Below are 72089 nucleotides of genomic sequence, written 5' to 3' on the forward strand. Positions count from 1 at the left end.
TCTTGGAACAAAAATAGACACTGAGCTGTCATTACAGGGGTTTTTTTTCTGTCCACTGATGTGGTATACAACGTCAAGTCATCTGTAAAGCGATTAAAAGCTTTTTGTTCTAGCTTAGAGTAAGAGAAGTTTCTCCATGTATTTTTAATGCTGAAATAGATCCATTAGATCCCTGATGTGAACAGACACTAACTTCCAGCAGCATCTTGACATTGATTAATTATCAAACCAGTTATTGTTTGTGACTGATCCTCACCTGAGGAGCACAAACCATTTTGGTGAGACAGCTCTCATGAGTGATGTTTTTATGGATAAAAATGCTTCCCCACTCTTCTTAGACAGTACAGTACAACATGTCTGCAATGAGATGTTGTAATATACACATCTCCCAAGTATTTGAATTAAAATCGTAAGGATAACCGTGTTAAAGCTACACTGTTCCTTCTCAGCTATACGAATACAGAAGTAAAATATACAGCTTGGTAAATATATGCATGCAGTGCTGCAAACGTATTTCATTTTGTGTGTAAGTATGTGCATACGTATATTTACATGCACTTTCATTTACAAATAAAGTGTTGATTTCATGTAGCAATGTAAATGATGTGGTACAGCTGGAGGATCTGTGACTTTAAATGTGCTTAATTGGGGAAAAAGTGTGGAAATCTTCAAAGGTGTATGTGGGTGGTGTCTGAAAGAAGAGCAAATGTCTTGCAAGGTTTCATTGTGCAAACAGTGATCTCCCTCACTAGATGTTTTGGATTATTTTGACCAGATTAGCTACCACAACGTAATGAAAAGCACCTAGCAAAGTGTGCAGATAAGCAATGTACTTCTGATCTTTTTGTCTTCCTCCTTTTTCCCTTCCTCTCGTCCCCTCCCCCAGCCCCATGTGTCCCGACCCTAGGAAGAAGCAAGGGGGCATGGCAGAGTTTCATTAGACTGCTGCAATTAAATCCTTCAGTGGCTGTGAGGAACCTCTGAGATGTTAATAATGGCTTGAGCTGTCCGTGTAACACAGAATTCAAACGGTGGCTTTGCTCCTGCTCTAAACTCAGTTCCAGCAAAGGAAGAAACCTTTTCTTCTTAGTCTGACAGACTCTGCCTGTTTCTGGGATGGTGTTGGTGTATAGCCAGTTCATGTGTCCTAGGAATCAGGGCACTGCTAAGTTTACAGCCACTTTTAAAGCAAAAAAAAAAAAAAAAAAAATTAAGCTAGCATCCTTACTACTGGGACCTATTCAGCACAGAAATTTTCACCATATTCTTCTAGGAGATGCTCAGTATCCCTTCCTTGTTATACTTAAGCATTTCAAGGATAAGGAAAAGTAGGAATTTTCTAAATTTCCCACTAGGTGCCTGTCTGCATCTTGCTACTACAGGTTGTAAAGATTCGGTTCAGCTTTCTACAGGGAGCTACGCTGTGTTGAACATGCTTTAATCTAGAAGTCAGAGCATTCAGCACCTGATGGAAGAGCCATATATCTCTCTTGCAGGCAGTGACAGTCCAGATGTATTTTTTTTTTATTGCACTATGCCAATAATAAACTATCTTTGCTAATAACAAGAGGATTTTATGAACAGTTTTCCCTAATGCCATTCAGAACAGAGTTCTTAATTTGAGTCATTTCAAATAAAATAATTGTCTTTCTCATGAAACAATGCTTTCACTCGAGTCGTACCAGAACTCGGGGGGAGGAGGGGCAAAAATTTCTCATTCTTGCTAATACCAGCACAGTTTCAATTTTTTAGGAAGGGTGAGAGAGAGCATAAAGCACTTAGAAGAACTGAGATGTACGATGAAGGAGGAATTGCCTCTAGGCTACTTAAGTGATGGCACTTCCTTGTCACTTAAACTTGTTTAAAAACAAAAATTAAAAACAAAGCTCGAGTTGTTAACAGTCTTGCATATATAGAAACTGATATTGACAAAACTTGAGTGTTGCATAGATATATATGTATATATGTGTACCTGCATGCATAAAATCCACATATGACTATCCTTAAGTAAATGTGCACAGGCAGTTACCTGCAAAGAATCTGACCGTTCTTGACCAGTGTGGTCCAGTGCTTCAACGGGAAGATGGTATTTGCTGCTGGTTTTGTGCAGGGTTAGATGCCTTTCTGTGCCTCAGGTTTTAATCTGTAAAATGGATCTGGTAATTCTGCACACAGGGAAAAAAAATCTGTCTAGTTATTAACCACTAATTGCAAATAGTACTTACTGACTAATTTTGAATAATGAATATATTTTGAGTAAGTCAGATTTTTTTGATGAACTAGAGGAGATAGGAAAATAGATCACTTGCCTGGAATTGTTCAGCTCTGATAACTGCCATTGTATAATATAAAATATAAATGTTATCCTGTGTAATTAAGACACAGAAGAATTTTTTTAAAATCAATCAATCAATCAATTATTCACATTTTAACTAAAAAAGAACCCCACACAAAATACCAAACAACTGTTGGGAGGGTTTTATTGAAGCTCTAGTTGATTTCTGTTGATGATGGAATATAATCCATTTTATTGAATAAAATGAAATTCTTTTTAATAGAGCACAGAGAACCCAAAAAGAAACATCTTTAGCTCTGATCTATAATCATGTTTTTTACTGCTTTGTCTATTTCTAAAATTAGTAGTAAAAAAATTAAAATCCAGATTAAATATGTTTTGTAGTTTATCTGAGTGTTTAATTTGTTACAAGTTGTGCAATCTTTTTATAGTTCCATGCAGCAAACCTCTGTTTAAGGTCACTGAAGTCAGCTGGGCTCAGTGTGAGACCTGCCCATCTGATTCTCTTTGCAGGATCAGAGACAGTTTTTATCTGCGATGGTGTCTCTGAGTTTCAAAGCGCGAGCTACAACGATAATTTTACGACTCTGGCACTTTCAGACTTGCTCAAGCAAAGAACACAATCTTTAAATCCAGTTGAATTCAACACTTGTATTTATTAACAAAGTGGCAGCCAGCCAGAATTCTGAACACGTAACCTGTTCGGTCATAATGCTGCCTTTGTGAAGATATCTGAATTTCTGGAATTCAGACCCACCAATTTGCTCAATGAACCAGAAAGCATTTCTATTTCGTGGCAGAAGGAATTAGGAAAAATTACCAGGCTTGCATTTTTCTGGGGTCTGTGATAAAATTATTTCTGAACTTTATTCTTCTGAGTATTGGGTTGCTCCTGTACATTCCACTCATCTCTGGATGACCACATTAGAAGAAGGAAAAAAAAAAAATCCACGGTACTGAAACAACAGCAAATATTGTAATTTCCTAGTTTCTTTTTCCTAGAAATAACCTCAGAAAAGCTTCCTAAATAAAGATGGTGGGTAATGTAGGAGATTTGTTCAGGCGATTTATACAGTATAACTGAAAAGACACTGAAAATATCAGCAAAGGATTTTTAATGGCTTTTAAAATTATTCTTTCTAATTATAAAGGCCTACAAAGTGGCAGTTGGCAAAAGGGGCTTGTTGAGCTTTTGTTTGTGTTTATTTTGAGAAGAACTAGGCACTTCTAAAAAATATTTTGTCTTTAATTTCTTCTCTTTTGTGGGTTTTTTGGTTTTGTGTTTGCTTTTATTTTAACAGCAACAAAGCTTTTGTCCTGTCTGAAGAAGTGTGAAAATGTTTGTTGTAATTTCTTGCATTACTTGAAGTGGCAGGGCAGTTTGGACATAGCCAGGATGTCCCTTCATTAACATGTAAGTCAGTAACTTTTTTTAAAGTGTTTAACAAAATTAACACCATTTGTTGTATGTTATTTAGATGTAGAAATCCCTTCTCTTCTTGACTGTTACACTTTGGTCTTCTTGGCTATTTTGATAGTTACTTCATTAAGTCTGTATCTATCAGAAAGTGCTGAGGTTTAGGAGATGTATTTCTAAATAGCATTAGTGATCAGGAGAAGCCCACTTTCAGGTCTCTTCTTAAAATATTTTTTTTTAATAAAAAGGCCATATCTTGCATGTATCCATGGAAGTTAAAGACAACTTCTGTATTACAGCTGTCATAATCATTGTTCTGTTCTTGAGTTTTGCTGATAGATTTAGAGGTGCTTAGAAAAGGTCAACAGACTTCTGATAACCCAGATAACAGGCTGAGGCTTCAAATACACAATATGAATTGAAGTGATGTTTGGATGATGAATTGAGAAGAATTCCCCAGACTTTGAAGAGTTCAACTCCTGAATAAATTAACTCACTCTAATACCTGACAATCTGCTTGCACTGCACTAAAGTCTGGCCGAAGCTATAAATACTTGATGACAGCTTGTAGATGCTCCAACATGAAGTAAAAGGCCTGTAGTGATTGGTCCGTGCAAGCTGTATGCACAGGTGATATGATCTAGGCAACATGCGATGTCCGGGATTTGGGGAAGACTGGTTCCTTTTCCTGGTTGTTATCTGACTTTCACCTTCTGTTTGGTATCTGCATTTGGATCGTGAAAGACTTGGGATATCTTAGGACTCTGATCAATCAAGTTCAGGGCTTCTAGGGGCTATTTTGTAGTGGTTTATTTATAGTATTATTTGTAGTATTTTAGTAGTTGTAAACTAAACTGTGAATGTCTAAACACAAGCCCAGATCTGCTAGTGATACACAAGCCATTTCGAAGTGGTACACCAAGGACATAAAGTATCCGGCTATCTTCTCCCCACTGGAGATGGGAGTTGGCCACATAGTACCCTTGGCTCAGTAGCTGCCACTGTTTTCTCTGCCATGTGAGAGCGGAAGGTTGCGAAGAAGGCGTGTTTCAGTTACGCAAACCAGCATAGCACCATGTGCTTCTGCTCGTGTGGTCCAACACGGTTATGGTCTTCGGAAAAATAACTAAGTGAGCTACACATGGGAGCTTCTTGGTTGGATGGTTGGGAAAAGCATTTCTAGCACAGCTGGCTGATAGAGAGTTTATTGGGTTTCATGGCAAACTTCTGATGTTTTCAAATTTCCTTTACTTCTAATTTGGAATGGAAATAAAAACTACTCCAAGATTTCCCATAGCATAGAAGAGCTTTGGTTTTGTGGCATTATGCCTGGAAGGCTGATAACAGGTTACCCACCTTCGAAGTCCTCAGTTTCATTCACGTGTGGACTACTGAGGATAAGCGGAAAGCACTGACAGACAAGTTCACTCATATCTAAGGCAAAAATCGCACCATTTCCATATGACATTTCAATTTGAATGTATCAGCAAATACTGTCAGAGACGAATGCTGTGTCTCATTTTTATTTTTCAAGACTTTCACTTCCTCTTTCAGTTGTCTCCTTGGGCTTATTTGTTCTAATACTGTTTTGTTACTGTATATTTCACATCCTTTTAAATGTAAATGGAAAGCTAAACGCTACAGGTGGATGAATTGATTCTGAAGCAGTGACAAAGATGCTGTAGTATCAGCTCTTTCAATAGATGTGTCTTTTTTTTTTTTTTTTTAATTGTTGGACACACTGTTGCAGGTGCTGCATCAAAATCAACAGTCCCTGTTCTGCTGTCCTTTGCATCCTCTTGGCTTCTGACCATAAATTTGAACTCTCTGGACAGCATATATGCTGGCAGGAGTGTAAAGGAAGGCAAAGACCACATAGAACAAGAACAAACTTCACTTCAGATTTGAGTAACAGAAAAACAACCTTTGGGTTTGGGTTTTTTGTTTTCCTCTATTTCCTTCTCTCTGTTTCTGTATCACTTCACTTCTCCATGTCTTGTTTCTGCCCTCTTTGGGTATCACTTTTCAGTGCTAATCAATCTCTCACGTTGCTTTCTCACCCTGCCATCCCTCCCGCAGAGGGTGTGTACAGCTTGCCTTTGTCGCCCAGGTTTGACAAGTCTGGTGGTGTTGCTTCTCTGAGTAACCAAGGCTCGTAATGTCGGTAATGTACACTTTCTGTAGATACCACGTGAGCTGAAGTACGGACTTTTGCACAAGGGATGGCTGTCCCACTCCATGTCATTGTGTCACCTGTATTTACATTTCTGGTATAATGTGCCCAGGTGACTATTCCATTTTAGAGTGACAGACAGTGGCTTTTGTCCTGGGTGTTTTGAACTGTTACTTTCTAATTCTTCAGTATAGGTGATGTAATACTGGCTTAACACTGGTATCCCTGTTTACCCTTGTTATTTCCATTTTAATAAAAAAATAAGGAAGGGACTGCCCTAAAGATCTGGTACATGAATATGGAGCAGATCTCTGAGCAGAAATTTGATATGAAAGGCAGAATGAGCAATGCCCTATGAAGAGTGAGGAGCCAGAGCAAGGTGTCCCATTTAGCTAGCCATGCCTGGTAAAAGGTATCTGAAGAAAATCTTCGCTTTTTTTTTCCCTCAGGCTCACCACTGTATGCCTCATTGACTTGCATGAGGAGGGTGGAAGAGTTGTTTTCTCTAGGATGGCAGGTGAATAGTTTCTATCCAAAGTAGCTGTTGTGATCAAAGGGAGGAAAAAAAATCACTCTCATGGGATCATAGGGCTGTAGGATAATTCAGATGGGAAGGGACCTGAGGAAGCCATCTAGCCTAACCTCCTGCCATCACATGAGTTCCCCTGTGTTTCCATTACGGTCTTAATTAATGAATAAATGGGACCCAGTTTACAGACGTACACCTGATTTATTTGCCAGAGAACTCTTAGAGTGGCTTGTTCAGACTTCCAAAGACCGAGAGAAACACTGTGCTTGGCTGCTGGAAACAGATCACTATTTCAATGTTAGTGTGACTCCAAACACTCCCTTGGAGGTCAGGCAGCCCAGGGAGCCAGAAGTAAATGACCCACTGGAGAACTGTTCTGGAAGTCTCCGCCCCCCCCCCCTTTTTTTTTTTTTTTTTGCTTCTACCATTAGTTATTCAGATTTAAAACTGCAATTCGATCATAAATTCAAAGCAGTTAGTGTAAATTTGTTGTGCCGTTGCACACATGCTGTGGCCTGTTCTGTTGCAAATTCTAGTTCAGTTTCCCAAACGATGTACAAGCAGGATGCTTCTGTTCTCCTCTTTGCCCTGCCAGTAACATCAGAGTGTACCCAATCTAATGATAAGGTTTTCCTCATCTGTGCCCAGATATATATTCTTGCCACTTCCCTGTGTTGGCACTGACAATTTGTCATTTCACGGAGCCTGAGTGTCAGGAAAAAATTGTTAGTATTTGGCTAGTTTAGCTCCCTGAACCAGATCAGTGTGGTCAGAGAAGCTGGCACAGGGAAGGGGAAGGGAGCTTGCAGTGGGGTGAGCCATTGGACTGGTTTAGCTTTAACGTCAGACTGCAGTCTTTGTTAATTTTTTAGTTTAATGTGAGAGGCCCTCCCTGGAAAACTAAGTTTGTATTGTTCAGTTGTTTGGCACTCTTCCAATTATGCTGATTGTCTTTTATTGGACATTACAGATTTTAGCTGTACTTGATTAGAGCATTAGCTTGATTTCTCTGACTAATGCTTACAGTTCTCACATGTTTTTCTCTCCCAGCTCAGCTAGCAGCAGCATGACACTGAGTGTCTGCATTTGTTCTTCCCAAGTAGTGATATTCAAAGCAAAAAAAAAATCTTTGAAGCAACCTTCTCTTGCCTAATCTCATTTCTTGACTTTATCCTTCTGTAGAATAGACCAAAATCCGTATCTCAGACCTTCTCCCTGTCTCATCTTACTGTGGTAGGAGGAGGCAAACTAAATGGACTGGGACTCACAGGCTTGAGTTTCAAAACCAGTCAGGCATCTGAGTGCACGTGCTGTATGTGCTAATGGAGAACCACACTAGTATCCTACCTTGTCACGGGCATACACTGGCCAGGCATCCCTGGGCTGCCTTCTGTTATGCAGCACAAATCTGCTCTTAGAAACCTCATGGCCAGTATTATAATTTAAAGCAGCACATAACCTGTCTAAAGACTTACTGGGGAAATACAGCGAAGGAGCCATTGTTGGCTCCCACTATGTACTTGCCCCTGCCTAGAGCAGAGGTCAGAAGTAGGAGAGAGTCAAGCTTATGGTTTTGATTTTATATTAAAATGTTTTATTATGGCTTCATTTCATGTCCAGGGATCCACAGTTGAATCACACATCATTCAGCCTCTTAATTTCCTGTAATAAAAATATAAGTGTTCAGATAAAGAAGTTCAAAGACCTTTTCCTGAAAACCAGGGGGGTGAGGGAGAGAAAATCTTCTCTACACTTCTTCCAGCTCTTAAACAGGTCTACAGTGTTAGATTATTTGTTTGCATGGTGTCCTTCATTGTCGCCATCTTCTGATCAGGGGCTTTTGAAGTCAATACTTTAATATGTTTAGTAACTTGACAAACCCCATTTGCTGAGCTGGCTGGAAGAGGCACATACCCCTGTGTTATCCAGGCTCGGTCTGAGTGGAGCTGCCTGACTTCAGCAAGTCTTTAGTCCCACGGCGGGAGTCAGCATAGGAATGCTGGGAACTGCCTGATCTGCTCATGCTGCGTGTCTGCAACCTGCCAGGAAAGCATTTGGTCACCGCCTCAGTCAGACACGTGAACACTAGGCATTGCCCACTGAGAAAATGGGAGCTTTACCCTAAACTTGAATGGCTGCAGAACTGAAGCAATGAGGAGTGCTCTGGGCAGCCCCATGCTATACATATGTCTGCTTACCTTAAATTCCTTTTTGCACAACTGTCTGATTCTTCCAAAGGAGCAAGCCATTACTGACTTCTGTTGAAATCATAGATGTATGTGATTTTAGAAAGGACAGGCAGTGCTTTGAGGAACTTGCTTTCTCCTGCACAGCGATGCATTTGCCATGCCACCATTCTGATTACTGAAAGCATCAAGAAGCCATTGGAGCCTTTCACTGGATTAGTTTTATTGAGGACAGTCATAGGGTTAGTTTAACAGGAATGATAAACAAATTACTAGAAGTCTTTATTTCTGCAGCGTTTTCTGCCTGTGCTCTCTATATCCCGCAGAGGCCCCCATGAACACCAACGCAGTGACAAGGGAGCGGCAGCAAGCACAAAGCACGAATAAAGAGAATGCTAAAGCTGGGCTGCATAACCCTGCTTGATGTGCGGTCTCCTCTGATATCACAAACTTTTTCTATTAGGAAAAAGAAGCCAGAAGCCTTTGCCTACCAAAAAAGAATCTTTGATCTAAGTCTTTTATGTTTCTCTCTCCCCCCTCCACTAACCCCCCTTGCTAAAAGGAGCCATGCCAGCATTATAGAAATAGCATCTGCAAAACAATTTGCAAGCTGGCGTTGAATACATCTTGCTTTTCAAAAAGCAAATCTTTCACATAATGTCATGTGGTGATTTTTGTGATGTTGCATTTTTTAATGGCCTATGTGTAGAAGATAGATGTCAAAGACATAAACTCAACAAACAACTGTAAATATTTGCCTTGAGAAAGCATGTGGTATATCCTGTAATTCTTGGCTCAGCCTCTTAATCTGGAGGCAGCTTAATTAGTTGTTAGTGGACTAAAGCAAAGAAAATCTTTTAAAAATAAATTAAATAAACAACATGGGGACTGATTTTTATGAAGTGCTATAGCCCACAGTGGCTTTTGTAGAATCTAAGGGTGCTCATCACTGAAAATTGGGCCCCGAACTCAGAGTTTGAAAGTTAAAATTTTAGTTAAGTTCTTGGCGTTACGTACAGAGTTTCAGAAATGATTGGCAATGCATAGTCCCTAATTCCATATGTATTTTCCTAAATATGTGGCTGTAACTTCAGAAATACTGAATTCCCTTCAGCTTTTGCTCCTTTTTGGTCCTAAGGAAAGGATAATGTTTGGGAAGCTGGAAGCAAGCTGATGGGGTGCTCCAGAAAACAGTTCCCTTTTGTGAAAAATTCTGATGTCTTCATATTTGTTTTCATTTTAACAACATCCTTAAATATAATTACAGTTGGTGAATACACTAACAATTCCATTGACATATGGTTCCACAGAAAAGGTCCATTTTTTCCAGTGAGCTCTACCAGTGTGAAAAAAGACCTAAGCGTTATTGAGGGCAGTTTAATGGGATCTCTATTCAGTGTTCAGTCAGGATTTCAATTTCTTTTTTGAAATATTAGACCATATAAGGAGTGTGATAGAAAATAAAATATAAAATGTTAATGGTATGATGTCATCTGGAATACTGTGTTCAATCTTATTTTGAAGAAGTACTTCATAAATAAAGGTGGCTAAGAGATGAGTGACATGTTTAAAATGGCTGAAGGAAATACTTTTTTGCAGTGCATCACAAATATTCCATGGAACTCATTATCACAAGATGTTCTTGAAGCCAAAAAAAGTTAGATGTGTATCAGAAATAGCCACAGGTATGTTAGACAGGGCAAGAAAACAAATGATAGCTTCTCAAGCTCCAAGGTATAAGACACTATTAACAGATGTGGGTTAGAAAACAAATCTGCTATTGATGGGATCTTCTGCAAGATCCTTGAATATCCCAAACATTAGATTGGCCAACATTAGGGATAAGTTGCTTACCTAGTGAGGTCTCATTTTATATGGTGATTTGTGTACCTATATGAGGCAGTAATTTATTCAGATAAATAATATAATGAATTTACTGCATCTTGAGCAATTCTACTTTTGATTAGCTGCATAATTTGCCTAGTTGGGAGCCCAAGACTGCAGCAAGGCAGTTCTGGATTCATTTGTTGTTATAGGAGTTCATTGTCTACCTAACCAAAAGGGGTTCAGGTCTTCACTGGTGATTTATGGTGATATTTACACAGAACAAGCCACTTCTGAGCACATAGGTTTTGTGGTGGCTTTTTGTTTCTCTTTTGAAAACAGAGACCATCACATTAAACCCTAATTTAAGAATTTTCACTAGCAGTTTTGCCTGTGCTGTTAACAAACTGTAGATGCAAATATTGTTCCCACTCCATGGCTCCTGAAGAGAGTGTTTCATTCATATGTTAATATCTTCTTTTCTCTTCTTTCCATGACCTAAGACCTAAACAGCAACAGTATTAGATACAGTACTTGCATGAAACAAAAGTAACATATCATTCTTAGAAATTAAGCTTTTTCTATAAATGTTTTCTGTAAGACAGTAGGGTTAAGAAATATTTTAATGAGTGGGAGTTTTTGGACAACAATAAATAACACATTTTTATGCAAAGTAATATACTATTTACAGCTGTGATGCTCTTGTTGCTATTTGTCTATTGCCATTCTTACATTACAATTAAAATAGATGTAATATAAATCAGGGCATAAATGTTAATTTTTACTATAAGTTTCATAAGTTTGAAGTGTTAATATGTGGAAAAAAATCAACAATCAGAAATAGGATGCTTACAACTGAAGATAATTTGGCTGTTATATTACACCAAGAAATGGGGTGGATAATTAGAAAGCAGTTATGTGCCTGAGTGGGACAAAATATTTAGCTGGAATTTGGGAGACCCTCCATTGTTCAGAATACAGAAACTGCACCAACTAAAAATTAATTCGAAATAGGCTACTACATAGGGTTTGTAATTGGAGTTAGGAAGTCTCTGTTCTGTGATACTGAATTAACTTGTGATCTCGAGAAAATCATGTAATCTGTGCCTCAGTGTTTCTACCTCAGCCATGGGGACACTGGTAACTTCCTTGATAAAACTGCTTTAATAACAAATTCTGCATAGCACCTTTTGAGGAACTGGGCTCTGCTGCCTATGGTCAGAGCAGCTGATGTAGAATAAAAATGCTGAAATCAGTAGAGCTTTGGCTAAAGAAGGACTCCCACCTTTCATGCATGCAGATGAACAAATTTAACGTCAGTGGGAATGATGAAATTTCCCTTCTGTACGCCGATGCAGTAGATGACAATATGTTTCAAATTTTCCCAATGAAAATACCCCAAAATATTTCAGTTAATAGGAAGTATTTCTTAGTCAGAAATCTTGCCCAGACACCAAATAGCTTTTAACAAATTATAATGCTACCCATTCTGCAGTCATTGACACATACCCTAAACATTTTTACTGTAAGTCATTGCTTGAGGGGTTTTTGTGTGAGTTTGTGTGCAAGCACTCCAGATGAGTCATTAAGATGCCGATTAAAAAAAAAAGTGTTGAATCTCTCTAAATGGTTTCACACAATGTGTGTCTGAAATCTTTATGAATCAAATCCATGCGTGTGGCACCTATTTCAAACCTCCATGAGAGCCGAACAAGTAGAGCAATTGGTATGAAAGAATTTTAAACTATGTAGAGCGAGTGATTCTCTCATCACATGCTCCTTCTTGAAATCAGAATAAGAAATTTCTGTCTTAGATGTGGTTCTGCTTGGTCAACAGATATAATAATTAAATTCAATTTATCAATTGAGATAGAATTTTCACTGTAGGAGCCTCACGTGGAGACTGCATGAACACTTCTATACCTACATAAGCATATAAATGCAGTTATATATTACTGTCAATTTGGAGAATCAATAAAAAGCGTATTTTAACTGAGGTATAGCTGGTGGTTGGGATAGCACTGCAGAAGCAAGAGTATTCAGGGACCTCATCCCTGGATGACGGCAGGTTTACTTTTATGTGCTTTCTGAGCTGCCGGTCTGGGATAGCAGCAAGCACTACCTGTTCAAAGCACAGGCTGCCTTACAGCTTCATACACCTACACGTCCTTTCCCAGCAGGCTCAGATAGACAGATGTAGCTCCATTTATTTTTAGTAGGTAAAAAAATATAGCGCAGGATGAATTTGAGAAAGTTTCGTGCAATTATGTGATGGTGTATTGCATATACAAGTGGAACATCCCAGTGTTTCAGTACCAGTTGAAGGGTTTCCAAAGCCGGTTGAGTATGTGTCCTTCCAGTGTGCCAGATTTATCCGTGGTGCAATTTTCATCAAAGCTATAACAGAATATGTCATGACTTGAGGCACACTTATATGTATCTTGGGTCTCTATTTATTCATGGTTTCAGTTCCTGATATCCCAGCACAGAAGTGTTTCCTTGCTTATCCCAAAACACAATTATCCTTCTTATAATTGAGAGCAGTATTCTCAAGAAGCAGCCCATTTTGTTTTTGGAGCGGGCTTTTTTTGCTAGGGGATATATTCCTGAAAATATACAATCCAAAGGATTATTCTTTTAGAACTAGTGCCAAAAAATATCACTTAACTGAACTTCAGGATTCACAAAGGAAAGCTCTGAATTGAGGCCCTTAACTTTTTGATCCTGCATTGACCCACATTGTATGTGCACAGCAAATATTTAGTTTATGAGATTCAGGTATGCAAAAAACTATGAGCACTTTAGTGCATGAACACTGGAGAAGAAAGAAAAGAAGAAAAAAAAGAGCAGATCTGTATGTGCCAACAGTATTACACAGCACAACTGACCAAACATCTTCCAGTGCCTGTGCTGGGCTTTTGTCTCGCTGTGTTTACATGCAGTTATGTTCAAAAAGAAAACAGCAGGGGTTATGGTCGGGTTTTTTTTTTTTTTTTTTTGTGGTGTGCATGTCAGCAATTTCCATTTCATGGCTCCCACAAATGTCATTTTCTAAAGTTAACAGAGAATTGCACCTAGCGTTCTCATGACCAAAGCCTGAGGTTTCCACAGAAAGTTAAAACCACTAAAGCATATTTTAGTCTGCTAGTAAAATATGAATCGTCTCATTTTTAAAAATAACCATAATATTATATGAGAATCTATCTGTAAAAAGGGCATAATGGCCCTGAAACATCTTTAAGCAGAATTATGGTCCTGTACCAAGCTGCCAAAATGGTTTATAGAATTAAATTTTCCAGGTATTGCCCCAACTCCACCGAATGTTCTTGAGGACCAGAGATTTGGGTGGGGATGCTGTGATGTGCAAATCCATGCAAGAAAGATCTGATCTGTAATGTCACCAGCTCCCTGGAAAGTGAGAGGATATTCACACCCTTGGGCAACTGCTGCTTCTGCAGTAGCATGGGACGTTAATTGAAGTTTTGTACTTTAAAAAATGCTCAGTTGCTCCTCTCGTGGTTCCTGTGTTTGTCAGGGTCTGATGAACATGGTCTGACACCTGTAAGCTATGTGGCTGACCAAATCCTACAGTCGGCTGTGGGGCATCTGGGTTGGGGGATCCCAGCGAAGCTAAGAGTCCACCTTCGTGTGAGTGTGCTCATGGTAGTTATGCGGTAGCCCTCTCGCTAGATAAGCTCTGAAATCCATCTGCTCCTTCAAGTGTTTTAAAGATATTATTACTTTGAAAAAGATAGGGACTTGCTCTGCAGTTCTGGACTTGCTTGGAGTCAGTTATTACAACGAGCATGTGAAGTCATCGCAGCAGGGAGCCGGGACCCATACAAGTAGAGAATATTAATGTCTTCCTCCTAACCTTCTTTTGTTTTGACTTTTGCATTTTATATCACGTTTTTCTCAATGGTTACAAATAAAAGCCAAGCCCAAGTTCTATTGTTACTTTTTAAAATTCACAATCCCTTAAATGTAAAACGTTACTGTAAAATAATTGGATTTGTGAATAAATTGCCAGAGGTTTGAGGTTTGGTTTACATTTATCTTCCTAAGGAATGGCGTTTATCAACTCCTAGTGAGCTGTCATCACCTTATAGGATCTGCTAAATAGACAATGTTCAGGCTGCTGTTTCAGCAGAGTGCTAAAGGCTTGTCCATTGTAATTAACATATTCGTTGAAAACATTTAAACATCAGCATCTGAAACCTTTAATACACTAAACTGCCCCGCTGCCCAGGAGGGGCTGTCTGGGGGAAGAGACCCATAGGAAAAGCAGGAAAATAAAAATAATATAGAAAAAAAAAAACAAAAACAAAAACAAAAACTTTGCTTTCTTCAAGGAAATAGGACAGAGGCAGTTTCTTAATTGTTTGCTTGTTTATTTATTTACTTCATACCATTATTTCCTTGAGGGGAAAAAGCTGTGAGGAATGAATTCTTATTCAAACCTCCCAATCAAACATGTGCCCTTTATCATCCGCCCTCGGCTGGGTCCGATGTGATAGGCAGAACCCTCAGGACAAAGGAACAGAACAAAAAAGGCATTTGGAGAATCATTAAACCACAATCGAGCCTAATTGCTTCGTATTGGTTCAGAAAACATCCAACATATTTAACTGTACCAGACAGCTGGTATGTGGAACCGGTAACTGTTCTTCAAGTTTGTTTATTTGTTTTTTTATTACACCTGAGAATTAATATTTTAAAGCCTCTGGAGTAAATTTCTCTCTCAGAAACGGCAGAATAAATCTGTAGTGAGTGCATTGCAAACTCCTCTAGTTTGGGATTGTGGCTTTCCAATTCTGTTTGGGGACTTTGTGTTCAGCTAATAAATAATAGTGGAATGACATTTGGCCTTAAATATGTATTTAAATGAGTCACCTTGAATGAACCAGACTGCTCTTGCTTAGAAGGAAGAAACGTTTAAGGATATGTTTTTCACCGTGGCTTGGGCAAGGCTTTCTTGTCTGAACTGTAATTTATGGGTGCAAATTTCAGGAGTCCGAACCTTATTTTATTTGATCTGTATGCACATTTGGGGGGGGGGGGGGGGGGGAGTCACTATTCAGATTTTTGCTTGTACAGGAAAGTGGTCTAAAAGAAAGCAGTATGAAAACAGATGCTGGGCGGGGAAATGCCTTTATTTTATGTTTAAAATCTTTCTACTTTTCTGGCAAAAGACACTTATGAAATAGGAGATTTTCCTAAAAGGGAGACTTCCTCATGCATACCCATAGACAAATCATCACTGCCCAGATGCAGCTTTCTCCATTACAATGGATAAGGCTACCAGGGCTTTCCATTTGCTTTCAGGCCAGTAAAACTAAACTTGTTTCCATGAGTCTGGCTGTCTGGGTCCAAGGTACCTCTCCAGAATCTCTTAGATGTTATTATTTAATAATACAAAGTTGTTAGATGGAATCCAGGTTTGGGTGTTGCAACAGAGCACTTTTTAATAGTTCAACCTTAGTCTTTTTGGTAATGTTGACATAGTACAGGTGGACTGACCCATGTATGCATAAGAAACAGAAGTTTATTTTTCATTCTGTATTCATAATTGTCAAAAGCAAGAATTGTCAGAAAGATGTTTTAGAGATTCTTTTTCTCTCGTCACCTTGCTTAACCAGAAGGGATCACAGCTGGGATATTTTTGTGCTGCCACTGCATTAGCAAGAGCCACCATTTCACAGCAGTCCTAGTGTTAAAACCAAATGGTGGCACAAAGGGCTCTGCTCATCATTCATTCCCCAGCTGTCTTTTTGCCTTTGCCACCCTCCTCGTTCTCCTCCAGTAAAACCTTTCACTTACAGAAATTCAAAAAAAGGGCTTAATCCCCCTGTCCCTGCAACATCAGCCCCACAGGTTAATGCACACTTCAATAGTTAAAATCAAAGAAATGGGCCTTCTTACAATGGGGCCTTTTAAAAAAAAAAAATCCTATACATCTATTTATAAGCCATCTAATCTCAAAAATCCTTATTACCTATCGTGTTACTTTAAATCATGGACATGAAGGAAAGGGAGTCTTGGCATTCAATTATCCTTCTTGCTTTAACAAGGTGTGTATAATAAATGAGCAGTTCTTAATTGACTTCAATGCAATTTGACACTACTGGAGTAGGAGGAAGAGGGAGCCAGAAAGAAAGAAGACATGCAGCTTAGACAAAGCAGTTATTTATAACGTAGCACATTACTTTATGACATTAAATTAATTATTCGGTATTTAAATAAGCAATATTTAGTGTAAAAATATTTACAAGTCATGTTTTGCAAGTAATTATGTTTTACAGGTTTTTGTGTTGTCACAGATAACATTGTATCATTGGTTAAAAGGTAAAATTCACAAGATTCTAAGTCATTGATAAAGAAGTGTGCTTAAAAATGTAATTTCCTATTTTATAGGTTTCTTTCTTTAAAATAGACTTTATAAAAACATGTAATGCAATAATAAAATCCCTACTCATAAATATTTTATCTGGGCAATGAATGATGCAGAAACATATTGAACCTGGATCTCTGAATTTAGATTAATTTAGTTAATTTCTATAAGGTGTTTACAAGATACTGGGCAGGTCTTCAGAAGAAACACTTCTCAGTGTAGTCGTGCTGAATCGGGTTATGACATTTTTGGGTGGCTTTTTTAATGTAAACATAAGCCTTCAGGCTGTGGTTTTACAGTAGCTTTAATCTGGCATAAATCCTCCCTGTGTCTGTGTTCATCCTCTGCCAGATCAGTTCCCTGGTCTGGCATCCCCGCAAGCATAAGAAAGAGGGGACAGGGAGAGGTGGTGCCACCGCTCCCAGTGGCAGCACAGACCCTGGATGGCTTCCCTGGGAGCAGCTGCTGCAGCAGAATGCCACACACCTCCACTGTCCCCTCTGTGTGAACTCCCCAGTGTGTTTTGGCGATGCCGCATCAGCTTTTCCCCTCATTGCAGAGGAGTTTGGCAGAGGTGAGCTCCAGTGGCTCTGGCGTGGAAAGACAAACGCCATGGCCACAGCTGAGGAACTGCTTGAAAAACATGTTTGACCCTCAGCAGCAAAACATTGCTGTGTACAAAAAACCTGCCAGTACTGCCTTCAGGAGACAAGGCAGACGGGTAGGATAAGTGTCAGGCAGCCAGGATAGCAGAGCGTGCCGAGCGAGTGCTGCCCCGTCCCCCACATCACAAGCACCCCAAGGGCTCTTTCCTGAGGAGCGGGACACAACTCGAGTTAATAGCACTGATACAGCTAAAACTTCCTGAACTCCGCTCTAGTGATTTATCTGTTAAACCATACTACTTCCTACTAGCTGTGAAAAGCAGTATGCCAGGAGGGGATGTGTGTGCATGTGTGTGTTTCAGTTAAAGCTGTTCCCTGTTTTGGCATAGTAAGCATTGAGCCAAAAAACTCCTGAGAGAGGTAGTTTGCCTGCATTGATCTGTTTTTAAAAATGATTTTGCTGAATGGTGTTACCATAGATATTTTTGAAACTAGTGTCATTTTCAGTTAGAACAGGCGGTTTCGCCATTCTCCTCCACCCGCAACTAATTTTCTAGCATTGGAACTTCAAATATATCTTTCAGCCTCTGCCCTCAGCAGAGCTGGGACAGGAGCCAGAGCACAGTAATTCTTATCAAAAGATCACTTTAAAACTTTAACCACAGGAGTAAGGTGTTACAGATTCTTAGATCTAATGAAGAATGTACTTCCATCCCCTAACTTGAGCAAAACCAGGCTTGTCACTGCTCAGGAAAAATGAAATGCCACAAGAGCGGAGCGGCGTTGCTCGCAGGATGCATAATAGGCTCTGTCAGCTCTTTCAATCATTTAGGTATGATTTGCATCAACGTTTACAGCTGCTGACTATTTACAGTTACACAGCTATTATGTCTTCCATCAGCTGCTAAATGAACAGGTGTTTACCATTGTGCAGGCTGGAAAAGAGAATGATAGATATAAACCAACAGCCCTCCGATAGGAAAGCTGTTCCCTTAAGGAAGAAGTAGAGTGCTGAGTATGGATATAAATTTAGCTAAGTTGCCTAACAACCTCTAATTTTAATACTGACATTTTTTTGGTGTTGGTAGGGGAGAGAGAGGGCTGGCAGAAAAGGAAAGAAACTCAAGTTGTGGACAAATGTGCTGCTCTGGCTGTGGCTGAACTGGTGGGCAAGGCTCCTTACCTCTTACCTGAGGCTGTTACTAGCTCTCTCCTGGCCAGATAATGGCACGTGTGGTCACTCTCAAACTGCCTTAATCTTGCTCCTTACTTACGTGGGGTCAGTTTGGTGTATTGGGGCTGGGCTGGGCATATTGTGCCTGCTGTCTTTTGATGCCCTGCTGAGCTTGGACATCACACCAGGCAACCCCACCACATGCTTTAAATTCTCATTCCACTATTGCTTTGGCAGCACAAGTAGGGGAGACAGGCAGGTTTGGCCTGAATAGGTGGGTCCTCCTTATATTGCTCCTTTAGGGTACCCTGCTGTCCCCTCATTTTGTGTGTGGTTTTCTATTCACACATACTGTGCTGTCCCTCTGGAACACGCCAGCGTGAAGCTCCGCAGGGCTTCTGGTAGGTTGCAGTGGAGAGAATGTGCTGGGACTAGCTGTAGCTTCCCAATTAATAATGTTATTAATAATGAAATTATTAATATTAATTAATCCATGCGGTCGTGGATCAGGAGCTTTTGAGCTAGACACTGTAAAATGCTAAAAGAGAAAGACAAGTCCTTTTCCCCAGAAACCCTGTTTGCCAACACTACGGGATTATATGCCAAGACTAAGTCATGTGGGCTTGCCTACATGGGCAATTTTTCTAGCTTACTGAATTAGTATTACACAACTGTACTTAGCTGACTGCCTGTTTTCCAAAATGAAGAGTCATCAATGAAGTTATATTAATATAACTGGAGTAGTTTAAAGTCACCACTTGGTCCGTACCAAGGATGTCAGAACCATATAAAACAGACTTTATGATTTGTTTTCAGAAGAGCTAACAAAAATGGTATGAGGGCACAGTTAACATTTTTGGGGGAAATTTATGTAATAAAAATCCAGTTTGCTGGTTACAAAGCCAGAAGTCTTTGGTGTAGACAAAGGTTGTATTATAGCTGGTTTTAGTTCAAAAGGGGTTTTGAATCCATTTTTGTGTCAGTTCTGTGGTAAAACTGTAATCTGTCTTATCAACTCTGTCCCTCCAAAGACATACGTTAAGCCATTCCTATTTCCTTAAGCACTTTAAACATGTGCTTAACTTTAAGCACATGGTTCACTGGGTTTTATTAAATAAAACAGTAAAAAAAAAAATAGTTGGCATACTCCTCCCATTTCGGTTCCCAGTGCAACCACTGATGACAATCTAATGACAATATAGAGCATGCTCTCAGCTTTAGGTTCGGCTCTCTGTGGGGAACATATATAGCCTTTCTATAAGTGGAAAGCTATATTCTTGAGAGTTCTTTCTGGTGCCAAATTTTCAGGGGCCTGAGCAACTGCAGACCAGAAAACAGGAACAATTTAAGCAACAATTTAATGAAAAGTTGTGATCCTATTTAGTTTTTATGCCTTTCAAAGCAGGTCTAAGTTAAAATGCTTACAGTTTTACACTGGCAGGCCTGAACTAAAATAATCTTCACTTTCTTGTGCTGTTAAATGAACTTATTTTTTCTTTTCTGATAACCAGGAGTAGCCTCTCATATGAAAAAGTTTCCTTAATGATTTTGCAAGAGCTCAATAGTGTCACTGCCTCTCCCATGAATCCCATGTTCTGGGTAAGGCTGGGCCCCACCTTAATTGGATCCCGCTTCTCCCGGCGTCCCGCTGCGGCGCACTGAATGAGGAAGACTCTTCATGTCCCAGCAGAAGGCCCAGCAAACGCCTGCATCGCCAGGAAGGGGGAGGGAGGGAGGGCGCTTGTTTTTTACAGCTGCCTGAAGATGAAACCAAAAAAAGAGGGTGTCTGCCACCAAGCAGGCCAGACTTGGCAGATTCCCGTTTCCTCTGTCCCTGACCTTTCGCAGAATTTTTTTTTTTTTTAAAAACTCAGCAGGCTTTGTTGCTATCGGCTAGTTTCTCTTAGGTGCTTGTCTTACCAGTGACATCCTCTGGGTTTGAGAGCTTGCCACTACACCCGTGCTCTGTTTCTTGGGGAGGTGGGAAACCCTTCTGCCAGGCTGAGGGGCACTGCACCCCTCAGGAAAACCAGGGAGGGGACCCTCCAGGATGGGCTTGATCACTGCTACCTTGCCCTGGCTGTTATGCACTGAGCACTCAGAGTACCCTCCACACTCACTTTTGCTTTAATTTTATACTGGGTTGACTTCAGTGGAGTCACACCCAAGATACACTGACGTACTTGAGAGCTGAGTCAGGGCTGGTGTACCAGCTTATCGACTGACTGAGTTTCAGTTGTACAAATTAGAAAACAAAAAACCAAACCAGCTGAATAGAAGTTAACCTTCCAAATTATCACTCATGGGGTGAAGAGTCCGCTTGAGAAAATTCAGAAGAAGACTAATCTTTTTTATTTTGCTTTTAATACAAAAACAGTGACTATGAGGCAACAAAAGAATTAGAATAAAAAGTCCCTCAGTGTAACAATTGGGCTTCAGATACAATATTCCAATCAATGACCTGTCTGAAGTATCTTAATTTCTTCACACAAATGTGTATTACAAAAATTACTTTCATGCAAGTGATGAAAGCCACCACATGTTAGTACTGCTTCTTTCTCCTCTTGTTCTCACAGTACCACCAGAATCATGTAATCATGTTGCAGTAACAAAAGACATTCATCTTAGAAATGTTTTTCCACATTTCCAAAGAGAGGGTCAAGGTCTGAGAGGAAATGAGGAGCTTTTTCAGTGTTGGGTTTTTGTTACTGTGTAATATCCTCAGTTTCTTTAGGCTATTATCTGAGTTTAAAGAATTAGTGAATATAATTTATTATTATTCATTATATTTTGGATGAACATGCTCTTACTGTAAACAGCTTGCTTTACAATTAAACTTACTAATTAGCCATCTAATTGACTTACTACCTTTTTCCCTGAAAGTAAATCAATGCATGTGTTAGAGCACTCTGTTCAGGTCTGATGTTGAAGGCCTCAGTTGTGTGTATTCAGGAAAATTAATAGCAGCTAGCAGTAAGTATAGCTAAGGAACTGAGTTATTTTATTTCCCTCTGATAATATCCTGTTAGACAACTTTATTTCCTGCATACACTGGGATTTGGTTGTTCCATAGAGCAGTTATGCTTAGGTAAATATGTAGCACACATAAACTCAGGTCTTTATGGCCATTTTGTTTACATGTTCTTCTAAACCACGAACAGTCATCAGGTCTGTTGTTTGCCCTTGGTCTGCAGTCCATGGCATACTTCTTCCCTATGCTACTACACTTAGTATTATTGTTCAAACTGTTTCTAAAGTTAAAGATTGCACAAACAATGCATCAGGGTGTGAATAAGGTATGTGTCAGCCCCGTTTATTCATCTCAGGGTATAGTTATGTTACTCAGTTTAAGACTCCTCAGCATCGCAGTTTGGTCAATGAAAAGCCCATGCTGCAGAAGCTGTGCTCTGTAGGGTACTGTGTCACTGGAAAGAACACATACCGTGTGATTTGTCTTGTAGTATTATTTTCTTATCTGCCTCCTAAAGAAAACACACCCCAGTAAGTAGTTTAATATTTAGAGCCCTGTAATCTCTAAACTGTGGTGCCTCTGGGACAGGACCTTTTCAGTCTGCATTAGGATTCTCATGAGATCCTGATTCATCACTGGGATTCCTGAGTACTACCCAGCACAAGTCATATACAATATTACTACTAATATTTTCTCTTCTGTAGGAATTTTCCAGGCTGATTCTGTGTGATAGCTCATGGGAGCTACGTGTTGTTTACCGTATTTTTCTTTGATCCCTTTTTGGCAAAGGAAGTTTCAAAAAATCACTGTTTCTTAATATCTGAAGCAGACTGCAGATCTGAACACTCGATTACAAACTGTACAATATGAATACTTGATTAATAGTTATTGTAAGCATTCATAAGGAATTTGAGGCATCTGGTTTGAATGAATATCACACAGGGATAAAGATACCTAAATTCAGCCTAATTTTCATCATCCTGGAAATACAATCTTGAATATGGAACATGGTAACTGTGGGGATCTGGCTTTAGTATAAATACTCACTCTGTCCTCTTGAAATTAATGAGTTTTGCTACTGATGCTAAAGGACTCAGGATTTCCCCAGAATTTCCCAGATAATGGAATAGTAAAAATCAGAAACTTTGCATACAAGAATTAATTCATACGAATCACTGGTGGTGTGTGGTTTTGGGCCCCTGCAGTTTAGCCCCCCATTTCACCAGACTAAACATGTATGGCTCACACTCCTGCTGCTATTCTGCTGCACAGGGGCAAAATAAAACTGCAAATATTATTTTAAAATGATAGATGTGTTCTGCTGGCTGCTTACTTCATTGTTGCTCATTTCTCCTGGGATCTGCAGTTGTAATTTTAGATCGGGACATCGTCGATAGTTTAAGACACTGCACCTGGCAAAACCCCAACTTGGTCCCTCTGATGGCAGTGCCTGTTTCCTTCCATCAAATAGATGTTTTGCTGTTGAATGTTAAGAATTCCACCAGTTCCACTTGGAGCACACTAGTAATTTTAGGATTTTTTCCTATGTTAAGGGCAGTACGTACAGAAATGAGCCCACCACCTAGGCTGAGATCTTAATCTTAGTGAAAGAAATAGGCATGTTCTTATTTACTTAAGTGGAAGCAGGGTTTCTCTTATGATTTCCATTTCAGAGCTGATACAGGTTTTTCTGGGAGGGGAAGGGTTTCTTGCTACTGATTATTTTTGCCTGATTTCCCTCCACTCTCTTTTGCAAGCATAAAATCCCTAACGAGGATTCAGTTTGCTTCTAGAATCAATTAATTAGTCCACTGATTTTCTTTGTCTTTTCTTCGGTATGGCCACAAATTGAAGATCTAGCTCTTCAAAAGTTCTGCTTTTGGTTTGAGAACATTTATTTTTTTTCCAGGTAATGTTTTGTTTGCTACTTTCCCTTTTTCTGTTTGTCTATTAATACTACAGACAGTTCTAGCTCATTTTTAATATGACATGCAACTTCCTTTTTATGGTTGTCAGCTCCTCCTGCTTTGCCATGGCAAGATAAACAGTTTCTGCTGTCTGTAAAACCATACTGTATTTGAAATACTCTACGGAAGAAGTGAAAGGAAATAAAATCCACAACTGTATTTTCCATCTTAATAATGTTATTTAACCATTGGCCTTATCATAAAATATCATTTAATAACATATCATTGAATATATTTACACACACATATTTATCTGAGTTTTCATTTACATCCCTCGAGTTGCAGACAGTGAGCCCAGACAGAGTATCTGTTTACCACACTGCTGATATGAAAGGTCATGATCTAATTTCTTAGCTTTGCATCAAGGCACGAGAGGAATATGTGACCAAGAATTACTCGGTAGGAAGTATTCGGTTTGAGTAAGGTGATGTAGGATGTTACACAGAGCCCTCAGCATTTATGGGAAGTAGTTCCGTTTTGTACAGGACCCTTTCTTCCAAACAGGGAGGAAAGAGAAAAAAACCCGTAGGGAGAGTCATGAGTGATAATATTGTTCCTTTAATGGGTTAACTACAGTACGCGAAAACAGAGCTCTTCTTTAAAACGGTTAATTCAGTCAAGCCTTATTCAATAGATAAAAGCGTTTTTAACGACAGGTGCCAGCCCATCAGCCCCCTTTCAGCAGTGCTGAGTGTTTCAAAGGGTAAGTCACTTGCAAATGTGTTCTTTCAATAGGTGAGAAATCACTGGCAAGAATAGGTAGTCACTGGGCTCTTGCTAAATGGCACAAAGGCTAGTTAATACCAAGTTACATTTGCAGTGTGAAATTTAATTTTGTTTGTTTATTAACTATCTCTGACTTTATAATTTATTCCTCCTTCCCACCCCCCCCCCCCCCCCCCTCCGGTTATTTCCAGAGTCGGTTCAGGACCAGTTCCGAGCTCACATTTCTTTGTTCTAGCCCAGTCGTTCAAGAGAAACGAAATCTCCCCGTGTGGGGATGGAAATGCAATTTTCTGAGAAGCTGTATAACTGGCCAGGCTTGTTTAAAGCTAAGAGAGTTTAACTCTATTGACTTTACTGCTTTGCTTTGCTGTTTAGTTGTACTTGAGTGACTTCATTAAAAAGGAGGGCAGTTACTTAATCGTACAATCCAAACCACTGGTGTCATTTGCAGTTTCCTGTTCTATTCTTACTCAGTGAGCTGAAGGCGAATTCTTTAAACTACTTCTTGAGATTTCATCTGAACAAAAATCTTCTCCTTATGCTGTGAGATTTCCTTCCTATCATTTTCTTAAGAGACCGTGTTGGAAAATCATACTTCATGGTTTGCTGTGAATGCATTTCTAGTTCGGTTAATGCCACTTTGAAATTCTACCCGCTTGCATCGGCGAACGCTGCCATACTTTATAAGGGCTAGATTGTGTCTCAGCATACCCTTGGCAGGAGCCGATTACCTTTGTTTAGTATTTGTAATACAGTATCACCAAGAGGCCCACTATGAATCCCTCATAAAAGCAGGCATTGTGTACTCAGCCTTCCTAAGGAGTTTAGCCTCGAAGTGTGGGAGACAATTAGTGAATAAAACAAGGGGAAGCACATCGTGACAGCGAGAGTATTAGGATGCCTGTTTCTGCAGTCCAGTTGAACAGATGCTGGTGCCTCCCAGTAGAGATGGTATTTAAGGAGGAACTTGGGGGAGAGTAGGGTAGCATCTTTGCTGATTCCTTTCTTCTTTTTAATCTGGGAAGTTCCCTTCACACATTAATATTTATTAAGTGATTAAGTACTAGTACTGCCATTACACAGGCACGGCCACTGAGCCAGATATCAGGGTGTCGGTATCTGACACTTAACTTTTACACATGTATATGCAAAGCCGTGACACTGCTTTTCAGGCACAAGCTTCAGTGCAAACCCTCTTTTAAGGAATTTCTTTTCTGAGGAGAATTAACGAACTTCAGTTTCCTATGTATTTGTGTTACATACTCTTATATCCCCCTATCCTGCCAACATAACACCAGACACAACTCTGATTCCCTCTCTGTGCAATAAACCCTAGTCTTCTCCCCATCCAACTCCAGCACATCTCTTTTTATATCTGTCTTTTTGCCTGCTGGCTGGGCAGGGGCACCAGGGTTAGGCTGTTGGCAGGTATGTGCTGATTAGTTACCTGATGGTTAAATAACTATATAATTTCACTTGCCTTTCCCTTGGTCTGGGTGCTCTCTCCCCTCTGCCAAGTCATACATTTGCATAAAAAACAAGGGATTAATCATCACTGTGATGAATTAATCAAGAAATTAATTAAGAAACTTCAGCAGCTCTGCCAAAAATGGTCTGCAGGTTCTGAAATTGTCAATAAAGGGAAGGAGGGTGCTAAACAGCTTAGTTTTATGAGCAACCCTCCTCAGGTGGAGTGACTGTACATGCTCAAGTGTTAGGGTATTTGCAAAGCTTAGTAACACAGAGGCATTTTGAGAGAGGAAAATTTAATATCTGATCATGTGTAAGGTAAGAATGTTTTGAGTAGAAAAAGTGCACCTGTAGTTTCCTAAGTAATAACATATCAAAGTATATAATTTTACCAATACACATAGAATTAAATAATAATATGTTTAAATGTACAAATTCGTGGAAATGAATGGGCAACAGTGGTGAAAAAACATAATTCTAAATTGACTGAGTTCGTAACGAAGCATCCCACTCACAGGCTCTGATGTGGTGTCCCTTAGCCTGCCCTAAATACATGAGTAGGAGCAGCATTGTTAAAAACATAATTTCCACCTTCTGTTCTGTTTTGTAGAACTGCTTTCTATGTGCTGCCTTTTTTTTTAAGGAAATAGCTAATAGCTCTGTAAGTAATCACACTTTGCATTTTCCCCAGCATTACTCTGTGGTGCCTTTCTTTTAGCTCTGTTCTGACAACGAAAAAGTTACATGCAATTATCTCAGATTGTTTCACACACTTTTAGGGTGGCCCATCGTAACAAACGATGCTCAAGTTCTGTGAAGATAATCTTAATTTTATCTGCATATAAATACTGTAAATATTACAGGGAAAAAAGTTCAGGGTGCATGTAAGGTTAGAGTGCGAGAGTCCAAGATGGCCTCATTTTTATTTGATTCAGGCTCCTACTAATTTTTCTGTAAGCTTGAAAAAAATCTCGGTAAACACTTTTTCCTAATCACTCGAAAATATAATTGCTTGTTTTGTAGGTGTTTAAATGTTATCAAGAATACCCATAAATAGAAGGAGGAGGAGGGAGGGGGTATCTATTTGTAGGATGAGAGAAGGAACCACTGCCTATTGTTTGACCTGAACAGCTCCCTGATTGACTGGGAGAAGGAGTATCTCCATGGGAACAGATGAATGTCTGGTTTTCATGTGGTGAAATCCCCAATCGAGCTCACAGTGGCTTCACTAACATGGCACTCTAAATTGGTTGTTTGCATGCTGTTTCTTACCTTTTTCTGAACTAAATAAGAATACTTCTTCCAAAGTTACTATTCACCAAAATATAATAATGAAATAAAAATGCAGGACAAAGATCAACCTAAAATAATGTTTTCGAGGGTTTTTTAAAATTTATTTTGATTTTTAAGTAAAGCAGGCAAAATAATTAAATGATATTAAGCATTTAGTATGGAACAGTCTTTTCAACGTGCTTCTTTTTGCAGATCTGGGTGATACGGGAGGTATTAACATGCCTCCTCACGACAGAAGAATGCTGTTAGTTTGGCGGAATTTGGAGAACTCCCGAATCTATTGTGTCTACGGGTTTGCTACAGCCATTTACAATGGTCTGTTTTCCCTCCTAACAGGAGGGAAATGTCAGTTGACTTCACTACTGCAGAATCTAAAAATAATTTTTAAAAAAGATATTAGAGGTAACAAAAGAACCACAGTTAACGTAACAATAAAAAAATTGCAATACAGGTTGGACGAAGGAGTGATTCCTAAATATTAAAGCCCCAGTGGTCTTATCTGGACCAGCTGCTTATAATGTCTGTGAGGAATGTGGCACATCAAGTGTGTGAACACTGCAGCTATTGTATCCTAACAGGCTGATTGAACCCTGGATAATTGGCATGTAACCTTCTCTATTAATAGTGCAGACAGATATGTGAATTAGCTGAATGCCTCAGACATATGCCATGCATTAACCAAAAGGGCTTACAATTCTCATAACAACTTGGCTAACTATTACACCAGTAATTATTCTTTAGAACTTGATAATATTAGAGAAAAATCAATAAATAATTTGTAGTTTCAGGACAGATTATGAATAATCAGTTGCACTGTAACGTAATCACCAAAGGTTGGATTGTAAGGAAGATTCAGGACTGATAGTGTGGCACTTTGATGTTTTTAAAGGGGTCAGAGTGTGATTCTCTGTCTTTGTTTAGTTCTTGTAACTCGAAGGAATCGATAGGCATGCGAAACATTTAGAATAATTTCAGGATTGCTATTCTTTCTGTGGTACAAGAGATGTACAGTTGGGGCCATTGTCTTTGGAAAGACAATAGATTATTTTCCTTTGTGAAATATGATGTAGAGGGGTAAGTTGGATTCCTTAAATTTTTTTTTTTTTTTTTTGCATTACATTGTCTTACTGTTCTGAACTTCTCATTTTTCCATTTCTGTTGTTAGTCTAGGATGAAATAGCAGAAAACACCTTTTACTTTTTAATTAGACTATTCTTTTGCTAAAGTGATAGAGTGTATGATTCAACTCTGAGTGATCTTAAAAGAATGCAGCATTACAACACTTTAAAAGCAGAGAAGTATCAACTACGGGCAGAGAATATTTAAATATGGGAGCCCCTAGAGCTGCATAACCTGTCTGGGAGTGTGTGTTTGGTGTAACAAGCTGCAGCAAACAGAATAATCCGACAGAGCTATGGGGCTTTTTGTTATCTGAGAACCTTTTGCAAAGGACTTTTCCTTAGAAAACCTTCTTACAAATTAGTGAGAAATAATTGGACATTTTAGGATAGAAATTCAAGTTTAGATGTTCCAACACTTATGAAGATTGTGCTGTTGTTTTGCCTAAAGAAATGGAGATGCATGCAGTCTCTTTTGCAAATGCTTTAGTCATTTAAATGCTGCTCTTAGTAACTGCTATGTCAAGTTGGAATCAAATAAACACAGACATAAGAAGTATTTTAAACAGCTACAAATACTACACAAATAGGGACTCTTTCATTTCTGAGGTAATTTCATTTGCGTTTTCCATGTCCCACAGAGGCTGAGTTGAAAACAAAGTATTTAGAAGATGTTACAGTACTAGGTGGGACCAGAACTCACGGAGCTCCCCAATAAAAAGCGAGCACCTAATCTTACGTCATGTTTTGGTATTCATGTGTCTTCATGCAGAGGCTAAAACTTCTTTCTTGCCCTTGTCTGACTGTCTCCTGCATGTGAACTTCCCATCATCTGCTTACAAAGACCATAACACTTTCCTCCATGTGCTGCACTTCATTCTCTAATCACCTGGCTTCTCTCTTAGGATCCTACCAGTATCTCTTCTCCACGGGCTTTTCAGCCACAACATCGCAATTAGACCAAGACTCATTTTTCAAGTTTAAGATGAACTTCCTTCTTTCAGAGTCCCAACTATTAAGCCCCTGCATAATCTCAGCTACTTCCAGCATTCGAGAAAGCCCCTAGTTCATGAACGCACCCAGTAATGTCATTGCACCAAGCAGTTGCAAATGGTTGTAATACGCATTGTGTCTAGACAAACTGAAGATCAGATCATTGGTCTGAACTGCGGTGGTTTGGTCTTGCTCATGCCAGTTCAACAGTATTTATGAGGAAACTGAGGTAGCATAAACATTGTAAAACTAACTTGTCAGTAGAGTTATAAAAAAAGCCTGAGGAGCCAACATGGGAGAGGTCTGAAATATGCTCTTCTGTGTGCATGAATTTTGCTGCTCGTCTTTCTCATTTCCCGTCTTCCCAAATGTAAGGATAAGAAGAGAGAAAGCTCTAACCGACCATACAGTCACCAGAACAAGATCTGAACCAGCACCCCAGAGCTCAGCTCCTAGTTTTGGGAAGAATCAGATTTGAATTGATCTTTGCCACTCAGCCCCCTCTCTGATGGCCGCAGTGACGTTGCCTGCCCGCCATGCAGAGGCTTGGCTTGGAGGCCAGTCTGTGGCTGGTTTACAACGAGCTAATTTCCTATCAGCGGTAGGATGTCAGCAAATCAGCATGGTGGAAGTCCTGCTGCCTTTGCAGTTTCCCTTTGGAGCTCTCGGGGCACATGAGAACAAATCAAAGAAGCAGCCCAAATTATTGCACCCTTTACTCTTGAAAACGGAGGTCATGCCCAGTTTTTGAAGGTGACTTTACAGGGTTTGAATTTCTGCCAAACATGGTAGCTGTAGCCCTAATGTATAATTCTAATGCAATGGATTGCCATCTAGTTCAAAAGGCATTTTATTCTGATTTGTTGGGAAGTCAGAACAATTTGGTATGGTCCTTCACTAGCTCTTGTGACCGTAGTAAAAATTTATATAAAGATTTTTTTCTCTATATCCTGGCAGATTTTGGGGGAGTGCATGTCTAAGAAGACTTTAAATTGTGCTTGCTTGAACTCAAATCGGTATTTTTTTTTTGTTTGATACCTATTTATATTTTCATATGTCTAAACTGTGTCATTTATAAAATGTATATAAACTTGCTTTGTGAGAAACGTATATTAAAATGTACATTAATTTCTGTCCTGTCTATATTAGGTACATTTTAACTGTCTCTATGTACACAAAATATATACCTATGTAAGCCTGGATTTATGTCTTTCTCTGAAAAGATGCAGAAAGACATATACACTGCTTCAGAAGTTCTCTGGCTGTATCCATTTGTCAGGTTTCATATTTTCCTCAGTGGCAGACGTGCCACAGTCAGCAGTGAGGAAAAGACTCATAGAAACTGGCAGATAGATGACCTTAACTGGGATCAATACAAAAAGCTTCAGGAGCTTATGAAATAAAATACTTTGAAGTAAAATGCAAAATTGGATTTCACAAGCCATCATTACTGTTTGTCACTTTGGGGAGGGGAGAGAAAGACCTATGTGCTGTATTTAAAGTGTTCACATAGGAACAGGACTTGAATGAGCTGAGTTCAGAGCAAGCTTTAAAGATCACACTGCCCGTGAGCAAATTACTTCAAAGTCCCCTTGCTTAAGGAAAAAAAAGAAGTCTAAGTAATAAGCTGCTTGATTTTGTGTGTCACCAATGATGGCCAGTGTCAGAAGTATACATTGAATTGAGAATTCATATATTTTATAGCTCCAGCTTCACCAAGATTAGGGCTGTAATTCATAGCTGCATATGGATTTAAGCAGGACAGCCGAGGCTCTCGCACCTACCTGTGGGCATCCGTCTTCCCTTTGGGTGCTCGTGGCCCCGCGCCAGGGACAGCTTCGTAGACATGGATCTGTCCTGGTGCTGCTTCTTTAACACCCGCTGAGTTGTGGGTGGAAAATTAACCGTGTGGGTCAGGTTTCTCTAGATGAGTTAACTTGCATTAGGACTTGACGTCATAAAAGATGTCTGTACTGTCTTTCAGTCCTACCAACATTAATTACTTCCAAATTGCATCTCGGTTTTGGCTGCCCCATTGTTGCTATTCTGAGATGATCAGATTTATTTGGGCTATTTTCACTAATTAAATCAAAGTGTATATTCTTGTTCAGGGTTTCGAATGACTGACAAGTGTTGTCTTCTGAGATGAAAAACCTTTACTTCTAAGATAAGGGAAGTTTTGTTTTTTTCACCTGTACTTAGCATCTGGGAGGGCTGGGTTCACCAGGCTGGGTTAACCTGATGGGACTCAACAGTTTGTAATTGTTGGAACTTTCTTGGCTGGTGAGTGAGAAAGTGTTTGACTGGGGGTCTTGCAAAGCACTGAGCAGCTCAATCAAAAGTTTTTGGCATTTATCTGGCGAAGTAGGAAAATATGTTTCTGTTTTGGTCCTTAATGCCCACCCACCATCACATTTTTCTCTCCTGCTCCTGAGAAGGATTAGGTGAGGGGAACAGGAATCTGTCTTTGATTTAGAGTCCTTAGGCATAGTTTTTTCTCTCTTTAAAGTACTGAGCAACGATTTTCAGCTTTTCTTAATCTTGGGAACACCTAACCTTGGGGGGAAAGAAGTCCAAACCTCATAAAAGTTAAAATAAACTTTGGATATATCTCCTATTTTTTTTTTTTTTCATTTTCTACCTTTGGTTTGCACTCATGGGGAAGGTTTGCTTTGTTTCATTTGGCATCAGCTTTGTGAACTGCCGCCTTCTTGATGTTTAAAAGAGCAGAAGTAGTGTGTGTCCCTGTGGCTCGAGAAAAATGGAACTGATGCTACTGAAACTGGGAAGAGTTATTAATGCAGATTTGGCTTCTGCATTTAATCCAGATGGTAATATCTAATAGTGGCCACTGCAATTAACCACAATGCAGAATAAATGTTTCAATTTGATGTTGACACAGAGAAAAGCACAAGCTTGCACAAGCCGTGGATCTGTCTCAATTCAGCTAAAAAGATACTGGTGACAAAATACTTCCACTGCACATGGGAACTTTGTGAGCTAACCGAAGAGTGGACTAGAATTTCTGACTGTTTGGTGAGCATATACTGTTTAATGAGAAAGTACTGCTTGCCGAATAACCAACGATTTTGTGGCTCAGGCACCTTCTCAGGATGGGGGAGCAGTGAGTTTTGAGTCTCAGATTTGGGTTTCTCTGGGATGGAACATTGCTCAGAAGCAGGCAGGGGGCTGGACCCACATGTCAAGTCAGTATTAGGACCCATGTGTAGAGTGGTAGCATCCAGTTAGCTTAGTGGACAGGAGCTATTTCATATCCAATTTCCTCCTAAAAATGAGGAACCACAACAGTGAGGGATAATCAAGACCCTGTCTTTGTAATTCAGCATCAAAATCATAAGGGAGACCAGGAATTCTCACTATTAGCTTCTTAGAGTAGAAATCCCAATGTTTATGGAGATTAAGAAAGGTATTGATTTGTCACAGGCCATAAGGTTTCCTGTGTGCCTGACTTTTTCTTTAATTCCCCTGGGTTTGACAACATTGACTTAATCTATTTAAGGACCTATGATGAAGGATAAAACATCACCATCTGCTAATGCAAACATTTATAACTTACAAAAACCCCATCAATTTAAGATAGTGAGATAGAGAATAAAATCTTCATGTGCCTGTTTAACATGGTGAAAGAAAAAAATAATTCAGAGTTCTTTTAACACATATACAGGATTATCTGAGGAAGAAGATCAATGGATAGAGAGCATCTCCTTGATAACAAACAATTTTTGGTTTATGATTAAATGATACAACTTGGTAGGCAACAGGATGTAGTGTATTTAAAATATGTGTTTTGGTTAATTTGTCTTTGTCAGTAAGTACTGTTGAAGTCTGTATTCCACATACAGACACAGACACACAGACACACAACAGCTGTACTCACCTTTCCTTACAGACACGATGAGTCACAGAGCAGTTTGTGTCTTCCTCCACACAGACAATGTACCGATAGCAACATTTTGTAGAATGACAAAAAAGTGAATCACTAGACAGCTTGGTTTCATCAGAGATAAGATTCTGGACACTTACACTTACTTTGTCTGGTACATTTTGAAAATGGACTCTGATGTATTTTGTGTAACAGCTGGTACCACATTTCCTGCAAATTCTAATAAACAAGGTATTATCTCAGTCTCTGTTGGTCCTAACGTGATGGCTAGGCAACATCTCACAAATATTGCTGCAATCATTTAAGAATATGCTCCTGCAGCTGAAATTAGTATAGTGAAATATATGCATCTTTCACTGCTTTTCAGTGGCTTAGCTTAAACCCACCTTAACTGGTAGTTTGAGATAAGGCCCTGCCCTATCTCAAACTGGACACACTAAGCACGGACATACCTCCTTCCAGCTGTGGTGCAATAATGTCCCATCAAAGCCACCCTACTCTGAGCTGGTGCTGCTGAGGTACCTGCACCCTTCCTCCCCTACCTTGCTGGGAGGGGGGAACCTTCTGCACTGGGCAGTAACAAACAGCTGGAGGCAGGAACTTCTTAAACTGCTACAGCTATATCTGCCTTGAACATCAGCCCACAGCCTATGTCTATATTGCAGTTGAAGGTATGATTGCAGGCTGTGTTGACATATCTAACCCTCACTTAAATTAGCTAATTTAGGTACTGATAACTGTAAAGCTCTGAAACATGGACTTCAGGCACTTGTTCAGCCTGAGCTTGAAGCAGTGCTGCTATAGCTACTTGTTATCTGCTATCTTGATTTCCCATTGTGTTTCATAGACTAAAATATGCAGCAAGTAAAGTGCAATTTAACATTACACTTAAACCAGCCTAATGGCTAACTGGCATGAAAAAGAATAGTCTGTTAGACTGGTCTAACTGCTACAGCAGACTGTGCACTTAACCATTTGGTTTCAATGTCCCCAGTTTTGTAAATCCAGCATCATTTACACTTTCTGAAGCTCTCACTTTCACAAATAAATGTGCAAACATAGTTATGTTGCTCAATTGTAATACTTCTGAAACTCCAGTTTATGGCTTTTAGGGTCCAGTCAGTTTAGATCCTGTTCAGAAAGCTGGTTTGTGTGTAGCCTGTGAGTAGCAGGTAGGAACTGTTTACATTGATAACCGTGATTAACATTGTGCTCTACGCTATGAATAAGTATGTGTGAAGGTTGGTACATGCAGAGTTTATTAGGCATGTTAGTGAAAAAGCACAGTCCCTGTTCAACCTCTGATTTTTGAGGCTATTGTTTTTAATAAAAGAAAATGTTTTTGTCAAAAGAAGATGTATTGCAGTATATTCCTTTTAGGTCTCTAGTGTGATGATTATTCCATTTTTTCAGCATCTCTCAGTCTACACAGGGCACAGCCTCAAAATCATTGAGGCCAACGGGAGTTTTTCTTTTGATTTCAGTGAAGGTGGATCAGGCATACGGAGAGCTGCACACGAGATCCTGGGAAAGGGCAATGTATCCAAATGAGAGGTTTGTTAATGTAATGTAGACATAAAGCCCAGATTTAAGCAGTTCACTAGCAGAAGCCTGTGGTGTAACTGCAGGAATTCTTGATACCTTTACTTCCTGCGCCTCTTAAACACACAACGAAGCAGGAGGGAAATCGTTCATGATAATTAACTGGTTAAAATAAGAGTGAAAAAATCTAATATCATCAGGGTTCAGCAGTTATTGAATAGTGCATAGACCTCATGCTGATTCTGTGTAAAGAAATTAATTTCAGCTGCAGAAAATAGCCATCTTCTAATTCAGTATGGACTGGGTCCTCCTTAAATAGATGGATGGTTAGCAACATTGCGGGGGATTCTCAGGGCATAGTTTGATGATATGTTTGCTTCAGGGAAGAAATTTACTTTAAAGGGTAATTTGGATGATCTGGGTTACAACACAATCTTATAGACGTTTTAATCTATATAAATTAGAGTGGTGAAGTCTGGCCATGGCAGGAAAGGGGGGAGGGGAGGGGGTGGAAAAGGGGTAGGAATGTCTTGCCAATGCCACTGCTGAAGAAAACACACAACATAACCCTCTATATCAAATATACTAATATGAAAGTATCATTTAACCTGGGCCAGTTTGTTTTGTTTTATTTGGACAGAAAGAGAATTTTAATGTAACATTATGTTATCTTACATAAGATAAAGATTAACATAATATAGTGTAAGAACATGGGCAACCCTTCCCCTGCACTTCGGAGGAAGAGTAATTTTATTGGTGCTTCAATATCTACAAAGCTGAAGGTTTGGTAATAGCGGGTATGTGGAAAGAAGAAAAGTGGGAGTGAGCACACGTGAGCATGCTTCCTTTGAGTAACTCTTAAGGAAATTCCTAGCAAAAGGGGAAAAAATATTGAAATGGAATTCATAAAGTCAAACAATAAAAATACATTTAAGATTCAGCACGGATTGTCAGCTGGTATAATTCAGTCCTCTGCGGGCTGTGAGAGAGCAGCGTTACCAGATGAGTGTGTTTCTCACACAGTATATAAAGGGTGCTCTACCCAAATGTTTTTTTAATCAGTCCATTTTTAAACAATGTAAGCTGACAGCAGTCCTTTAATATGCATCGCCAAGGCTTTCTGAATTGTAAGTAGAAAGGACGAGTAGATTTCCCTGAATTTAGGAGCATGGTCTGGAATTTCATAGGTGGAGAGAAAAGGCTGCTTTGCTTTGAAGTTTTCTGCTTTATATGCTAAACAGTGCTGTTGACTGATTTACTGCAATTTCACATTCAGGGGGCGGGGAAAAAGGAAAGCAGTGACTTTTTGTTGAGTGTGATGAGGAATTATTGACAGATAGGGATACAAGTTCCACTTGCTTGCAAATTTGCTTTCAAACACAACAAGTTAACACAAGCAAGGGCTTGTAACAGTGCAATGCAACATTTAGTAAAGACCTGCCACATCTGGCAAACTTAAAACATTGCCTGGTTTTCCACAGGGCTTAGGAAAGGCTGTGCTATTGAGGGAAATGCATAGTTTGCAGTTAGCATAAACATATTTTTTATTTTACTGGAAATGCTTAGTGTACCACACTCTTTCACTGGTATTAGAAAAGCTCTTTTACCCTATCTTTCTACTGGATGTTTAAGATTCCTGGAATATTTTGTTTCCACTAGAACATTTAACCAGCCTGATTATGCGTCAGCGGCAGGGACGCATCCTCAATAATAAATTCGTATGCATGTGGTGAAATGAACTGTAGCATAGATGGAGTTACAAGACCAAAAACGTTTGTTAACAAAGAAATTCCTACTAAGAAGTGACCTACTAAATTGTGTTCTAAACACTTTGGTTAGAAATTAGGTCTTCCCAGTTTTCAGGAATAAATGTCAGACAATGTGAAAATACTAAAGCACATTGTACAACCTCATGTCAGCATGTGCAATTTTAAGCGTGGTAAAAAAAAGGAATGATATGAAGCTATGAGCAAGAATTCAATAGAGGTTTTGTTTTAGTGTCTCTGAAAGGAAACTGTCTCCTCTAGGAGAACACTTGTTCCTCAATAGCATATCATTAGTTACTTCTTTACATGCTATGGAAAGATGTTTCTTTGAATCTTTATGTGTGGAAAGAGGCAGAAAAGAGTGTATGATGAAAGAGTCTGCTAAATATAGCATAAGCGTCTGAATGCACAAACGCAGTGCATACTTATATGCAAAATGTGTAACAAAGGGAACCATGCCTTATCACATCAAAATATTATGTTTTGTTAGTGTGTATTTATGTTCTGTAACGACATTTATATTGGGAAGGAAATGCTTCCTCCTCCTTTGGCAGTAACAAATAGGACAAATTTCATTAACTTAATTCCCAAAAGTGGCATTTGCTCATGCATAGTCCTGCTCAACTGAACCTTTCTGTGCCTTAGTTTCCTGTCTATCAATTATACTTGTTGATATATCAAGTATTAATTTTTTATATGTTTTTAAAGCACTTGGATATCTCATAAAAATGATTCCATAAAAGGGCATTTATATTAGTATACCTTAATAAAACCAGATCATGCCAGACACAATTAAAGTGTTTTTTATGTCCCACCATGTGAATCTTCCTGTATAGCTTGAAGTTTAACTTTCAAAGCTCAGCTGAGTTTATTCAACTGATTACTATCTAATCCACCCACCCATCATCCCACACTCCCTCAAAAAAATGTTAAAATCCTGCCCAGAGTGATATTTTTATTTTTAAACTTGAATGTCTAAGCATTCCTCACAGATGTGAGAAAACTTGAGCCTTAATCATTACAGTAAACCCATGCTATCATTAGACAGAACACGGTCTTTAGCAAAATCTAGATTTTCATGAATAAATTGGCTGGTATCTACCAGTCAGTACTGTAGAAAGCCACATTTGAATACCTGGCAGTCTTACATCTGCAAACAGTGTACATCTCCACGACGCATTGCTTGCTTATTACGCTGGGAAACTAGAGTCACTGTCCTCTCTTCCTGCTCCAGCTGTTGCAACATACTGGATCCTTTCCTAACTTTCCAAAATGAAAGCAGGTATTTCATCCAATTGAAAGCTCATTTGCACATATGCCTTTGCTTGGACAGTTGTCTGTGGATTAAAATCATAGACACAATATTCTTTGTGGTCTGGCCTGTGCTGAAGCACGGGGGCAGAGATGCTCTGGAGACAGAGGAGTTGGGGGGGAGTATGTGCCATTTCTTTTTGGTTCACTCTGAACGCCCAGGTGACCCTCCTGGCTCCTATTCTTCCCTTTACTCTCTGTGTCAGCTTCTTACTCTCAGGGTAAAAACATTTGACTCTTGTTTGACTCGTAATTGTCCAAGTCCCTGTCCAGTGCCCTTTGGGTGTTTTCTTGCTCGCTCAATACTGAAAAGAGGATTCCCAAAAGAGAATAAATTTCTTTCTGCTTAAAATGTCTGGTTTAGCTTGTTGAAACACCAGTCTTACCAAAAAGCAGACTGTCTTGGCAGTGGAGGAAAGGGCTGGCTTTATTCCTGATGGAGGTCACACTAGAATCTGTCGGAGGTTTTGCTATACATGCCTTCTTCCTGGTTTCTGCTGTGCTGTACAGCACTCACATCAAGCTGTTTTGTAGGAAATATTTTATTACATTGAACTGTTTAATTCCCTGGGCCGGTGTAAACAAGTATAACTTGTTGGTACTTAGTGAAGCCATGAATATTTATGCCTGCAGATTATCTTCTCCATTATTTTTAATCTAACTACATTAATATTTCTAATTAAATACATGACACTATACAGCAATTCCTTTTGCAAAGATAGACTCAGTATCTGTCAATGTAAGGTGCTGTGTTGATATAGACTACTCCTGCATGATGTTTAGTTATAATTGTATCATTCTGGGGTACAATCAGAACGATGTTTATTGTGCACAGCACAGACTTGCACTGTAGTGGCAAGCCACAGTAGCTGATCAGGTATAAGGAAATCAGCAAGTTGGTCTGTCTTGAAAATATTAGCACCTTGCAAGGTGATCATGGGGGGGGCTTGAGAGTTCAGGGCTACTGAGTGTGCTTACCTCTCTTGGGTTTTGTGGTTTGTGAGATCCAAAGACACTTGTGGGTTTTAGTGTGAGGAAAGAATGATTCCCAAGATCAACCCAGAAGGAATTCTTTAGGGCAGCATTCAGTGGAAAATCCTACTCACAAAGCCACAGCAAGTACTCCTCAGACAAAACACCTATTTTTATGCATAGATGCAGCTGTTGGGCGAGACTATCCATTACTGGGTCTGTAAAAGTGTGATCTATTTTATATGAAAAAGGCCAATTTTCACAGGTTGGGGAGAAGGAAGCCTCTTCGAAATGATCAATAGTTTGTTATTTGTAATAATATTGACTAGGTTATCATCAGTCTTCAGATACTGCACACATGGGTGTACCAAAAGAAGATTAATCACATCTGATTATATACAATTTTAGGATCAGTTCCAATAAACCCAATTACAGTGTTTCATAACTAATAAGACTTCTCTGAACTCAACATACCCCTCTTAGGATGCAGACTTGCATGGTACTGAGCACCTCTGGTGAGATAGGGAATGGTCTCTCTTAAATCCTGAAGTCTAAGAAAATCAGGCCTCCTATGAGTTAATTAGGGAGGATTAATGACACATGTGAAAAGTAACAGATGTGGCTAAACAAGAAGTTTGCAAGCAGCAATATGACCAATCAATATAAAGCTGCATTGAGCAGGTGATTATGCACCAAACATGTCAGAAAGATTAAAAAAAGCAAAACTCTTCATACTTTAAAACATATTTGAAATGCTGAGAGTATGTAAAACATCCAGTTATGAAAACAGTATGCTAGAAATGCTGAGATAATTTCTCATTCTTGTTATTATACAAGGTGAATTTTAAAAGGTTTGCTTGTTTTCATAGTTTCTTTTCACTCAAACTAGAACAAAATGGAACACAGGTAATCAAACTGCCTTAAATAGTTAATTTGTTGGCAAAGCATAATTTAAAGTCCATTTTAAATCTATATACTAGAGTGATTAATCTAAGCTGGAAAGGATGGGAAAAAATAAACACTACGATAAGTAGATATGATATCAGGAGCTGGCTGTGCTTGAAATTTCTCTTGATTCTTGCTGCTAATGCTCGAGACAGACAGGAACTGCAAATAAATAAATACTTTCTGTTAATATTTGCTAAAATTTTTGAACACATTCCCTTTGGCTCTACTTGTATCCCGTCTCTCTTTTGCTTTCTGGGAACATATGTGTGATTGAGTTAGGGAACAAATGTTTGGAGAAAAAGTTCAAAGTTTCTAAAACTGGCACACATTAGTATTTGTGTCAGAGAGATTTGTGCACTTTAACCCCATCTCAGAAAAAACATTCCTGCTCAGGATAGCACTAGCACATCAGGTAAAACCCTATCTGCACCAGAGCCAAAGGGTATTTGGATGGGGACAGGACTTCTCCATGGCCCTGAAACTTTTGTGCATATTTGGGGTTTTAATCCTCCCCCAAAGTCTAGAAAAGGCAATGAAATCCGTCCCTTTGGATTTTAATGGACTTTGGATGAGGCTCCCAGACAGCAAACAGAAAAGGTTTTGTGTGACTTTGTTCCAATACTGCAAACTCAAGGATTTAAAATTTGTAAGTCAGACCCTGCAGAAATGAGGCAAAAATATATTTCAAATTATAAATTTGGGATCTTTTGATTGTCTTTTTGTTTCTTGAACCTATATACTTCCCATCTACCCTGCTATGAGGGCTAGAGACTTGCTTTATATTATAGGGAAACTGAAAGTCTCAAGTGATCCCATGGCTCCTGAAGCATGGGGCTTACCCAAGTCACTAACTGTCACATCATTTTTTAAAAAATATTGGTGATTTAGGAAAATAACTGCTAACTATATTTCAAATATCAGATGCTGCAGATTATGATCATTTGGCAAAAACTTTTTTTTTTATATGTAAGTTTTTCAAAATACCTTAGTAAATCATGTTCAATCAGCAAATCAAAACATTGTAGGAAAATTTCACTCCAGGTGGATATTTTGCCAAGAAACAAAGAGTTTAATATGAGTTTATGTTTATATTTAAGGATATTCTCTACCCTGCAGCTGGGAGGTGTGATGTGAAGGCTCCTAACTAAGTGTCTATAGTGTTCCTACATTCAGACTGGTAAATTCTCTGAATTTTATACCACCTTAGCTTTGCTATTTACTTGGGCTAGATAAAATACATATCCACTACAGTCTCACCTCTGAGCTCAGTTCTTATATGTGCCACTCCCATTGTTGCAGGTTTACTTTTAGAGTAAGTCACTAGTAGCTACACTAAAGGGCAAAATTTGGCTTTTCATAGATAGACTGTGTGGCCATCAGAGCAATATCACCTCTCTTTATACAACTTTGTCTGACATGCAACCAAGATTTGCGATTTTGTGTCTATTTTTACCCTCAGAACTGAAGGATGTGTCAGTGCTTTCTGTAGAAGCCTGACCTAGAGATCAAGGAGGCACAGAGAATCCACTTCACCCACAGCCCGTGTCGTTTCCTTTACATGCCTTGAGCTGCGAGAGTGTCCACATCACATACAGCCACCCCAATTCAGGCTGCCTGTAGTTTTCATCTGCTTCTGTTTTAGGGAATGACCATGGAAAGAACGGCTGGCCCATGGGATAGAAGCCAGATTAGGTACAGCCCAACCACATGAGAAGCTGGAGCATCTTTGGGTCTATAAGTGCAGATCCAGTGGGGATAGTTGGAAACTTTGAATAGCCTTGAGCATATCCTTGCTGATTCAGGAGAACCAATTAAAAAAACCTTCCAGTTAAGTAGATGCATCTTACGTTGTGTTCACAAGGCCATAAAGTTCCTGATTAAGCTATCTGCTTGTTATAAACTAGGCAGAGGTTTTAGGTATGTTCCAGAGGCCGAAACTGTAATTCTGGCTTGTGAGAATAAACTGTATTGCTACAAGTAGCTTCAACTCTGTGATTGAAAAACAATGGATCAGAAGTTATTCACCTATTTGTTAAAAACATTAATGAAATGTTTTCCTCAGGAGCAGGAAAAAGCAAAACAAACAAACAAAAACCATACCACAGTTTCAGTGAGTTTCAAAGCTATTAAATGGCCTTTGATATATGAGTTTTTGCAGGTTCTGGAACAATGTCAGGAACAAAAACTGGGAGAAGCTTGCTGTTACAGCATAAGAATACTATAGTATTCTGAAGTTTTATTTCAGAGCATTTAGTCTTTTATTCTGTGGCTTTATGAAATCAATGGGTTGTATTATTTGCAATTTGCAGACTCACAAAACTAAAATATAGTGTGCTTACATTTTGGAATTAAAAAATGCTTTCACAAATAAATCTAAGCAGATTGGAAATAATACAAAAATCTGTGGATTTTAATAGAAGAATTTGAACAGAAACTGGGCATGATTTCAAAGTCAAAACACAATACAAAACTTATTTGGGTTTGCAGTGCTGCAAAGATGCAACCAGTTGTCATTTATTCAATGATCATTAAATCAGAGGAGATTGGTATTACTTAAGTGGCAAGATGAAATCAGCATTCCTCTCCTGTGGTCCATTTTCTGTTTGTTGTTCTTATCTTCTGTACAAGTGGATAAGGGGAAAAAAATAGAGCCAGAACATAAGCAATTACAAGGTCCAAATACTCCTGCTTGCCAGTGTTAAGCTAGATCTGTTCTGTATGGAAGGAGACACTGAATGAGAGAAAACTACATTTTTCTTCATATGAATCATCTTAGCTAGTTCCAATAAAATTCCCATGGAAACTTCAGGGCCATCCAGCACATCTTACACTATTTGTTAAAGGGAAATGTTGTGTTTTCAGGTTTGCCTTGGGTTCCTATCATGCCATCCATGCTTTTTAGCAGTATAGCTCCAATAAACACAGTAAGTCCTGTGGTCCACTCTCTCAGGCATGGAAAACAATCCAACATGTTGCATTTCTCAGGTCATTGCAGTTGGTTCCCTCCTGAAAGACTAGCAGGGACACTGGATGCAGAAGCTAAAGAGCTGATAATAAAACTATTGGCTGCATAAACCCTGCTAGGTTCAAACATTACTTCTGGGGTTCCCAGAACCATAGAATCACAGAATGGTTTGGGTTGGAAGGAACCATAAAGATCATCTAGTTCGAACCCCCTGCCATGGGCAGGGACACCTTCTACTAGACCAGGTTGCTCAAAGCCCCGTCCAACCTGGCCTTGAACACTTCCTATCTTCCCAAATCCTGAATCTACCTATATCCTGAAGATCCTACTAAGTATTCTTTTTTTAATTAGCATATATATTGACTTTGATGGGATCGGGTCTGCCCCACATGCAGCTTTCATACCAGCACAAGCATACCAGTTTATCAGTTTTGATTTGCCTGTACTGCTACAAGCTCTAACGGGGACCTGCACTGGGGTAAAGGCACTCCACATCGCTCGTGTGCTGTGATTCTCCTTCCTACTGAGCTATTATAAGTTGAAGTGAGGCTGAGTTGTTACTATATAAATTTGTGCTGCTACAACTGCTAACTTTTGCTAATATAGGTGCTATAGTTACTGACTCATCAGTGACGTAACTGTGCTAACAGAGGACAGCAAGATGGATGCAGTTTCTTCCAGTCAACTAGGTCTTTGTCTGAATATGACTTGCATTTTTTTCCCTGTAAGTTTGAGCAAGAAAAACAGAACATTTCACTGGCAGCTGTTGCCCAAGCAGGGCTGGGTCTCCTGCAATAAAGTTAGTTAGCTGGGTCAGGCATTTTGATTAATTTTGATATAGTAGGAAAAAAAAAAAAAAAAAAAGAGGAAAAAAAAAAAAAGAGAAAAAAAAAAGAAAAAAAAAAAAAAGGTTCCCAGAGATTCTCTGACTAATTTTGTTTCTGTAATAGGGCAGTAGTAAAAATGCTATTAAATAGTCACCAGCTAAGACCAGTCACCAAGCAACTAACTTAGGAAAAAGGATGAATGTTAGTAGGAAAACAAGGATATTAGTAAAGCCAAACAAAGCAAAAGCATAAAAAATCAGGATGCCAGCTAGCTCTGGTTGTTCCAAAAAAAAATCACTTCAAAACAAATTCCAAAACAAACAACACTTTTCACTTAAAAAATCCAAAACAGCACATCAGCATTCTAGTAATTCCTGCCATTGAATATTTGACTCTTAAACAGCACATGTTTTAGGAGGAAATATTTGAGCTATATAAATAAAAGACATCCAAGAATCTTTGTTTTCCTCTGAAATGCAAGGCCAATAACTTATCTCTTATTAACAAGTTCATCTTTTGTTTCCCCAAGGTGCTTTTTTTTTCTGTGTGTGCTCTTGGCAAAATTGTTTGGAACAAAAAGAAAGCAGCTTCCCCTCCTGTTGTTTTGCTGCCTTTGCAAGCATTTATTTTCACGGATACAAAGCTGGGTTTCCTCTGTGGCGGTGTTGTGTTGCGTGAAATGTCCCAACATTCCTATGAATGGAGGCTTCTAAAGACAGGCTGTTCTGTTTTGAACTTGTTATGACAAAAATAGCCAAAAAAAAAGCCAGCTTGTCAAATTAGGAATTACATGAGGTCAGCAAATTTGGGAACAACCGCAACTGGAGGAGAGAGAAAGAGAGAGACCTAATTACGACTTGGGGGGAGGGAGAAAGGGTGGACCTTTCTGAAGCAAACCCAGAGCCACTTTTGATCTCTGAGCACGGTGGGGCACTCAGGACGACTCTCACACTAATTTTGGTGGCAAATGATCGGGCCTTAATATGCCTAAAAATAACATTAATGCTGGCCAACATTCCAGCTTGCCCTCTGCACACCATACAGTTATTTCTGCCAGATGCATAAACTATTTGAATTGTGAGGTTTAGCAGTGCCCTAAAATCCTGTGCCCTGTTCGGACTTTCTCAGGTTTTTATATAGTACCTGTCACTATGACATCAAAAGCTAACTTCTGCAAAAGTCTGGCTCCGAGAAATCTCCAGAAAGGGAACTCAGCTCATTTTGGAGAAGTTCGGCATCACAGCACAATCCTTTTACCACTTGGACATTTGTCTGGCCTCAGATGTCATCAGACACAGGGGTTTCTTTTAACTTGATACAGGAATAAGGATGAACTGTAAAATTCACACCCAGCCCCAAGCAGTAAGTCCAGAAGTGGTTTTGATATTATTTGTGTATGTAATTATAGAAAGCAGTAGATAGTCTAGCGTAGTCTAGGAGACTGCAGATATAGCAGTAAGCCAAAACTCCTGTATTCTGATCTTAACGCAGTGACTCAGTTTGCTTATCTTGTACAATGCAGATAATAATCGTGCTGACCGGCAGTGGCACAGGCAGGCGTCAGCAGGCATCCAGCTCAGTCCTGGCAGAGGCCAGGGGAAGCTGCCAGGAGATGCTCTCCCTCCACCTGTCCATTCTGAAATGCTTGATGAATTGCTGGATTGTTATTTTTTTTTTTCAAGCTCCATCTATCAGTCCCATCATTAAGTGTAAAGTTTTACATGCCTAATAAAAAAAAGGTTATCTGCGTTTATTGTTTCAGAGGGAAGTTAAAATTGAGATTTGTATGTAGCCAAACAGCTTAAAAACTAATTAATAATTGTATTTTCTAAGAACCTTATTATTCCAAAGCCAGCTGGGGGTATGAGGGTAAAGGATGTCCTGACTTCTGAACACTTGGGAATGGCATTCCCTATTGTTTAGACTAATACAGATAGAGCACATTAAAACATAAGGCAGGAGGTTGTTTAGTCCTCTGCCTCAGCTCCCAGAGGGTGCATCACAGAAGAGTGCTGTTCTTGCTTCTTTCCCTTGGTCATTTGCAGATGCAGAATCCAAATCACTATCTCGACATTAACCAACTATTTATTCAAACCAAATTCAACCAACTAATTGTTCCCAAGCTTTTCCCTTCACTATTCATTATTTGGTATGTACAATCGGTCCCCTAGGACCTAGGTCATATGACCTGCCTCTTTTTTTGGGCCTGTTTGGATAATTAGAGTATGAAAGTATGATAAATAGTAAATACCAAATTTACTTGGCAACAGTCAGTTATAGACACAACCACCCTCTCTCTCCATCCCCTAATATCTCTGCTAATAAAAACTCTTTCATGCCAGTGCTCACAAATAGCAAATGAAATGGGGCACAACACTGAATGTAAAAAGCAAATGTTCTTTGCAAATATTTGCAAATCCTACCTTGTGGACTGCATTAGCTCTGTTAGCCACGTGCAATACCCAGGGATGTGAAGGTGACAGATACCTCACCAGTGTTTGCAGTAGGACACAAGTCAGCTATAATAAATGTGGCATCTTTGAAGTATTACATCTGGAAGTGGCTAGCATATTTTCACATACATTTTCAATCTTGTAGTTAAAATATATTCCAATCTTACATTGTCTCTGACTAATGAGTTAAAAGTCCAACATTCTGATTTGTTAATTTTTAACCTGGGTATGTAAAAATGTTCTGATTTTTTTAAATGAAGATGTGAAATTAGCAAGCCTTCCCCCCAAAATTTCTATACTTGAATGTCAAACACACAGTTAAGCACCGCTTGAACAATACAGTAATAACTAAACTAAATAACCTACCTGGGTTTAATCCAGCCTGAACAAAGACAGAAGTTCAAGTTGAAACTGAAGGCCAATATTTAATATATGAACTGGTAAAGACAGCATTCAATGTAACTTTAACAGTATCACAGAAGTTTAACAATTTTGTGGGGTTTGTTTGTGAATTTTAACCTTCTATTTATTGCAAACAGAAAAGAAACATTTTCAAATAGCAGCTGAAGAAGCTTACAAATTAAATTACATGAATGTGACTAATCTGGGAAGAAGGAAGTTCTGCCTCAGATACATATGTTTTATGCAACAGAGCTGTTTACTTTATTTGTAAACCCTTCAAAATACTGTCCAAAGTTCATTCTTTGTTCAAGGTAAGAATGTAATTGCACTGCCTGAAATGCAATATAAGTAATAAAGTTAGGATTCACTAGAGAAAGACAGTTTGGAATTAAGAAAAAGCAATTTAAACAATCTTAATGCCTCTCCTCCCTCCCCTCCTTCTTAATGACTCTCTCTCGTCCCCTTAAGAAATCTTTGAAGTAAGCCAAAAAGCATGAGCGAGTCTGTTTAAAGGTCATGTGTATCTCTGCTCAGTTTCCCCTTGGTGCAATATGCCTTTGATAATCCCAGGAGTATACACTGTTGTTTTACATTTTCATCCAAGTTTCATTTTTAGGGAAGACACAGCAATGTCCAAGCTTTATATACAACCTTTGATATGTGTTTAATATTGTTAATTATACTCTTGTTCAGACTTTCAAAAGCAAAGCCTATCAGTGGAAGTTAAATAGAGATTTATTTGCAAGCACAGTGTGTACTTAAGGAGAAATAAAATTAGGGAAATAGGAAGGCATATTGAATATAGGCACTCCTTCTGCAAAGATAAATGATTTAGTAATGAATAGATTCTTCAGGCCATAAAAAATCCATTTATTTTCTTTTGAATTTCAACTAGAGGTCTTGCACTTTCCCACTCAGTTATAATCAGTTAAAATTAGAATACAGAGAATGAAACCAGTGTACAGGCAGATCAGACAACAACCATAATGTATAATAATAGACGTTAAATTAACAGCCATTTTAAAAGAGGCAGCATTTCCACAGAAAGGTACTCATTTACTACCATTCAACGTGGAATGAAGATGTGATCTAAAACACACACTGCTTTTACAAATTATCTCCCTCATAACAACATGCTGCCAGGTTTTAGTCAACTCATTAAAATGAAGGATCCACTTGACCTCTTCTGTAATTGTGGAAATGAACCAGAAATATGATTAGTCCAATAACTTCAAGGGTTGCTCTGCATTAAGTTTGCCTTATCAAGGAACCTGATCTTGCAGCAGAGTGAATGCACCGAGTGAGGGCTTCTGCTTCACTTGTGTTTTCCTGTGTTTTAGCTGCATGGGAAGAAGAAAGCTGACACACACTTGGCTGTGGAGCACAACAGACTCCCGTCGCTTTGTGCCACGCTTCATCCCTTGTTTCCAGAGCAGATGGACACATCAGAAGTGTACACGTGGGAGCTTGTCCAGGTTGTAGCCACAAGACAGGGACTTCTGGCCCCAGGACCAGTGACTTGCTAATGGCCATGTGGCTGCTCGAAGGCAGAGTCCTTGGGGAGGTCTGTTGGGACAGCTCGGTGGCCCAAAAGCTAAACTCAGCATGGGCAAGCAAAATGGCCTTGTTAGGACTGAAACAATATTGACTCAGTGACTGGACTAAAAATATACTAAGCAGCTATCAGCTACTGCTGTAGCACCATTTCCCCTTCCCCCTTTCATTTCTGTGGTTCCCAGGGTTTGGCTGAACGAGGTATGTATTTTTTTTCCTTTTTAAATATGAACTGGAAGCAGGTCCAGTACTGCTACCTTTGGGCCCATGGGGACTTCTGCTATTAAAAATGTCCCACTGAGGTCAATAGCCAGAGCTATTGGCATGATTAAGGGATGACTGAAACAAGGGAGAGAGATCAAGAAATGTAAGAACTGGCTGTATAAATTTTGTGTTACCTATAGCCTCCATATTTCAGCATTAATGTGGGTAAATGTGTCAGGAGTTGGGAAATGTGTTGAAATTAGCTGGATGATTACAGAACAATGAGATGGGAGCCAGTTCTGTAACAGCTCCATTCTCAACACTGCTGCTGTTTCTCCTTCATATGAAGAGATAAAATACAGTTGCTTCCAGGTCCGGTCAGACCTCACCACCTTCTGTCTGTTCCAATTGCTGAATTTACCACACTATTTTCATTAGAAAATATGATTTTCCTTAACACCCTTCTGAACACCAGGGTGGCTCAGAAATTAACAGGCACTGAGATTTTCATGTGGCTGTGGCCAGGCACACGGCTGGATCTGCCAGTCCAGGCTTAGTCTTCCTTGCTCATCTTCGGGCTCAGAGTGTGCAGTCAAGTCACGTGAAGAGACTCTGCTGCAAACCCCAGACTGACAATTCCAGTGTTTCTTAACAAACACAATTCAGGCAAAAAAAGAACTGGGGTTCGATCTTCAAAGTGTTTTCTAACTTAATGCCTGTAAAAGTTATGAACAGTTGTGTGATGCTTTGAAAACATACAGGTTTTAGCATTTCTATCTGTGCAGATTAATAAATGGAAAAGTCTGTATCCCAATCAACTACCCTGAAGCACTGAAATATCTGGATCCCATTTTTCTAACAATAATCCATATAGTTTAGAAATTAGAATAGAAACAGAAATAGAAGGGAATATAAATTAGCTTGAATAAAGACTAAGTAAAAAATTTAGTCCTGATTTTATCCCGTTATTGTTTTCTCTTTCCTCAGGCTGCTCATCAGAGTTGTAAGCGAGCTTCATCCTCAGACAGATACTGCATTGGGCACACATCTGGAAGCTGAGTGCTGCAGGAGGCATCCTGCCTGTTTATTACAGTTGTGCTTGAAAAACACATTCAAACAAAAAGGATCTCAGAGCTTGATCCGTACTTATTATCTATAATTTGACCTATGGAATTTCTGTATATCCTGAAGCCCAGGAATTTTAATCTAACAGTTTACATGTTTAAAGACAAGAGCTTTTGGTTACACACTGTAGCTGCTCAGTAGATGACTATAAATCTGAGCAAATTGTTAAAGACTGAAACTCCAGAAGGCAGGAAGAATGATGCAAACAGAAGGTCCTGGTCTGACTCAGTCACTTACCAACTTGTGTTACATTTTTATTGCAGGTCAAAAGTCGACAGAGTATGCAAATGAAAAAAAAAAAGGGGTTCTTGTTTTGGAAAAATACACCATTTTAGTATTTATAATTACACACTAAGGGGCTTTTATGCTCAGCCTCATTTATCTTGGATTTTTGCATAATTTAAACTAAAAGTGGCAATATATGTAGAGCTCATTTATTCAAATTATACAGGGTTAGTGTTTTCCCTCTCTTGAACATGGTGTGCATTTTGGGATAAGTGCCAGATTCAAGGAGGGAGGAGGAATATAAAAAGAAGAGACTGGGAAAAGACTACAGAGATACTTATTCTACTTTTAAAATGGCTTCCAAAGTCTCATGAAAAATTAGATGTGTAAGTTAAATCCTCTTCCCTTTGTAAGACAAATATATTCTCTGCAGAGCTCAATAAATCCAACTGACATTTGCCATATTACTCATGCCATCTAAGGTGTAGAGAAAATTGCTGTTCTCACCTGTGTAATTTAATAGAAGGCAGCTTTTCTGCATCCTTAGTCACCAAGACTTCCCTTTTCACTTGCCATTCTTTAAAATGACATATGTCAAATATATTAGCTTAAGAATTGACTTACCTTGGCTGTGTGCATGATGTTACAGATTTTACTGTAAGGATTACTCACTGGGCATCCTGTTGTAAATAATGTTGTGAATAGATTTTATCACCCATCACAATCCAGGCAAAACATGTTTGCAGTGTGGCTATCTAGTAAATGAAGTCTTGTATTCAGTTTTGCACTATACTAATGAACACTTAACATGGTTCAAATCAAAGGTATGAAACTCCTGCTAAACTAAAATTTCCAATGCAGCAGAATTACTGTGCAGGACAGGATGATGTCGGTCCTTAAAGGAAGGTGGCTATAGAGCAGTCTTTAAGACTTAATTATTCCCCGGCATAACAACTGTAGCTTGTAACTGAAGTTTGATCCCCTCATGTGCAAAATGTGATCTGCCCTACCTTCCTGCAGGTTACCTGGGGGGGCTTTTGCACAAATATGTCTATTGATTAAACTGAAATGAAAATGTGTGTTTGCCATGGGTGCTTCATCAGCTCGCAGTGAAGCAGAAAGCAGGTTCTTTGCTCCCAAATGCAAACTGGGTGCAGAACTTTTTAATATATTTGGAGACCTTAATGATCTATACTTTAAAAAAGTGAATTTGCTATATTCTCCACTGGTGTAAATCAACATTCACCCATTAAGTGCAGCATAATTTTATGCCAACATGACAATCTGCTTTGAAACTCATAAAAAAGCACATCCCATCAGCACATAAAAGGGGACTTGTGCTTCTGTGGGCACAACACAGGTTGCATAAATGGAGTCATTTTTGTGAGGCTAAATTTCCAAAATGTGCTTGCGTAAGCAGGGACAGATGCAGCCCAGATGTGAGCTGGACATGTGAACATCGTTCCTGCCTTCCTTGCCCCCAGTCGCTGCAGCTCACGTGGCCGGGAGACGCCTGCTCCTCGCTGCCCTGGCCTAGGCCAGCAGTAGCCATGGCTCCCAAAGGGGCTGCTCCAGCCAAGGTGCCCCGGAGCCCGACCCCGCTGTGGCTCAGCCCCGAGGGAGCCCTGTCCCAGCACCGCTGCTGAATGAGCCTCCACGCTTCCCTCGTGGCTCCCGCATCCCACTCCTTTCCCAGAGACCTGGCCCTGTTCAGAGCCTTGCTCCCACTCCCGGGTCTGTGCCGGTGACTGAATTCTCCTCGCAGTACAATTGTCACTACTGTGTTTTTTATGCAAAATGGTAGTTTCCAAGCTTTCAGCTTGTGATTCCTGTTTCAGGCTTGTGTGCCCATTTCCTTCTGCACTTCCAGGTCGTGAACCCAGCTGGGTCACAGGCTCATCTTTGGGAACTGCTGATTTAACATATCCACGTAACTCCATTGCCGTAACTCCATTGCCGAGCTCCAGTGAAGTGCTGTGATTAGCAGGATTTATTTTTCTTTTCTAATAATACATTTGTTATGGAAAGAACTGAAGTTGATCTTCCATTCCTTAGGAAACAAGGATGTAGTGTTCCTTTTGTAATGAGATGGCCTCAAGGAATGAGTAATAAGGGAAAAAAAAAAAAAAAAAGCAGACATCCACTTCTTAAGACATCAAACACTAAATTGTGCTATACAGAAAATCTTTTAACAGCCCCTGCTATGCTTGTTCCATCTCCATGATGGGCCATGTTGTTGCCCCAAGCAAATCTGTAGAAAACTCCCATTAGAAAGTTGCTTTAACGCTGCTGAAGGGCAAGTGCTGTATCTATACGTGTTATGTTTTGAACCATTCCTTCTCCGTGGCTTGAAAAAGAGCGTCACTGCTTCCACATGTAAAATATGAACTCCCAGTGATACTCTTCCCAAATGCTAATGCACAGCTGTGGAGTTTGGATATTCCAGAGCTGACTCATTCTGCAACACAGCAGATTCACAGAGATGAAGTGGAGGAGGGGCAGTGCAAAATAGCTCTTTCAGGAATTAAAAGAACTCCTAAACCCCAAAGTATTACTATTCCATTACAGTATTTCTTTCACTGAAAAGTTTGGGTTTTAATGACCCCTAATTGATTTTTTTTTTTGGCTTTGCTTTGTTTCAGCATAAAATCTATGTCACTCCAGCGAAGCCTGCCAGTCTTTTGTCTGATGTTACAAACAAATCCAGCCAAACATCAAGATTCATAAGGGGGATGGGGGGGGGGGGGGGGGGGGGGGAGCACAGCTTCTTAAAGCCACATCAAGTATGTTAGAGACAAAACATTTAATTTAAATGGTAGAAACTAACACAAAACAGCTTCAAACCTAGTAAGCAGAGTTAGCTAAGTAGAAACACATGTTCTTATGACATTTGTTTTCATGACAATTAGAAGCAACTAGTTTTCAGCTAACATTCTTGTTCATCCCTTTGAGGCTTTGGCTAATACATTAATTCAGAATTACTGCAGAACAGGTGCCGATTGGAACAGTATAGGTAATTACATGCAACTTCGTAGTATGTAAGGCAAATAAGCCAAGTCTGGTTCAGGCACGTACGTAACCATACATTCAATGAGTCAAGCAAATGAGGAACACAAAATGCTTTCATTTTTATGTTGCTTTGACCTCAGTGTATGTTTTGTTCTAATGTGCTTTGCATGCTCTGATCATCCTGATCACATGCATGTGTCTCATTCACTTGCAGAGCATATTGTTTCTTCCCCCCATTTGAAGACAAAGCCCTGTGACAGCTTGCAAAGACAAGAACAGGTTTTTAGCTTGGTGACATTAGCTGGTTGGGTTTGGTTGCAACAGTTTTAATGTCAGCCCAGAGCCACTGAGAGGATTAACTTGTCAATAGACTCTTCCTACCTTTTTTTTCCTTTCTCTTAGCCAAGAAGCAAATCCTCACTTTACTGAAGTCACTGGAAGGTTTCAAACTGACTTCAACAGGGACAAGATTTCACATGTGATTTGAGACACAGCTGAGGTTTCAGAAGGGCAGATGGGTCTGACAGGCCCTGCTGACTGCAGGGAGGTGATGGGGAGGGGACAGGGACAGTGCCCTCTCAGGTAAGTAAGTACATAACTCTCAGGCTTCTGTTCTGGATGACTGTGAAAGTCCAAAAGAACCAAAATTGCCTCAAAGCAACATGGGCTACCCTGAAATTTGTTGCTCCAGGAATAAAGGACCACACTTTGGCCAAGGCCAGGCCGATTTTCTTGTAAATAAGGGTGGAACTGGTTTGAGGAGACAAGGGGAGAGCTGTGAATGACTTGGCTTGCTATTCCTGGGCCTAAAGCAGGTAGGAATGATACTGCCAGCAGAAACACCAACACATTCACACCCCAGTCCCTCCTGGGGTGGAGTGCCTTCCCTTTGCTCTGGCATAGGTGCAATACTACAATTTTCCCTGTTTTGAATCCCATTCCTTCCTATCACCTTTGGCTACTGCATGCCTTATCGATGCTGGTATTGATCCTAAGCAGAGTGACTTGGTAAGGGTCTAAGAGAGAGAGAAGAATTAGCAGGTTGTGTCCCAGAGCATATGGAACAGGGAGACGTCACTGCGAATATTAATAGAAATTGTATTAGCACTTCTGAATCCAATTTTCAGAAGAGCTGAGAACTCAAAGCACACACTGCTGTTGCTATCAAGGGATTTGTCCTAGCAGGTGAGATTTTCAGGAAATCCAAATTATTAATTGTTGGCCAATTAATAATTATTTTCTTTTTGTTTGTTTAAACAGGTTTACCACATTACTGAAAGACAGGAGTAATCTTAAAAGTCTTGCTAATGAGTTAGGAAATGCAGAAACACCACACCCTGCACTTGATTTATTTCAGTCATACAATGGATTTGTATGTGATGAAGAACATAGATGGTGTCATATGACAAACCCTTTATGGATCTAGCCTGCATTAAATGGATATATATGTGACCTTGGCCTTCATGAAAGACCAACAAAAAGCTTGGCTTATTATCCTGAAATCTTCAAAATACTATTTCAGCATCCATATATGCTCTTGGCATACAAGCACCTGTATATGCAGAGCTGGGTTTTCTCCCATATAGCATAAAAATATTATAGCAGGATGTCCCAGTCTTCCCAATATTGCTGTCTATATGGCAGGGCTCCTGCTAGTGCAGCAGATGGGTGAGGGCTGCATCCCTCCTCATTCTCACCAAGGCCACTGCAAACGCAAGCAAACCAGGTCGTTTGTGCTGGTGTCAGCCACTGCTGTGCCTCCACGTTAGAGGTGTGCATTTGCAGTGGTGTGCATAAATTTTAGTACTAGTACAGATTTAATATAACGATGTTAATTAATTTCACTTCATGTAATAAAATAGGTAAAACCTTACTAGAAGTATAGGATTGAACTACAATGTCATAAATTGATTCAGTGCAAGCATGGTTTCACAGGCAGTGAACGTTCTACTCGATCTGTATCAGGACTGCAGCAGTTGCACCCTCTGGCCTAATCAACTCTCACCCATTGTTAAAATGTTTTTGGTTTTATTTTTCTTTCTTTGTTCTCACTTCTGCACAATAATGTATATCCATATACACTATATATTTAAATACAGCAGTACTTTTTCACTTCTAGAAGAAAAGAGTGTGGTACTGCCCAGACAAGCCATATCTACCTCAGGAGGGGTTTGCCACTAGAACTGGCACAGTATAGTGACATGGCAGACCAATAGTCTGTACTATGGACTTGATCTGAGGTGTGGCAGGAAGCGTAAGTAGTTTAGTGGGTGGCTCCCTCCCCAACTGCATCAAGCCAGCGTACAGCACGCTCTTGGGGACAAAATGTTGTCATTGCCATGAACAGTAGAGCTGATCCTACCCCACTCTGCTCATCAGAGTCCCAGCAACAGTTTTTGCAACAGCAGGGTGTCCACTTCATATCAAAATCAAATTATTTTACTTTGATGACCTTTACCTCCAACTGGATCTGGCCTGGTATAATCTCACTAGGAGGAGCATTGGTTAGACCAGCAGAGAAGGTGTCCCTCAATTCCAGTTTGCTAAACCTGCAAACACTTCAGAATCAACCAGAGTGAATGTTGGTACATATAAATGCTATTATCATGCTGTTAAATTACACCTTTTATCTGATGATCCCAAATAATTTATCAACAATGAATGATGCCCTCACAACATCACCGTGAACCCTGTAAATAACTGAGATAAGATAATGCAAAAGAATAGGAGCTTTATACCAATTCTGCTTTTTAAGAAGCTGTAATAAATTGTGTATCCCAGGGTGCAAAACCACTACATAAATGCTTCTTCTCTGCCAATGCTATATTTTGTGCATATGATTTTGATCTAATGTCACTTATTTCTGAAGTCTATTAAACCAATTGTCTTAATCTCACTTATTCTGCAGTGTATTTGCTCTGTGTAGCAACAGTATTAATAAAAATCCCTCTATAAACACACACCAGCTGGAGCAAGCACCACAAGAACTGAAAAGGGTGAACCACATGTGCAGCATTATCCATATTCTTTTTATTAGAGATAAACATTTTGTCTGGTCCTTCTCAGGAATGCCTTCTCCTGGATGCCCCGCTCTCTCCTGTCCTACAAGAGCCAGCAGCTGCAGCAAATCAGGCAGTTTTCATCATACTCCCCACCCCATGGGGAAGTGGAAATTTCTCTTCCCCTCCCCTTTTCTCTCTGTTCAGCCGGAGGTGATAATCCCCTCGGAATGCAGCATTTAGCACTTGTCAGGTATATGGTAATTGCTACATTCCCAGGGGATTAAATCCGTGGAATCTAATTACCGTCGACTGAAGCCTCCCTATAAGAGAGGAGCTCTGCTGTATAAAAGGAGTGAAAGTCTATGTCAGAGTAACAGGGAGCTGAGGGAAGGTGAGGTCTTTGCCTCTTTCCTGCCTAATATAAACGCTATGGTGGTCCTTTTGTCTGTTCTTTTGGGAGATCAATCCATGGGAAAGGTAGAGTGGGTAGTACTGAGCTCTGGCTGCAATGCCTGTAAAGGTCTGGGAGCCCCTGGTCAGGGTACACTCATATCAGGGTCTGAAAGACCCTGTAAATCAAGGCTTCACTGTGCTTGGAACACGAAGGATAAGGCCCCAGACCTAGAAGGAATACAGGGCCAGGTTGGTCCAGGCAGGCAGGAGTGGGATGAGGTAGAGAGGCAGAAGCAGCCCTTCAGCAGCAGAACCCCAAGAGCAGTATGACAATGTCCTGCATCCTCAGGCACCAGGTCGGATGAAGTCACCTCACTGCTTCCCTTGGAAGGGTGTTCCAGGTGACCCTAATGGCTGTAAACTTCTTTATTTCTCCTTAAGTGTACCTAATGTGATCACTTTTATCTCCATTTTTTCTCATAAAGATGCTGGATTGTGCTTCACTAAACTCATGCTTAATTGTATATCCTCTTGTATGTGTTTACCCTTGGACTTACGGTGGGCAGTAGTTCTTAGGTTTGGCCTTGTTAATGAGGTTTTTCATTCCTTGAACAATATGGATGCAATCCAAACCCCACTAAAGTCAATTGGAATTTTACAATTGACTCGTAGGCCTTGATCAAACATGATCTTACTAAATCAGATTGCAGTATACATCCACAAACTTACCCATATGTGCTCACCTACACATGTCCGCAAAAACTGTTATTATGGATAATCTAAAACGACCTTGGTTGCTACTAATGTGTTACCTAGAAGCATTTTAGTTCATTTCAATTTGAAGTCAGCAGAGCAGGAGGGAAGAAAATTCAAAAGTACGTAATACAAATATGCTGATCTATAGGCGATACCAGAAGAAAATGAAGGAGACAGGAAGAGGTTTGTTTATAAGAGGAAAGATCTCACTACATATACAAAGATGAAGTGTGTTATGTCAAGATAGCAAGTAAGATTCTTGCTCTGTTTTATTTAGATCAAAAAAGAACAGATGTGCTGCAAGCTTGTCTGTATAAGCTATTTTGTTGCATTCAGTTTTCTAGTGGATAATTATATTTGGAGAGTGAAAAAATATTTATAACACCTTGATACCGCAAATGAAAGCCCTTTGCAATTGTGTGTCTGCCTATTCTAAGGAAAGGGCTCTGTCTTTGATTACCCAACTTCATCTTCTGAAAACATGAGTTTCAAGGATATGAGTTTCTTCTCTGTTAAAATCTACACCTGCCAAGTCTGTAACTGACAGAACACAAATGGAAAGATTTTCAAATGTTACTGCCTATCTGTGTTATTTGTATAATACCACCAAGACTGTGTTGCCAAATAACAGTAATAGAAATAAAGTCATAGACTGACTTTCCAAAGCCTTAGGTTTTAAAAATATTGTCTCCATTTCATTTGTTTGTGATTTTTGAGACTATGTATTCTCAGGTTCATATTTTCAAGAGTTTGTTTTCATTCAGAAAGACTAAAAGAAGGAACGAAATAACTTTGAGAAATTACTTACGGTTCTCATGGAAACACATGAGAACATTTCTGCCTTCCAGAACTGAATCTTAAAAAAAAAATCCCCAATATTGTAAGGCTTAGTGACATTGTTAAGAGTTGACATGCCATGCAAAACATCACTTCTGGTTTTTTTAAACTATTATTTATAAAATAAAGAGATGTACAAACAGTTCTGGAACTAAAAAATTTTTTAAAATCTGTACAAAATATTTAAAATTTGATACAGGAAAACTTCCACTGAGAAAAAGGAGACCTGGCTCCATTACTAGCTCAGCCACTGGATTTCCATGTGACTCAATTTCATCAGTTCTTTGCATCTTCAGTTTCTGCATATATGAAGTTGACTTGTAATGCTTAAGAAATAAATCCTTAAAAATGTGCTCTGGAGTTCTTGGGTGGAGATCATATACAAGTGTAGAGTATTAACCCGTACTATTAATGCTATGACTAAGAAGCATGCATAAATAGAATTTGGAAACATAACTGGGCAGTATGTCTATAGCCTATCATAGACATCTCTCCAGCGGGGAAATTATTTCTAACCATGCCACTGATTTATTTTCTCATTTGGGGTAAATTATATCTGATGCTTGATAGTTTGCTCAAAACTAAATAGGAAACACTAATTCCCCCTATCCTTTCTGTAGATGCTTTTCTTCTGATTTGGGAAATGTTGAGTGTTTAAGTCTCAGTAATCATAGTTAAACATCAGTAGCAATAAAACATTCATGAGAGAAATGGACTCATAAAATAATCGTTATTCACTTATTCATAAATCACACACACAAAACAGATTGACCCTGGCATACCTATCAGCTAAGCAGCACAAACAATTTTACATCTATTTGTTTCATCCTCTTTTTGCAATTTTGTTTGATCTTTCTTCATTTTGCCTGTGTATATTCGGAACAACATTTTGATATGCAGTAGTGGTCTTTTGTGGTTTCTTTTTTCATATTTTCTCTTTTGTATTTTCCTGTGGTCACCTGCTATTACAGTGTACAATAATTTTATACAAGAGGATGCACACAAAACTAAGATGCTCATTCAAACACGGACAAAAAAGCAAGAGTGTGTAACAACCCAATCTCTATTAGTCCACAACTGACAAATTACATTGCAGTCACCTAAAACTTCCTCTGCTATTGCACTAAATTTTTGCCTGTTATTTACAAGCTGTTGCATTTGACTCCAGAAGTGGCTGCACTTCCTTCAATTAAAAATTCACTGCAGTTTTAAAACTGTTTGGGTGTAAAAAACAAGCGAGGAGTTGAAGAGCTAGCCCAATATCTGTAAAGTGTGGCTTTGTCAAGAAAAATGCTTATGTCAACAGAGGTGATGTCTTAGTGGGAATGCCTGTTGGTTAATACAAAATCCTAGAGAGCCGGCCTGGGGGGGAAAGTGTTAAAGGTGGCTGACAGAGGGAGAATGGGCTGCAGGTGAGAGGAATGATCTGATGGGCTGAGTAAAGAGTCCGGAGGTGTTTCTGTCTGGTGATGGGGGCACATCAGTTGCTGCTGTAGGCCTGCAGAAGGAGCCAGGGGGAGGCAGGTGGTGGCCAGCGCTGCCAGGAGGAAGCTGGGCAGTGGCTGGTGGCACCGCCGGAGGTTTTTGAGGAAGGTGGTGATATGAAGAGACACATGCCACTTTCTCACCATCAACCTGCTTCTGTTCTGCAGGCCCAATCATCCCCCTCAGCTGGCTATATTTTAGTGCATTGTCAACCTCCCACTTGCTTGCTTATAGGCCACGTCCTCTCTGTGTTGCCCAGGTTCACGCTGGGCACGCTGGTCTCTGCCTTGCCAGTCCCCGTCCCCTTCCCAGGAGGGTGACGGTGCTTACTGCAGCCAGTCTGTTCTGCGGAGCTGTTCCTCTGACGTGACTCGCTCTGCTTCCCAGGTAAGGGACTCGGTGGTCTCAGCCCACACACACACAAAACTATTTCATATTGGCCTTCTGTCAGAAGCCATAGATTTTATATACTGATTTTTGGGATGTACAAAATATGGTTAAGTCCATTAAAATTTTCCAGTGAAACAGGCACTGAAGCCCACTCTTAATATTGACACCTGTGTCCTTACCCCTGTAAGCTCTGTAGGGGTCAAATCAGAGCAGTGAGTAGTTTTTTTGTATGTTTCTATGACCTGCATGGGTTTTTTCACTAAAATTTATTGTAAGGAAGATTAATACTTAGTAACTTTGTGATTACCCTCGTTCACGTTTTTCTAGTAGCTGCACAGCTATTAAAATCAGTGGGGTTTTTTCGGCCAAATAAAAGAAGGGAAAAGCATATTCTGAGAAATGATATGACCTTTACAGAAAACTTTTTTTTCCAAGAATCCAATTTTCTTAGTTTTGTTAACTACTAAACTATTGGATTTTGTGTTTGATTTTTCATAATATTTATTAATTATTTATTAGTTGGTCATAACATTTATGCAATAATAGCAACAGAGCCTACTAGTGAAAAACAATTGTATGTGGATCCAACACAGATTAATTTTGATTGAAAACTGTCACCTATTGATGAAATTGGCTTATTAATTTAGTGGCTCCAGCTGTAGGAGTCTCTACACCTGAAAGCCATCAGAGAGTGTCAGGGCCCGGTGAGTGAATCTCAGTGAGGTGACCTGGGAGGTCACCGTGGTTCAACCTCTCTGCCACTAGAGCTGTTGTTTTCAGGTCAAAGCTGAGCTGCTGGTTGTGTTTGAGTGGTCAGGAGACATTTCCTCCTTGCTCTCTTTTTAGAGGAAAAAGAACTTTATTTCTTAGGGTTGTGATGTTTTAATAAGTACTAGATTTTTTTTTTCTTCTCTTCCCAGAGGATTAAAGTTAACTCAAGCAGTAATCTAATATCTGATTACAGATAACTGGAAAGTGTGACCTGAAATCTTGAGCTTGATTGCCAGAGAGGTTTGGAGATGTCCTGCCTCAGATGTACACTTTGTCTTTCTCGAGGAAACACTGTGAACAGGCAGTATATTTCTGATTAATATTGGAAACACGTATAGATGAAATTACCAACTGTCTACGCACATAAAATGAATTCACTAACTATGAAATTAGCAGTTTGCTACTGAGCTCAGGGTTGCTGCAAATTCAGAAGGCAAAATACACAGCAAACTTGGTTTAGTCCTCAAACTCTCATTTACATTAAAAATATGCATATGCATGCCTATCGGGAAACATCTTCAGAAGTCGGCAGTTTAGGGCATATTTGCAATGCAATATGTAATTTATTCTAGCGAGGCTGTGAGATGACTGGTCATCATATGTTTAAATCTTGCAGCTGTGTATTGACTCATTCCTGCACTCTTTCTGCCAGCCACTCTGCCTCACTTCCTAACGTGGAGATAAGAAAGGCACCTGGGGAAGGAAGGCCCAGCCGTTCTGCCTGGCACAGCTGCACATGGGCAGACGAGTGGGTTTTTTTTCTTGCAAATACTGCACAGATATCGGGACTACGGGGTTTTCAGACATGACCACTTTATAGGGCAGGTTAAAAAAATATTTTACCTAAATCTTCCCTCAGAGACATACTAATGCACGTGTTTGGAGCTCTCTGTATACACAGAATTAGCAAGGCTTTAAACAGGAGAATAACATTTGATGAGCAAGAAATGTACCTGTTATTACAGGTGCTTAATGAACTTTGCTCATGGTGAGATTGGGGAGTGTAATGGAGATTTGTGCACAGCTATTTTTAGAAGCATCAAATTTATGTCACTATGACACTGCGTTTATGGGTTTTTATGTTGCTTTCCTGAAGAGCTCACCAATTTCTTCGTTTCATCAAGAAAAACTATCAGAATCATTTAGAAAACGAGAACAAAGGATAAATCATTCTCTGCTATTGCCAAATCATTCTACACTCTTGCCAAACTGTAGGACTTTTTTTTATTGCTTGAAACAGTATTAAAAAATATTTTTTAATTTAAATTGAGTGGTGGAGACAGGAGAAGAGGGGAAAGCGAAGAAATATTTTATTTGTCAAAACAACTGATATTGTCCATGTAGTGAAAAAGAACACCACATTTCTGGATGCTGGTTATAAAACATATATTTTAGTAATTAATTTGCAGCCATATAACTATTATTAGGCTAAAAAAAATGAATAGCTTTTGTCTTTTTTTCCCCTAAAAAACCACCCCACAGCCAGCTATTCTTCCATTATTTCTAATCACTATGTGTAAGTGCTTTGCTAGGAATACATTATCTCTGTTTGCAGACTGCAAACTTGTATTTCTGATGATAAATCTGCTGAGACATTAGCTTAGTTATGAGCACAATGCGTGGGTAGCTGGATGATATTTCATGTACTGTTTTATATCTAAATTCAGACAATATGAACCTTATGTTCCTAATATTGCCAATTCTGAAAATGTTTCACAAATTTTAATATTATACCTGAAGCAAAGTTCATGGAAAAAGTAGGGAAACCCTTAAGCTAAAAGCAGTCCTATCGTGACACAAAAAAATATGTGTATACTCAACTTCAGGTATACATTGAGGTCCTGCTACACTTAGGGGTTTTTTTGAAACAATGTCTTAATGGCATTGTAATTGAATGTCTTCTTATCATTAAAAATATATATATTCTTAACTTCTTCATGCACTTCTGAATGCAGTGTACCTCTCCACCAATAATAATCAGCCAGAGCAGTGGGTATTCACAGCTGGAATTATACTAGATGAGGTGTCCTGTGCATTACAGCAATCTCTGAGCAGGTACAGCAGTTAATTAGTCCCCTAGTGTGAAGTTTGCAATCAGGTGTTGAAGCAGTTTCAGTTACAGTGTTGTGGTGAATCATTTCCTTCTGATGCTTGTGGTGATCAATCATGTGGGGCCCTCTTCTAGATTTTCACACTAGCTTTAAGACAAAAGACGTTCACAAAGAAAAACAAAATATTATCCATCTGGGTACCCAGCATGTATCTGCATCACTTTGATTATTTTCAACCTACAAGGTTATACAAACATTTTACTTTTTAAAAATTTGCATATTAGTCTGAAACAGACTTCATAAGGAAATGTTCTAGAAAAAGTATCAGAGTCTAAAATATAAAAACCTGTATATATATTTGAAATGCTGTTGTGGTTCTTTTTTAATTGCTGGCCTTCTTTCTGAGCATTAAATATCTAACCAATATAACACTCAGGAAAATATCCTGCTTTTCCAGAGGCAGCTTTTAAACCGCATAGCACATAAAACTAAATACTTTCTTTTTTTCTGAAATAAACGGCAATACAGGCCTGTACTTGTATGACCACGCATATTTCATTACGTACACAGAAAGCACGTATGAAGAATTTTCACCTGCAGCTATTTTGATAGATTGATTTGGATTCAGGAATGCATCCCTATTTGAGCCACACTTAAGCATGTGGTTAACAACACGCACAAGGTAATACTTAAAGTTGGTCACGCACTTAAATGTGGTCTTGAGGAGGGCAGGATTTGAGCATGTGCGAAAGTGATTTCTTGACTTGTGGCCTTTGTCATTGCAACACAAAAATATGCATGGGGAACGCCAGCCACACACGGCAATTACAACAGCCTAACCTCCTGTCCTCAGTCATGTTTTAATATATAAAATAATTGTGTGATGATGAAGACCTTCAGCTCTCAGAGGTTTCAGTGGGAATTAAGGATCACTGGAGGTGGCGAAACTAACAATATTTGCATAAAAATGCACATGGGAAAAAGAGAACATCAACTGGAAAATACTATTCCAGGCCAATTTTCAGTGTCTTCTGTATTTTTTTAGCTGAGTGCTACGTTCAGGATGGATTTTGCTAGAAATGTAAATGAACATGCATTTCCAAAGATATACTTTTTTTTCTTTACCTGATAGTAATAAATTATGAAAAACAATTTTTAACTTTTCCCCATTGTTTCCTCCATTTTCCATATCTGTACCCTGGGGTCTGGGAAGATTATTAACTGTGAAGATTGCTTGCTTTCCATTGCTATTTATAATTATAAAATGGTTAAATGAATAAAGAATAAGGAACGTGACCTTGTCACCCTAACTCATGAGTGATTGTCAAGTGAGGTATCCCAGTAGGTCAAATACTGAAGTCTTCATTTATTTTTTCATGTTATTATGAACTAAAAATGGAAATCCTGATCTCTCAAAGATTTCTGTGCATTCATACTTTTAAGCATCAGAAGAAAAAGTGTACGCCTTAAATATATATGTTACAGAAGTGAGACCTAAGGAAATCAGAAGTCAACCCCATTGACTTCAATAGAGGTTTCCCCATGAAGGATTGCAGGATCAGATTCCTGGGTGATACAAAGGGAGGTTTACAGAAAGTGCTGGGGGTGGGGGAGCTGTTATTGAAGATATAATTAAAGTTGCAACAGTAGTTACTAATGATCACTTCCAATGAAAGAAGCAAACTATATGCCAAGTAAATTTGAAGGTCTCTGTTCTCAGTTTAATTTCTAACAATAAGGATCCTTCCTCAAAGCAAGAGGAGGGTAGGTCGGGGGGATGGGTGCATTTGCATTTTCGTAAGAGATGGGGGATATCGCTCGGGTAGGGAGAGTACAGAATAGTGATTATGTGGAGACACTGGCACTTGAATGTTATTGCCCCTGCTATGGTATTTTGGATAGCTGGATCAATATAACATTGGCTGTCCTTGCAAAACACAACAGGTCAATAAATAAATTTGTCAGCATTTTTCTAGCTTGCCACGCTGGGAAATAATACAGGTTACTAAAGAATTGTCACCTTTGATTTATAAAGCTAATTAAATGTAGGTGGCTTGGTTTCTCTCAAATCATTTGGCAAATTAAAAGATACAGGGGAAGAATATTCTACAAGTGAACCAGAGAAATACAGTACATCTGAATACTTCTCAGCTTATAGAGACATCTGACCTCAATTACTGCAACTGCTTTTAACACAGTGCTTTAGTGTTGCTTACCCTTTGTCTATTGACAAAATATGATATTCAAAATAAATCTGCAATGAAGCAGTTTTAAATTAGCATTTAAGATTCTAGGAATTCATTCCAATTTAAGTCTTGGGGCAACAGATATTTTCCCTAGTGATTTCCTGCTTTTGCAGCACTTACTATTTTTTATTGCTTTGCATGATATTATATTAATAATACTTAGTTTATTCATTTCATTGGGATTCATTTCATGTGCAAACTGGCTTTACTCTTCTATTAACAAATATTTCAGTTCAAGACACCATCCTTATAGCAGACTTCGGAAATATTACTATTTTGTCCTGTTGTGTTATAAATGAGTGGATGCTGCAAACGAAAGGAGCACCTTCAGGGATTTTTTTTTTTTTTTTTTTTTTTTTAAATCGTGGACTTTTCCTAATCACCTTTGGCTTGCAAACAATGAGAAAGTCCCAGATGAGAGTCTCTAATATTCCATCTAATTAGGATTCCTTTGTTTCCTTTTTTTAAGAAACTTGGATTAAGGTCGTCTGCATCTGACTGCAATGGCCCAAACTGTGCTCTGAGTGACACTGTGCAGCCTTTCTCAAGGAAAACAGCCTGGCTGGCACTTCCTGAATATTGCGGGATGAAAGGGGGTTTGGATAAATTCAATCCTAAGAAACCTATGCAATGAATAGGGGGAAATGAAGCTGACTTGTTAATGGAAATTTCCCATATTTCCCCTTGGGATTTTCCATTGGGGATGACAGGTATTGTCTCCAAAGCCATGAGTCAATATATTCCTCATGGCCAGCGGCTCCCTAATCCACTCAGCCCTTCCTTGGCTATGAAGAGCTAATCTGGGGCTGATACATTTCTGTCTGGGATTTCCTGGACAGAAATACGTGCACATGTGCTGTGTAATGACATGTAGAATAAACCTGATGTATCCGGGACGCACCAAACTTATTGCACATGTGTGAATCAACCATACATTGCGTGCTCAATAAATCCAACATTTCCGAGAAAAGCGGTACAAGAGCTATACACCCACTACACAGATCCCGGGAATTTGGGATGTATGAAAATTCACCTAATGCTACTGCACAGAAATTCTAACTGTGCTGCCCTTTTAGCCAGAAATCCCAGATGAGGGGCAAACCCAGCCCTTGAATTTTTCTTGAACAAAGAAGAAAAGGACAAAAAATTCTCTCCTCCATCTCATTGGTGACAAAAAAGCATGTGCGTGCAACTATCTAAGCACAGAGTAGCCCTAGCTAATCCCACTGTATTGCATCTTCCCATTCCGTTCCTCTTCTGGCTAATTACTGACCAATCCATGATTTTGGTTTGTTAGAAGACATCACGTGGCTATTGTATGGTATGCTTTAAAGGTTTTATACACTTATTTCGGTGGCTCCCTCTCATACTTGTAGTATTTTGGGGAAAATATTGTGCCTTTCCAGGCCTCAGTTTCTCCATCTATAAAATGGGCATGGTGATGCCTTCCACTAATTGTAAAGTACCAGTACACCTCAGTGGTTCTCTTGTTCTTAGGGCCATCTATGACTTCTAATTAAATTGTGGATGGTTTGAAGTAAGACTTGTGCTACCTATGCAGATTGTGCCTCTGTAAGTCACTCACTCCTACACAATGCATTTTTTAAAAGGCCCACAAAACTCATGTTACCTTTGACCTATTCCTGTTTCTAAGATGCAAGACATGAAAGTCTAAGACATTAACATAGTGCACGACCCTGTCTGAGCTAGCTTCAAAATTTTATATAGTGACAGCTATCTTCAAAAAGTCTTTTTCCTCCCTTGAAAAATGATCAAGTAGAAACAAAGGCTATTCAGATGACAAATATTTCTTACTGAGAATAAATCAATGAAAATATTTACAAAACGAAGTAGTAGGTGAGTATAGTGAGTCTGTTGACTTCATGTAACTGCTTATTATTATATTAAATACAAGGCATACCGTTACTACAAATCCATTATCATTCAGTGCGTGGCTTCTTGTTCAAAGCAGTTAATGCAGTTATGAACCTTTAAAAAGGATTAGTGACTTTCCTGCCTTAGAAAAGAATTCTTTTCCCTTTATTTTACAAATTGCGATTTTATTTTCAAAGCTGAAACAAAGGAAAGGCTGTACTCTGGCAAGGAGACGCACTGCTTAAGGCTGACAGCTGGAGTACTGTATATAGGATGGCAGTTCTTGATTTGTCAGCATGTTGCTAGGGGTAGGGAAACTGAGAGTATAGTAAAATGCCTATTGAGATATTCCTGTATCTCATGGTACATATGCACACTCGCTCTTTCCCTCGTCTATCTATATTCACTGCAACTTCTAAAAAAAAAAAATTTAAAAATCCTCTTGACAGACCCAGAAACACACAACCTGTGTCTCCTTTCTTCTCCTCGCCTTTGTGCACAGGTCTAAAAAGTACCAGAATGAGGGGCAGCACAGAAACCAAGCTTACAAAAAAGTCAGAAAGGAGTCCTGGGATGGAGGAAGAGTGCAGCAAAGCTGCGCCCTGCTCCCGGAGGCATCATGAAAGGAGAAGGGGGGGCAGTCAGCAAGCTGACATGGCCGGGGGCGCTGAAAACTCTACGGTCTAGTTACTTCAAAGGCAGTTCTGTATGGGGGTCCATAGCAGCATACAGAAACTTATATCTGCTTGGTGTTGATGCAGGTAGAAAATGCAGAGGGCACGTACTCATAGGGAGTTCTTTCGATTTCTCCTGAGTAAAAGGAAATTAAAATTTGCCCAATTAGCTGTTTCCATGTACAATTATCTGGTTTACATACCTGAATTAAAATAATTACATGCCTAAAGCAGCCATCCAGCTTCATCTGCAATACTCCATCAAGTTCCTAATTTCTCTTGAAAACCCACCTTTGATGACAAATGTCTAAAACCCTTTCGGTCTCAAACGCAGCAGAATAGATTAAGGAGATTTTCTTACTGTATAAAATGATCATGTTCACTATTACCTTTCAATATTTGATAAAGATACTGATCTAAATCTACATATACAACACCAGAGGACACAGCATTACCAGTTTATACATTTTTCTAAACTTCTGTGTGCTGCGTTAAAGGCTTTAATTCACCACGCAGCCTGATAAAGATAAAACGTCTAAAACAAACTGGTCTGTGCTGTTCCTGCAGCTGAAGCAGGAAGTCTGCAGCAGGAAGCATTTTTTCACTCTCATGGTTTATAGTGTCACCAGAAGGCCTTGATAAAGCTATGGTTGCATCTGTTGGGCAAGGATTTTGTCAGCACCAAAAGCTGTTATTAGGAGACCTGGGAGAGAGGTCTGCATCTCGACAATATTAATAGCTAGCTATTGCAGTATACTTAGACAAACATTCCTTTTTTCCTGTAAGTGTGCATGTACTTGTACATGTACTATATATAGTCTATACTGAATGTCCTGCTTTCTTAATCACAGAAATAAGCTGTCTTCTCCCAAACTGTTAATAGAAACTTCATTATTATAAAACTATAATATCCTGTAACTTTCATATTAAAAAAGTCCCATATAAAAATTTTCCCCTAATTTCATCTGTGGTGACACCATCTCGAATGAATAAACTGAAAGGGGTTTAGATTTCAATTCTACTTGTCATTTCACTTCTGATGGTTTAGTTCTTGCATTTGCTTCCACAGAACAAGTCACCTTCCTCTTTGTCTAATGTCAGTAGTTTAAGCTTAAAATGTCCTCGGTTGCATGTGTTACTGTGAGGCTTCATGGTGTCTTGTTTGAAAGCAGGTTTTTTAACTGTAGAAAAATTTAGTTATTTCTTTTTAAAAAGCTATCTCAAAAACTTTGATATGAAGTAATAGCTAATTTCTTTTGAGGAAAAAAAAAAAGTCATACAGGAAATAACGTAACAATGGCAAAAATGAAGCAAAATCTGATGATTTACTTTGAATAATATCCTGACACAAACAGACCACGGGGAAGATATTACTGTCTCCCATATATAATACTTCCATTGTACCAAAACACCAATGTCAAATTTTGAATTTCCACATGTGAGTGGAAACCCTGCTTGCTGACGGGCAGACTTCAGGGGGCTGTCGTGTCCATGCAACAGCCTGCCTGTCACCGCAGGATTCGGCCTCACAGTACAGTAGGTTTTAAAATCAAAACTCCTCTTAAGCATGCTAAAACGCTGCGGTGAAGTCACAGCTGCTGGAAATTACTGTAGCTCCATTAAAGGCAATAGTGTGATAGTGATATGCACCAGCTGAAGCCCTGCTCTGAGCAGCCCCTTGCTGGCACCATCAGCAGCCCCAGCCCCCTCACCCAACTGCATCCCAGCAGTGAATGAAGACTGGTAGGGAGGGCGCATACATTTTAATTTGGCAGGTTTTCTGATATTGGTTGGCTCTTGAGGGTTGTCTGTATCTGAGCCGGAGTACTGGCAACGTATTGACAAAACTTCCCTTGTGGGATTGTTTGGGAAATTTTGGCGCAAATCAGCGTGGCAGGAGTTGTGGAAGCTGTGCAAAGCGGCTGTGCTTTGGGCTTCATTTTGAAAGTTACTTGAAGGCTTTTTAGATCTGGGAAGTGTGGGTTTTTCTGTTCCCCCTCCCCCTTTAACCCAGAGCATAGATGGCAAATGTTCATCACCTGTTTATCAGAGCACCGACTGTGTCCTCTCGCACAGTTGCAAGAACGTTACTTTTGCGAGAAGAGGAAAGCAGAAAAATGTAAATCAAATAAACATAACAAATGTAAGGACAGGGATCAGGTTACTAGTCAGTTGTGAAAGGGAAAAAAAAGCTAATGTGTTTTGAAGTAAAATGATATCTTCTTATGGTGTCGGAACAATAATTCTCAAAATGGGGAAGCACATTCACTGTGTGTGCAAGAACATGTGAGGCAACTCCCTCGCTCAGATCAAGGAATACTTGTTCTCATTAGCTAGCATTAGAAACCAGTGAGATCTGGCAACACACCATGCCTTTGTCAACTGTCATGCTAATACCTCATTTTAAACAATTGCTTGTCTTTTTTTTATAACCTTTCAAATGCACATTTTTGTCATACCAGCTCTACGGCATTCACAACATTAAGAAGCCTCAGATTTTTCTTCCTGAATTTCTGATACAAGGAGGAAGTGTTGATGAAGGTACAATAGGAAGAAACAAATAATGATAACAAAGAGCCAAGCTCAGGGAATTCTTTCGATTATCAGATTAGGAAGAAGAAAAAACGTTGCAACCCTCCCAGAATGGTAATACCACTTCAGGATTGATCAATATTAACTTTCTATTTATAGAGCACCTTTCATTCTGAGGCTGTGCGGTGTTTATAAATTAATAAACACATGTGCAAGAATCCCATCATCCATTATTAATATCAGCACTTTCAGTTTATGAGAGACAATTATTATTTTTAACACCATTCAAGTTTTGGAAAGAATCACAAAATTACTTTTTGTATCCTATTCTCTGTGCTCTGCAGTTCAGGCATTTAAGTGCTGTAGTCGCACTACAGCTTGAGTGGGAGGACATACTCTAAGGTAAATACTTTTGCAAAAGTATGTCTCAAAAAATGAACTGAACTCACCACACTGTTCCTAGGGATTACACCTGACAAAGTCTGGGGTAATCTTACATAAAAACCTTTACAAAATGAATACTTCCTTAACTCTGAATTATATGCATAGATGCCTTCAGTCTCTCTGCTATCTTAAGGCAGATAATTTTCTTTCCCTTACCACGGGTCCGTTCTTAGGGATCTGCCTCCACATCACAATTACAAGCAGCAGTAACTGCCACCCTTTAAGGCAGCTTTGATCTTTGAATGCACTTGGAATACGCCATAGAAAGTAAAGGAATTAATCTACAGATGCCTTCTTCAGTCTGGGAACATCCTGTGAAACTGTGAGAGGCTATTTCCATTATTTTGATGAAACAACCCATCGCAAATGTTGGTGTGCCTGAAATTTTGATTCAATTTGTTTAAGATCAAAACAAAGAGGAGGCAAACTTCTCTAATGGAAGACAAAATGGAAAATGACCCACAAAAGGAGAAGTGGGGAAAAAGGTGACATTTGAATTACACCTACAGCACAGCACAAGTGTCAGAATTGAAATGTGGCTGTAAAACTCTTTTATTTTACAGACGTGAGCTCTGTAAGATCTTGGATTTTTAGTGTAGATAACTTATTTTTAACAAGCGTGAACAGAGCTCACTAACGGAGTGAGGGAAGTTGTATTAACAAATACAGACTTTAAGCCTGTCATCATATCAAAACAATGCATTTAGGCTTCAATTTTAGAACCAGTTCAGGGTACACCTACCTCTTTATGTGTGAGTTGTCAGCTCAGGGTTGGGCATTTAATATTAGACTTTTTTTTTAATTGAAGAATGGTGCCAGGTGCTAATTAGCATGGGTGAATATGCTCTTATTTTGCCATATCCAAGCAATGGAAAGAAGAAGTTTATAGACTGAGAGTGAGAAGACTGGAAGCTCAAACTAATCAAGGAAGGGAGAGGATTAACAGCCAGACTCTAGATCCGACTCTTCATATTCAGAGTAAAGGCCATGTGATACCAGGAAGGACAATTTGGAAAGTTACAACAAAAGTTTAGGGCCTCTGGTGCTGATAACTGAGCCATTCTGGGCAGAGGGTATGACTTCATTATCTTCAGTTTGTTTATCTTCTCAAGCAGCCTTTTTTACATCATTTATATTTCACCAATGTATTTGTCTTCTTTCACTGCACAGCACAAATGTATGCATGCTTGAAGTTTGTTTCTGTTTTCAGTCCTGAGGAAGGGCTTGCGTGCCTGAAAGCTCTTCTCTCTCTTCCAACTACATCTAATAAAAGATATTACTTCTTCATGCAAATGTTTATTCTCTGTCACCACAGTAGAAACAATGCTGCTGTTATTGCTATTGTTATATACCCTATCAAGCAACTAACATGTGCTTGAATAAAACAGTAAGACCCCACAAATCTTTCACCCCATGAGTTAAGAAAAGAGAACATACACATCATGGTGTGCTGTCATCTCGAAAAGGATCCATTTGTAGAACAAAGTACAGGAACAAAACTGTAGGTTGAGCAAAATGAGCTTCAAGAAAGTCATATATTTTATTTGAGAAATCTACATGCTATTGAACAAGCTTCTGTTTACACGTCTTTTCCTACCCTAGGAAGGGTGTACTAAGTAAAAAGAAAAGACATGTCATGCTTCAAGTCTGCTAAAGTTCCTACGCAGCGAAAACAAAACAAAATCAAGGTCAAATAGAAAAATCTTTAATAGTTGTACTGTCAACGTGCCTCGCAGGATTTTAAACCTATGAGTTTATACAGACAGGATGTATAAAACAGTGAAAGAAAAACCCTGCAATTTCTTTCTCATTATAAAAATAAACTGTTCTATGTTAAATGTGCTGCTTAGAAAGTAACTAAACCTTCAAATTTTAGCTGAGCATAAAAATACCTACGGATGCATTTTTAAAGAATGCAGCACTTTGGTCTAGAATGGGGGGAAAGGGAGGGGGGAAGAGCTGCTGTTGATGAGAGGGAGGCTGGTAACTGAATATGGGTTGAGGAGATAGTTACTAATGCAACAGCCAGGCGCATTCTTGGGGGGGAGGGCGCGGGGAGCCTTCTGCATGGTTACTGCACAAAGTCGCTTCGTGGATTATCTGATGTTGCAAGAACCTGATTGCTTGCAGCTTTCTCATCACCGTCTCATCTGTGTCTTCATTTAGTAAATCTAATCATGTGAGCATGTTAGTCAAATCTGAGACCGTGTCTAACTACCAGAGTGCCTCTGCAGCAGGCGTTTCCTGTAAACATACTACTGCCTGTGCTTCTGCAGAGGCAAAAACAGGAGAA

The 72089-nt window shown here is 39.3% G+C and overlaps 1 long non-coding RNA gene across 1 annotated transcript; it reads right to left on the bottom strand.

The window, feature by feature from the left end:
- Nucleotides 1-8016: 8016 nt before the first annotated feature.
- LOC141951500 (uncharacterized) lies at nt 8017-20305 on the bottom strand. Its single transcript, XR_012631367.1, has 3 exons — nt 20212-20305; nt 8330-8454; nt 8017-8077 (listed from the first exon to the last, which is right to left on the bottom strand). It is a non-coding gene; the product is annotated as an uncharacterized LOC141951500 (long non-coding RNA).
- Nucleotides 20306-72089: the final 51784 nt, after the last annotated feature.

This window comes from Strix uralensis, chromosome 18 (genome assembly GCF_047716275.1).
Source record: "Strix uralensis isolate ZFMK-TIS-50842 chromosome 18, bStrUra1, whole genome shotgun sequence".
Classification (NCBI taxonomy): domain Eukaryota; kingdom Metazoa; phylum Chordata; class Aves; order Strigiformes; family Strigidae; genus Strix; species Strix uralensis.